Source organism: Fistularia commersonii, chromosome 4 (genome assembly GCF_037954325.1).
Source record: "Fistularia commersonii isolate RoL2024-O1a breed Wild chromosome 4, RoL_Fcom_v1.0, whole genome shotgun sequence".
Lineage (NCBI taxonomy): Eukaryota > Metazoa > Chordata > Actinopteri > Syngnathiformes > Fistulariidae > Fistularia > Fistularia commersonii.
In genome coordinates, this window is record NC_141287.1 from 14544111 (window position 1) to 14605058 (window position 60948).

General features: G+C 49.0%; 7 protein-coding genes and 1 pseudogene across 13 annotated transcripts; 2 read left to right on the forward strand and 6 right to left on the reverse strand.

Annotated features, from left to right (window-relative positions):
- Positions 1-4339: 4339 nt before the first annotated feature.
- LOC147234842 (olfactory receptor 5AN1-like) lies at positions 4340-18981 on the reverse strand. The gene is made up of 4 exons (XM_086144516.1): positions 18623-18981; positions 18054-18310; positions 6061-6137; positions 4340-4498 (listed from the first exon to the last, which is right to left on the reverse strand). The coding sequence occupies exons 1-4, from the start codon at positions 18979-18981 to the stop codon at positions 4340-4342; spliced, it is 852 nt and encodes a 283-aa protein (XP_086000642.1).
- Positions 18982-22370: 3389 nt separating this feature from the next.
- On the reverse strand, positions 22371-23297 carry LOC147234843 (olfactory receptor 6M1-like). The gene is made up of 2 exons (XM_086144517.1): positions 22933-23297; positions 22371-22626 (listed from the first exon to the last, which is right to left on the reverse strand). The coding sequence occupies exons 1-2, from the start codon at positions 23295-23297 to the stop codon at positions 22371-22373; spliced, it is 621 nt and encodes a 206-aa protein (XP_086000643.1).
- A 3540-nt stretch (positions 23298-26837) lies between these two features.
- On the reverse strand, positions 26838-29132 carry LOC147234844 (olfactory receptor 6N1-like; annotated as a pseudogene).
- Positions 29133-30801: 1669 nt separating this feature from the next.
- Positions 30802-35591, reverse strand: tmprss3a (transmembrane serine protease 3a). Its single transcript, XM_086145516.1, has 12 exons — positions 35543-35591; positions 35009-35122; positions 34672-34788; positions 34423-34546; positions 33815-33934; positions 33682-33728; positions 33034-33199; positions 32701-32870; positions 32224-32319; positions 31996-32138; positions 31746-31898; positions 30802-31011 (listed from the first exon to the last, which is right to left on the reverse strand). The coding sequence occupies exons 1-12, from the start codon at positions 35574-35576 to the stop codon at positions 30967-30969; spliced, it is 1329 nt and encodes a 442-aa protein (XP_086001642.1). The 5' UTR covers positions 35577-35591; the 3' UTR covers positions 30802-30966.
- Positions 35592-37139: 1548 nt separating this feature from the next.
- LOC147234846 (fibroblast growth factor 4-like) lies at positions 37140-38274 on the reverse strand. Its single transcript, XM_086145517.1, has 3 exons — positions 37884-38274; positions 37655-37789; positions 37140-37319 (listed from the first exon to the last, which is right to left on the reverse strand). Exons 1-3 carry the CDS (start codon positions 38044-38046, stop codon positions 37168-37170), a joined length of 450 nt encoding a protein of 149 aa, XP_086001643.1. The 5' UTR covers positions 38047-38274; the 3' UTR covers positions 37140-37167.
- A 550-nt stretch (positions 38275-38824) lies between these two features.
- Positions 38825-44961, reverse strand: ccdc93 (CCC complex scaffolding subunit CCDC93). 4 transcript variants are annotated; one of them, XM_086145512.1, is made up of 24 exons: positions 44849-44961; positions 44282-44395; positions 44108-44202; positions 43826-43937; positions 43630-43728; positions 43483-43539; positions 43314-43414; positions 42848-42865; positions 42676-42712; positions 42461-42556; positions 42319-42369; positions 42039-42125; positions 41815-41928; positions 41291-41353; positions 41102-41175; positions 40850-40931; positions 40679-40753; positions 40501-40572; positions 40309-40417; positions 40142-40224; positions 39899-39936; positions 39736-39820; positions 39526-39639; positions 38825-39412 (listed from the first exon to the last, which is right to left on the reverse strand). In XM_086145512.1, the coding sequence occupies exons 1-24, from the start codon at positions 44933-44935 to the stop codon at positions 39356-39358; spliced, it is 1920 nt and encodes a 639-aa protein (XP_086001638.1). In that variant the 5' UTR covers positions 44936-44961; the 3' UTR covers positions 38825-39355. The 4 variants fall into 4 exon arrangements, with proteins under 4 accessions (XP_086001638.1, XP_086001637.1, XP_086001640.1 ...); XM_086145511.1 differs by having other exon boundaries at positions 41815-41931; XM_086145514.1 differs by lacking the exon at positions 42848-42865.
- A 1589-nt stretch (positions 44962-46550) lies between these two features.
- On the forward strand, positions 46551-49664 carry LOC147234848 (U3 small nucleolar RNA-associated protein 14 homolog A). Its single transcript, XM_086145518.1, has 2 exons — positions 46551-47695; positions 48055-49664. Exons 1-2 carry the CDS (start codon positions 46571-46573, stop codon positions 49312-49314), a joined length of 2385 nt encoding a protein of 794 aa, XP_086001644.1. The 5' UTR covers positions 46551-46570; the 3' UTR covers positions 49315-49664.
- Positions 49665-54482: 4818 nt separating this feature from the next.
- Positions 54483-58409, forward strand: insig2 (insulin induced gene 2). Of its 4 annotated transcripts, none has more exons than XM_086145521.1 (7): positions 54483-54618; positions 54925-55130; positions 55278-55450; positions 55857-55981; positions 56057-56223; positions 56315-56414; positions 56967-58409. In XM_086145521.1, the coding sequence occupies exons 2-7, from the start codon at positions 55018-55020 to the stop codon at positions 57006-57008; spliced, it is 720 nt and encodes a 239-aa protein (XP_086001647.1). In that variant the 5' UTR covers positions 54483-54618; positions 54925-55017; the 3' UTR covers positions 57009-58409. The 4 variants fall into 4 exon arrangements, with proteins under 4 accessions (XP_086001647.1, XP_086001645.1, XP_086001648.1 ...); XM_086145522.1 differs by having other exon boundaries at positions 54511-54783; XM_086145519.1 differs by having other exon boundaries at positions 55857-56223.
- The last annotated feature ends 2539 nt before the right edge of the window (positions 58410-60948 follow it).

The following is a 60948-nucleotide window of genomic DNA, read 5'->3' on the forward strand; positions in this document are numbered from 1 at the left end:
ACGCTAACTAGCGGCACGTGGGTCTTCAGCTCCGCAGCGTGCCTCAGAGAAGGTCCCCCGCTGCACTGATTTTCCTCCACACCTGGCCCACTGAGGAGCAGACGTGACATACATGACACACTTAACAATGCGACTTCACTTCCTGTCTAGCCGGGGGTAAATGAGGGTGCTCTGCCATGTTTGTCGGGAGTTTGGGCTGCAAGATGGATTACTCCACGCTGAAGCAGGACCCCATCTCAACTGAGGAACCTTCTCATAGAGTCACCAACAGTGGGTTCGTTCAAAGCCAGATCTGAGACATACAACTGTAGAGTTCCAAGCCAGAGGTGCTCTGTGCTCCCTCAGTGGTTCTGGTCAGGTCCGGATGAACTTTGGACACTTGGAACCTCATCCTGGGGTTTCAGCTCAGGCTGTGGCTGAACCAGAAGACCAGGTACGACTCAACCCGATTGGCCGCGGCAAGTTCTGAGCATCTGGAGGGGCTCGCCGGAGAGCTGGAGCACCCCAGGGCTCCACTCTGGGTCCTCTTCACTTAACTGCTCCATGTATGGAGACTCACACAGATGTCCATCTATTGAAACCTTCTGCGGCGTGACATAACTCGTGTGACGTGGTCAGACAAGATCAGTGTGGACCTCCACGCGATCCTCAGGAGCAGATCTATGGTCGCAAACAAATCTAGGGCCAATTTGACTGTGGAATTTCCTCGTCTTCGTTCTTGCAGATGGAGACGCTTGTCGCTGGAGAACCTCCAGGCCCCATGCCATCCTCACTACGAAAAAGTCATGAAACGTGGTCTGAATGCAGAACTCAGGTTCCTTCTTGGCGACGAGAGTATCCAGGGACTTTCAGCGCAGCAGAACACTGAGCCACTTCTTCTCCTCCCGCGTCTTTGAAGTGTGGGTTTAAGATTCTGCTGGCAGCGGGTGAAGATGCTGCAGGTCTTCGGAGAACAGTGGATTCACGCTGATCTGCTGGAACACCAAGGTGAACATCACAGGGATTCCATACATTAAGCAGCTGTGCTACAGACAGCAGGGTTCCTCCAGACAAAGGAAGAGGATCCACGGGGAACCTGCGTCTCCTGCACCTGAACCAGAGGCCTGCTCCTCCCAGCATCTCAAAGAACAAGAAGAACAGTCAGAAAGTCTCCAATAATTCTCCAAGTTACACCACCGAACCCAGGTAACAGAGAACATGGAGCCCCTCAACATGGAGCTGAGCCCAGTCCACCACCAGATCAGAACCTCAACCCTTCCTGCTCCGTGGACACAGGGATGACCACGGTCTTCACTTTGTGTGTGGTTGGGAATTGAGGAATTGGTCTTCAAACTGAGGAACATTCCCAGGAGGACGTGGAACCTCTGGAAGCTACAGAACCAACCCGGGGGGAGGGACGCCAGAGTTCCTCCAGCATCTTTCCGTCTTCCCTGGAGGCTTTACAGCCCCGAGGCCAAAGGTCCACCACGGAGATGTGGATGCCCAGAAGTAGGCCACATCTCTCTCTCTCTCTCTCTCTCACACACACACACACACTGAAATTTATGTAAATGCATACTGAACATGAGGAGGCCCCATCGGTCCATGCTGATAGTCTCCATGGTGGAAGGTCTCCTGGGGCTGCTCTGCTCACTGGAGCGATGGTACATCTAATCACCCTGCAAGCCTAAAGGGGTGAAGACAGCTCAGATCTCGATATACCTCTGCAGACGAGATACTCAGTGCCTTCCATGGGCTCTGGAAATCATATGTCTGCAGATCCATGGCGTTAGGAGAAAAGTCACCGCACAGCCATGGATACTTACATGGTACCAGCTCTCCTTAGACGCCACTGCAAGACATCTTCACCGCTGTTTGCACCACACTTCATTCTCACTGTCCAGGAAGCACCATGGATCTCCTCAGGAGGCTCTGGGAGAAGGCCTGGGTTCCTGCTCCTGCCCTCATATTCTGTGGTGTCATTTTGGGCTTCTTGTTATCGTGGCAAAGCTAATGCTTGGGAAGGCTAACACACGTTCATATCTGATAGGAATAAACACATACCAACTTTGTGCTGCAAAACCTCAGGAGGACATTTTTTATTTTTTCTCTTGATCTGGTCACTGGCGGGGGGGGGCTCTCACCATCAGCACTGTGGCGAGGGGCAGGGTTTAATATGGACGGATCAATTGTCAATCATCCAACCATTCAACCTCTCATTCAGTGCCACATGTCCTCAATCAACCATCTGCACTGAAGATGGAAAATGTAGAGGACAAAAAGAGAACCAAGGGAGGAGAACATGGAGAGAACTCAGCCAGAAGAACATGGAGAGAAGCCACAGAGAGACAGGAGAACCCACAGGCTGAAGATCCCAGTGTCTGGACTCCAGTCAGACTGAGCTTCTTCAAACGAAGCAGGACAAAGACGGCAGAGGGACCTCTTCCAAAACAAGACACTTTTCATGTGGACTCCTGCTGTGTATATGTGTGTGTGCGTGTTGTCTCAGTTCTGCTTCCTACTCCTAAAAATAAAGCTGCTCCATCAGCTAAAAGCTCTTTGGTTCTAGTCTGATGGAGGTTCTGCCATAGGTTCGCTGCCATACGCCACCACCCTGCAGCGCTCTGTTCGCCCGCCATCACCGCTCAGCTCCTGCAGCTCAACACCACAGCCAGGGACGGGAGGAGGGGGGGCTCAGATAAAGATCGGGGGGGGGGGGGGTGACATCTAGGAAGGTGTGACATCATCAACAGTGAGGACTCATGGTTGGTGTGTGTGTGTGTGAGGGGGGTTGATGATTGGGGGGGGGGGCTGCAGCAGAGATCCGTGTGGCCTCCAGCCTGAAGCATCAGCACCATCAGTGGATTCATTTGTTTGCCTTCTCATCTCCATTAAAGTGCAATCAGGGGAGAGAAGACCGGGGGGGTGAATATGTGTGTGTGTGTGTGTGTGTGTGTGTGGGGGGGGGGGGGGGGGCAGATGGAATAGAAGAGCCATGGAGAGCTGCTGCAGAGAGGAAGAACCCCCACAACGGTTCCTCTTCTGCAGCAGAATTCCTCGCAGCAGGACAAACATGCATGGAGAACATCAACAAATATAGTAACGCACACACACACACACGCACACACACGCACACATTGCTGTGGGACTATGAGAGAGACTCCTGCCTGGGTTTTCTCCAGGTTCTCCGTCAGTCCAAAAGCAGTCAGCAGGTTAATGGAAGACACATGGTCTGCAGGTGTGAATGAGAGGGTGAATGGCTGGATGATTGACAGCTGAGGTTAAAGACCTGCTCACGAGCAGGACACATAGCGTGGACAACGAAATTAAGAGACACGTCCAACAGCAGCAGGTTACTAAGGTGACTCAAAGGTAGACCATCACCCTCCGAGCAGCAGTGCTAGCCGCTGGGCTCCGGTTGACAGAGCTCCTGGGTGGAGGTCAAAGGGCAGGCTCCAGACAACTGCTCAGATCATCGGGTGTGAAATCACGTCACTGACACGTGGATCAGTGGGAGTCAGCAGGCTTACTGATAGCGGCCATAGCGTTAGCAGTGACATCACAGGGAAAGACCAGGTGAGCTAACTCTGCCATGATGTTGAGTACCAACCAGGAGGCCCAGAAGTGGAAAAGGTTTGATAGCAACTTGTTTCCTGCCTGGTGTGAGATGATGCTTCCCCTTCATCAGGTGACTCCTCCCTGCAGGTGAAGGGGGGGGTCGAAGGGGAAGCTGTGACATCACACAGGGGAAGCAGGCCATCTGTGATGTCACTGTGAAGCCCCGCCACCACCGAGCCACAGGTCGACCAAAGTAACCTGTCGTGTTGCCTCACAGGTCCCTCAGATGGGGATTCCCTGTCGGGTCCCCATCATTGGCTGAGAATGGTGTGATGTCATAGAAGAGGCTTGTATTAAATGGGACAGAGGAACTAGACCACTGTCACACCTGGTGGTCAGTGCATAGACATGGCATCTCCTGCATGAAGCTAGTTTTGGGCTTTTCCTCATCCAGTTGTGGAGAAAGTCAGCTGTCCATTAGCAGCTGACTGGAGGGGAACCCTTGTAGCCCACAAACTCAAACATGAGACAAAGAAATCTGGAATCCGGACCTTCAGCTTCACAAACAAGCCTTGAACAGACTTTCCTTCAACATGTCGAGAAGGGACCAAAGTCCGTGACGGAGGTGGGTGCAACCTTCTGGATGCTTCTCTGGAAGGTCAAGAGACCATCTCAGCTGCCGTGGAAGCAGCAGGCTGGGGAAGTCGGTGGCAATGTGTCCGCAGGGAGCAGAAAGAAGTCCCTCAGGGATGTACCACGGAGGTTCCTCAGGAGCCACTCTGAAGGCTCCATCATTGAAACCTTAGAGGCTCTTCACAACCTGCAGCAAACACACATTGGTGAAGATCACCTCGTGGTCCTGGCGGATCAGGAGCACCACCTCCTGAGCTTCTCTATCCCAACTTTCAACAAGGTCCCACCCTGTCGGGATGTACTTCAAATTCATCAGGTGAAAAATGGTCTAGGGACACAAGACCCACCTCATACAGACATCAGGGTTCTCCTCCAGACTGCTGAGAAGACCCACACCTCCCAGGAAAAGGACACTCTGGAAGTCCAGAACTCCAGAGGCCATCATTTGACAGGAGAAGCTGAGGGGCTTCTGGTACCAGATACTTTCCAAGAGGCCCCCAGAGCTGGGTCTGGACCTGACGTCTGGACTGAAATGACCACCCTAGGTCTGAACTTAGTCATGGCCTTGGAGGGGGTTCTGGACCCATCTGAAGAACTAGGTCTTCCACAAAAACCAGAGTCAATGAAACCAGATCTGTGTCCAGGTGTCCTGAAGGTGTCAAAGACCAGTAGTCAACTGTCAGTTATCTCTGCAGCAAGCTATGTGTGTTCTGAGGCTTCCTGCGAACCCACACCTCCCTGTGGGGGCCTGAACCAAGGCACCGTAAACCAGGAGGCACCGGAGACACGGAACCAGAGAAACAAGAAAGGACGTTTTGACAGAACCAGGGACGGACTATCCAGGAGCAACAGCGACCAGGGAAGACAATGGAAGGTGCATTTTCTGATGTCTAGTCTGATGATGGAGCTGGTCAAACACCTCCCTCGGACCTTCAGTAAGGTTCCGCAGATAACCGACATCTGGACCATCATGGATCGACTGTCTACCAGAGCCCTGGACCAGACCCCGCCCCGCCGCCTGGACGCCGTGAGTTCCATCCTCAGGTTCACTGAAGTCGTCGAGGACATCGCCGGGGACATCCTGCATGACTTCCACTCTGCCAAAGAGGCAGTGGAGACGGCAATGTCCTCAGATCCCTCCTTCGATGAGGCCGTCCTCCAGTATCTGCGAGTCCGTCTGGTGGTGAAGACACCAAGGAGGTCCAGATTCCACCGCTTCATCTCTATTTTGACAAGAACCTTAGCTAGTCCTTTCACACTCTTCATTCCATCCTACTCAGAACCCTGAACATCTGCCTCCTTGTTCTCACCTTCAGAGGGAGTGAGGTGTGACTCAAAGTAGTTCCACAGATTTACCTACCTGACAGACCTTCGTCTTCTTGTCAGCTTGTCTTCCGCCCCCACGGAACAGCCATCCTCTCCAAAGCAGAAGTAAAGACCCCAGGAACCTGGAAATCACAAATCTCAGTGTAAAACGGAAATGGTACCACAGATAACCTAACGCTAAAGCTAGCAAAGGCTAAAAGATTCTCGACAGCAGCAAGCTGAGGGGTCACACTGGACCTCCTGGTTTCATTCCTGAGCTCCTGGTGTGCCAAAGTGCTGCTGAGCAACCCATTTAAGCCTTGGCTGCTCCCTGGGTGCTGCTCTGAGGCTGCTTGCCACTCCTGGTTCCTCCATGCAGAAGATGTTGTGATGTTTGTGACAAACTAATTGATAGGCCTTTCTTCTTGTTATGGGTTCAGATGTTGTGTCTCATGGTTCCTGTTGGCCCAACACCTGTTTCTGCTGCAAGTAGTCCTGGTGTTCTCTTTGTTTCCATCTACACACCTGCTGGTGATGAAGAGAAGCTGCTTCAACATCCATCCATCCATCATGTATACAGCTTACCCTGGAGTCAGGCACATTGGGGGTCTGGAGACCATTACAGCTGGGATTGGTGGAGAAGCAGGGTTCACTCTGGAGCACTGCATCACACCAGAGCAAGTATTCACCCCCTCATCCACACGTCTGGACAATGTAGCGTCTCAGTGTAGGACCTGTTTGGACCTGGAGAACCTCAGGCAGACACAGGGAGAACATGGAGACTCCACAAGAGAGAAATCTAGTGTCTTCAATGAACCTGTAGAGAGAAGCCTGACAGGAGAACCTTTAGAGAGAACCCAGGTGGTAGAACATGGAACCCCTCCGTACAATACTAGCAGTTTGCTGATCAAACTTAATTTAAGCTCTGAACAGCACAGATTTCAACACCAGGCATCAACTTCACACACCCAGCACCTCCACCACCTGCTGATAGGAGCTGACACACACACACGCACACACACACACACAGCTGTAAAGTGCCAGCGCTAATTAAAGTCACCCGCTGGTTCCGGGAAAAACACTGTCATCTACTGGTTTCCTGTGTTACTGCAGCTCAGGCTAACATGCACACACACACACACACACACACACACACACACACACACACACAGCTTTTGTGACTTTATCTCCCTCAAAGACTTGGAAGGCTGATTAACATCTCTTCAAAGATATGAGTTCTGGCTTTAAAGATGACGCCTGCTTAGTTTCTATCATTTTAACGTCCACCCTGTGTGCAGCTGTGTGTGTGTGTGTTGGTCCCAACGCCTGTTCTTTGGTTGGTTCCTTATCTGCAGCCATGGATGGAGGTCCTAAGGGCTTCCAGCACCTTTGCCAGCTCCCCTCAGAACAACGGCATCCAGGCGGGCTCTCAGCCAGCAGATAGTTTCCATCCAGCCTTGATAACAAGGGGGATTAACAGGATAATAGCAGGATCTCATGACTAATCCGGCCCCTGTCAAAGGTCTGCATGTGTTCCTGGGATGGAGCCTCTGAGACAGCGTGGAGATTCAGACGGGCTCCTCCTCCTCCTCCGCCTGATCAGCACCTCGGGTGTTCAGGTGGGTGGAGCTCCAGTCAGGATGGATGAATGAGCATCTGAGTGGAATAAACTCTGCAGGTCTTCATCAGCGTTGAGCGGGAATCTTCTGCCGCATTATTATCCGGATGCCGTGATAATCGCACATCCTGCAGCGGTGAGGAGCCAGTGGGTTCTCCCCATGTCCTCCTGCCTGGGTCCCCCCCCCCCCCCCCTCCGATGAGCTGGACATGACACATAGAAAACCCATGAATGAATGCGGAGTCCTTCTTGAAGCATGGACTCCATGATGCAACACCTGGGTCAGATAGACCTGCTGACCTTTGACCTCCAGGGAGGAAAAACTGGACAGAACATTTCGAAAAAAATGTTGTCAGGACCCTTTCGAGGGCATGGACAGGAGGCAGCGCCAGACCTCACAAAGACCTTTCAAAGATTTGACAAGGTTTCCATCGCAACCTCCGCCTGTGCCCACGTGCACTCCCCTGCAGGCGAGACGCTAAACGACGTCCTGCCGTGACACCACTACAGCTTTTCCTGGAAAAAAGCACCAAGGTCAGCGGCACCATCTAGTCCCCCCCTGCACCCCAGACCCTACAAACACACACCACATAAATATTTACACTTACACGTGTCGGCATCCACGGCAGGGCTGCCGTCAGGATACGCCCACTTCCATCAGGCTCAAGATTATGGTCATTTAACCCTGAGGACGACCAACACACACACAGTGAATTTTGTTGTAATTCTCTAATCTCCACTTGTTTCGATGGGAAATTAAATCTTTCCAATTTCGGTACGAACGGAATTCCAGGATGGACACACACGTACACTAAACACATGTAAATATGCTTCAGCGCACCAAATGTTCAAGATGGCATGACTTATGGAATAAAATCAGATTTAAAATGGCCAAAGCAATAAAAGACTGTCTGGAATGGAGTTGAATGGGTACTGAAGGTCTCCGTCAGCCGGGTGTTTGCTCCTGCAGGAGGACATGCTGCAACACCCCTCCAAACCCCCATCAGCAGCCTCATCTCTGTCAGACTCCTTCAAGCATCCTCCCGGACTCATTTTCCACTTCCATACAAGCTTCACACTTTCATCCTGGACGTGGCCCCCTAACCCCCACCCCTGTATTCTCTTCAGCCCCCACAGGAGACGAAACAACCTTGATGCCGTCCAAACTCTAGCCCTCTTTGTAGTCCATGCCGGGAGGATCCAGCAGATCAGAGCCGGACTCGGGCTTTGTTGTGATGCAACTTTAATTAGATGGCGTGCGCGGCGTGGAGAGGCGCTCTAATTGCGGTTTGCCGCTGGAAGTTAAGCTGAAGAGACCCTGCGATTATTGATTGTGATTGCAGAACTCATTGGGATGGAGGGCAAGTGGCGGTTCTGCAAGAGATGTCTTCATCTGCAGACAGAGCGATGGCGTCATGTCACACAGAATATAGTTTTCAATAGTTTAAAATTGAATTTGGTTGCGTGTGAGAACGGTCTAATTTCAAATTAAAATTTCCCAGTTATTTTTTTCTGACTTGGGAGTAAGCCCGAGTGAAGCCACCAGGCAACTGTGGCTGTGAGGGAAGCTCAACAGCAGCTTGGGCCTGAGGTCTAGCTTCCACTCCTGTTCCTCCAAATTAAATTGCTCTAAGTATGAGAACATGACGGAATGTCAATCCCGGCGCTCAGTATTTCCACACTTCATCGCCGATATATCGTCCTCTTGTCCTCAAGGCACAATTCCAGCCGTTAAAGGCGCAGAATCTCAGTGAGTCATCGCTCATGTTAGCATGTTGCTAATTATTCATCCGCCATATATGCTGTTTCGTGCCAACTGGTTAACTATATAAAAAAAAATTGCCCCCGGTGGTAATGTTTCTAACGCTCTGCTATTGTGAAATAACTACAAGCTGTTGAGGCTCGCAGGCTCTAGCCCGTCTTGGGTGAAGCTGCCCAGGAGCAGGCTAATGCTATACTTGTTAGCTGATACTTCATTCGCGGGCTAATACTATAGCCAATCCGTTGGCCAATGCCATATCCCTTAGCTTTTGTTTCACCCTCGGGATAATGCTATTTGTGTAAGATAATGCCTCATCCGCAGGATAATTCTTAATGCCTCATCTGGGGGCCAATGTGTTAGCTTCTGTTTCATCCACAGGCTAACCATATACCTGGTAGCTAATGCTGTAGGTGTTCAATTAAGCCGTATGATCTCTAATAGTTGGTGTTTCATCCACGGCCTAATGCTATCTCCAATAGCTAAAGTTTCATCATCCGGGTATGCTATAGCTATTACTTAATGCTTCGTCCACGGGCTAATACTGTATCCGATGGCATATGCTCAATCCACGGCCTGAGTTATATCCATAAACTAATGCTACATCAGTGAGTTCAATGCTATACCAGGTAGCTAATGCTATACCTGTTAGCTAATGCTTTCTCTGTGGGCTAATGCTACCCCAGCTAATCACTGCACCTGTTGAAGTGTTCAGGGGTGAACACTATTTTCTCTGTTCCTAAAATGTTCTGATTAAAGACAAATTTGTAAATAAGCAACATTTCTTTATTCTATTCTCATTGTCTTAAGTATCATAATATTCAGTAATTAAATATATTATTTAATAACATCTGTTAAACCTATCATTTGTCTATAAAATTGTTAGAAGTACACCTCTGCATAAAATCATATCCTTAACTTCAAAGAAAACAAAAAAGAAATAAGTATAGTTCAACTTACAACAAATAATAACTTTATTAACTTTGTTTTTCGTCTGTAACTGAAAATATTTCAAGTGTTAAGTTTCCTCGTCTCCCACTATAGTCACAGTGAAGCCAAGCTCTACATACGCTTTGTCTTATTTCCTCGTCTTAGCTTTCGGGTGACTTTCTTTTGTCTCATTATCTTTGTCTCTCTCCGCCTTTCTTTTCATTCCTGTTAAAAAAATGTTCATGTTGTCTCTTGAGGGTTTGTTCACTGCATTTCATATCACCTGCTCGGTGCAAAACAAAACCCTACACCATAGAGCTAATACTCCCTGCGCACACTGTGCCACTGCCAACTACTGTAGTGGATGTGCAATAACACTTTATTCTTGTACGGCGAAAAAACAAGCATGTTCCCCAGGGTCACACTATTTGAGAAGGACTGCATTACATGAACATTCACCTAGTTAAAGAAGAACTGAGACTGGACTTGCATGATAGAAATCCAAAGCCACGTCTGTTCTTGCCCATGAAGTGAGGAAGAGTGAAAGCGAAAACCCTGCCGGCACACACCTGGACCCGATGAGGCAATCAGGAACCACAAATTAAGTTGTTATCCCTTGAAACTTAATTCAGGATATTTGAATCTCTGGTTGTAGTTCTGGGATGTCTGATAGCGGTTCACCTTCGGTCTCTGAAGGTTGTGAATTAACAGTCCTCAGCGTGACGCCTCAGCCCAACATCTGTCCATGGAGTGCACACGATTGGACTCCATATAAGAACACATGACTATGTTCAGCCCATTAACACACACACACACACACACACACACACACACACACACAGGCACACTTTCAAATTAATGTCATGAAGTTAATGGTGTGTTTTTCTTGGATCACAGGCTTAACCAAGTCATGCACTGTTTTTTTGCCTATTTAACTTGTTCCATATATGAACCTCTCTTACTTAATATGAATTCTTATGTTGCTGTCTGGACCTGCATGTGGCATTTATGAATTGCTGCATGTTTTAGTGGTAAACAGTACAATTTGTATGTAATTGATGCAGTCAGGTGACATCCTTTCCTTCTCTAACACCCTGGATATAAATACACGGCACAAGTTCTGTCTGGTGAAGGTGCAATGAGTACCGGCTGTGCTGTGAAAATATCTCAAAAGTAGTTAAGTATTGTGTGCACGTGAGAGGGAGAGAGAGAAGTCCTTGCACGTCTTGAGTCGAACAAATAATTCTGCCTTTTCAATCTTTGAGGAGCTGTAGGATATTTCACATTTTGTTTTGAATTAATTCCCGTGTTTCCCGAGGCTGCGGGCTCAAGTCGCTCCCAGGTGACAGAGTGAGAGTTAACTGATTCATAATGGAAAGTCAAAAATCCGACAGAACCCACCTGCCCGTACGGGCGGGTTCTGATGTTTCTTTTATTGCTCCTCCCATGCACTTCTAATGAGCAGCGGTCTGCACCAGACACATCATTACTGAGGTAGAAATACTACCCCTCTGCGTCTCGGATGTCGGGTAGTCCGTCTGTAAGACATTAGTGCCCGGATCTGTACAATCTTGACTCATGACTGCCTCAATTTATGAGTTCTCCACAAAGTGGATTTTTTTGCATTGTGATACAAGCCCAGATCTCAAGCAGGAGCAAATGGGATTGGATTAATTAATTTCAATTTCATTATCATTAATGTGAAAGGACATGGCAATGGAATGCAGTTCAGCCTCTAATCGAAGTACAAAAGAGCAGCAGGTGCAGATGTCATAAATATATGAACAGCATGTGCATGGGATATTATGTGAATCATTTACAGGTGGCTTAAAGATTGGGTACTAGGAGCATATGATACAGATGGATATGTGCATTAATTGTAATGAACTGTGGACAGGAACCCCCTCCGTGAGCTGCCACCTTCCTGTAGTGGAGAGGTTTGCGCTTCCCAGTGATCCTGGGATCTACATTTTCAGGGGCTTTATGCCCCTGGAAGGGTCACCCAAGGCAAACAGATCCCACGTGACGGACCAGACAAAGTGTGGCTCAGAAGACCACCGTGAAGAAGACAATCACTGAACCCAGTTTTCCCTTGTCCGGACGCGTGTCACCGGGGCACCCAACAGTTCAGTTTACCCACCCTTCTTGGGATCCCTAGAGAGCGCTCTACTGGGAGACTTCAATGCTCACGTGGGCAACAACAGTGCGACTTGGAAGCGCGTGATTGGGTAATTGGACTTCTGTGCTCGTCACGGATTGTCGATAAAAAACACTATGTTCAGGCATGAAGGAGTCAATATGTGGACAACTACAGAGGGATCACACTCTTCGGCCTCCTTGGTAAGGTCTATTCAGCACTGCTGGAGAGGAGGGTCCACTGGGTCACTGAACCTCAGATCCAGGCGGAGCAGTGTATTTTTCGTCCTGGCCATGGAACAGTGGACCAGCTCTATACCCTCCGCAGGGTCCTCGTGGGGGCATGGGAGTTTGCCCAACCAGTCTACATGTGTTTTGTGGATCTTTAGAAGGTTTCCCATGGGCAACCCTGTGGCGGGGTGCTCCGGTAGTATAGGTTACCGAACCCTGTCATACGGGCTATTTGGTCCCTGCATGATTGGCGTCGGAGCTTGATCCGCATTGCCAGTTGCAAGTTGGAGCCATTTCCGGGGAGAGTTGGGCTCCGCCAGGGCTGCCCTTTATCACCGATTTTCTTCATAGCTTTTATGGACAGAATTTCTAGGCGCAGCCAGGAAGTCGATGGGATCCAGTTTGGTGGCCACTGATCAAGTCTCTGCTTTTTGCAGATGATGTGGTTCTGTTGGATTCATGATCCGTGATCTCCAGCTCTCACCGGAACGGTTTGCAGCTGAGACATGTTGGAGAGACTCTGACCCCCCAGAGGAGCTGGACCATGTGGCGGAGGGAGGGAGGTCTGGGCCTCACTGCTCCAGCTGCTGCCCCCACGACCCGACTGGATAAGCAGGAGAAGATGGATGGATTGATGGGGACAAGAACTATTGGACAGGATGTAGAAATGTGCAGGTGATAATTTTACTATACAAAAATACAGTAGAAATAGATGTTAAACAGTAGATCAATAAATATGGACAGTAGCTAATGAGACAATACTTGCCCCCTGCTGTCTGGGAAGTCGCATTTAAAGACAGTGGTGTGCACAACCGACCACTGTGTAGCCCAGAGAAAATCATGGAAAAACATGAGCGTGGTGAGCATGTTGTGGACTCATCCATGAAGAGACGGAGAAGTTGTTGAGATACTGTGTTCGAGAGCATCAAGGACAGCAGGAAGGTCAACAAAGGAGGCGTCGGAAGAGTGGTTCATAGCTGGTCGGGGACGGTTTGATGGTTTTAAAAAAACGTCTTCATTCTGTCCATCAACAGATTTTAGACATAAACTGTCGCAAAGTGTGCGTGTTACATTAAGCAAAGCATTGTAGCATTATTTGTGGAGCCAGTAAGTTAAGCCTGGAGCAGCAAATGACAAACTCCACCAACACCTCACCATATCCTCCGCCGCCATGGAACCGATTAATAGCATTTCAATTCATTTTCATGAGGAAATTTAATTTGATATCCAACAAATAGAGTTATGCGCTTGCTCACAGAGCTTAGTCAAGTATTTCTTCTGAAGGGGGGTAATAATTAACTCCTGTGTCCAAAAGAACTGGTGAGCAACACACCTGAAACATCCCTTCCTCCGTGTTATCATTCAGGCGGCGTGCTGGTTTCCAGCCTGTGATTTACTTCTTTCTCTCAAGTGAGCCAACATCCGATTTCTGGCCTGTTAGTGAAGATGAAGGGGTCATTACTCTACAATGTGAAGCCGGGGGAGCGAGCAACCGCCGTCGCTGCTGACATTAGGCCTCTAATGAATCAGATGATTGACAGGAGGAGAAGGCTGTCCGGGTGAGCCACAAAAAGAGACACCTGCTGGACAAAACTGAAAATGCACCCTGAGGGGGATGAAGACGGGACCGCCTGTAGGACAACCCTACGTCACGAGAGAATTGTGATTTGATGGACGAGTGCTGATAAATTCTCCTTTTGCAGATCCATACAAACGTGGATTTGAAACCAGAAGCGGGCAGGAAGCTCTGCATTCACCTTTGCTTCAACGCCAGTTCATTATTGACCCAAGGACTGATGTGTTTATTCGATCGCGAGCTGTGTTCCAACACCTTTTTGTGGGATTTGGCTCAGTTATCTGCCATTTCCTGTGGGTTTGCTCCTCTGAAGTCCCAGTACCTTGACAGGTGGCCAGGATTCAAGGCCAAATATTCCAGCCTAGTTGAGGAGGTTTGTAAAAGTCTTTTAAAAGTTTGACAGTGAGAGGATCTGAACCGGGTGCCCTACAAGTTGAGCTATCCTTGAAATCGATGTCTTCACATGTGAAACAGACCGGCTCTTCCAGAAAACTCCTGAGGCCTCATTTAGGTTCACCTCCTCTCATTAACCTGATTGTAAGACCTGTATGTTGCGGGGAGCCTGGAGCAGGAACACGGCTCATCCAGAGAGGAGCGCATTGGAGTCTGGGCTCCTGATTGTCCTTGAAAAGTCCTTGACGAGAGCAGGAAACAGATTTGGAATTCAGAACGTTCTTAATTAGCCTTTCCAAAATCTTCAAAGGGTGCCCTTGGGTAGCTGCAGCTTGAAACTTCAGCATAATTTGTGACCTTTTACCTTAGCAGACCCCAAGCGCTGTGAGAAACCTGACTGGGTTCATGAGCAGATACCGTCATGGACAATTGAGTACACTTCTTGACAACATCAGCTCTCTTCCATTAATGTCCCCTGAAAGCTGATAGGCCAAAGTCAGGGGTGAACTAACTTGCAGACCTGAAGCCGCTGTCGGTTGCTTATTCCCAACATGTCCATCAAAAACTTCTCAAATCATTCCAGATGTTTCAATACACCATCCAGGTTATTGACCTTTCTATTCTGAAGGCCACAAATCAGCAGTGACCTGTCAGTCAGAGCGTAACGAGGCCATCCTTAACGGCGTCTCGTTCAGGAGCTTGTAAACAAGCACGGACACAAGTGCAACTGATTCTCTGACCACGGAGCTTTCAGTATATTTGTGCAGCCAAGTGTTGAATCAGCTTTGAAAGGCCTAAGAGCCTTTCATGTGACGGCTTGCTTTGAGCTCCAGTTGCACATCGCTGCAGGGCTCCTGCCGCCGCCGAGCGGAGCGTGAAAGCTTTGTGACACGCTGCAGCGCTTCTGTTGGTGACAGCAGTTTAAAACCCTGCTCAGAGGCACTCTGCTTCCATAGCTAGTGACCTGCTGCAGGAGCTACTTGAGCTCGGGACACAGACATTCATCTGAGGGGAGGCTGTATGAGTCCACAAGAAATCAGCTAACCCAGGGACAAATACCTGCCCCACAACATAAATCTTATTCTTATTCATTTTGTGACTGATTAGCAGGTTGTGGATATGTGAGAACGTTGGATGCGGTGTTCGTGGTCCGACCAATAAAACAAATGCACCACATGTGGTGAGGCATTGAGTGACCTGCTGCATCTGCTGTCACCTCTTTATAGCAGGGAGTTCCAAACAGCTTCCTCTTCCCCGTTGCCATGTTTGGAGTCATCTTAAGCTTTTGACTCTTCCTCCCATTCATAAGAACTTGGGAATCTGAGCAGCGCCCCCGAGTGGAAGGATTCATGTCTGTGGAGGTCCTCAGTCATCAAGGTAATGGTTAATTCTTGTTGAAATCTTCTTGTTGTGCCAACTGGACACGCCCGCATCCAAGAGGCTTCTTAATTTCTAGTTCTGCTGGACTTGTGGAAGGACACAGCAGTGACATTCAGAGGGTTCAAACATACAGATTTATTTCCATGCCTATAAATTAGCCTTGAGGGAGACCAGGCTACCCACTTAGCTTTGGGAAATATCAATTTCAGTTGGTCCAAACTGAAGCCGGAGTAGAGGTTTTCCTGCAAAGATGGCTGTCTGCGAGGCTCGAGGGCACCGCTGTGGGATCAGCGGTGAACCGCACAGGACGTCCACCTTAACCACTCTGTCAGGAGCCATGAGATGACTGGAACATGTTTATTAGGACATGCATTTTTAATGCTTCACCTAAATAATGAAGAACTGTCTCTGCACTCACCCTTCCTTTTTGTTTCTTCAGCCACGTCTGATACAAGTTATGTACCTCCAAGGATTAGAGCATGAAGTCATTAACAAAGTTTACACACAAACAGTGCTATGATTGTCAGACTCGTGTTTATTATTAATCCACAGTGATGTGAAGAGTCATATGGACCGGGGGTTTCTGCTTATCATCGCTAAATACACAGACAGCCACACAAAAGCTGCATCACACGAAAGTCAACATGCCCGGAAGCAGCTGCTGTGGCAGGTAACTGTAAGGAGGTGCAGACCTGCTGAAGAGAAAGGGATGGCCTCCAGGCAGGCTCGGAGATGGGAAGCCAAAGAAGAGCTTGGATGTGACCAACAGGATAGCGTGTGAATAGCCTGAGCGTTCAGGATGTTCAGTCCCAGTCAGAAGTGTGAAAGGCCTGTAAAATCTCAGAGTCTGAGAAATCTCTTGCGGGGGAGTGGTCTAGGCATCTGACTGGAGGCCCTCAGGCTCACGCTGAAACTACAATTCTTCAGTCTGTCTCCGGTGTGTGGCGAGGCCTCTTCGCGTCTTCTGTCAACGCACAAGAGGAATAATGTCTCGTTGCAACACAGTGGAGAAGAGGAGCTCAGTGATGTCTTGTCTCCTGTATTAGAACTTTTTTTTTGTCTCAGAGGGAATCCAAATCAAATGGACGGTCGTCCTTATAATTTCATTTGAACTGGGAGTTCACACTGAACCTCAAATCCCTGATCATTCCACTGTGACATGATGACAATGAGGCTTGTATTACAAGAAACCCATGAATCCACAAATATTTGAAAAAAAAAAAAACAGACGGCAGCAGGATTGTCCTGTGGGCGCTTCTCCTTATTCTTCTAGAAGGAACACCTGACATTCATATAACTAGGCTAGTTTCACCCTAGTGTTTTGTTTTTTTTCGATTCTACTCTATGAGAACAAAAACAAATGCCAGGCAACAAATGACGTCAGATCATTTGATCATGCAACTAAATAGATCAACTGATGCTCCAGTGGTTCCAACCTTTCAAAGCCTTTAGCTGGATACGTTTCTGTTTGTGGCTAAAGTTGAATTAAAAATGGCCAGCAGCCAACTTCCACAGGGAAGTTGGGCCTTTGGTAAAGTGTAAATGCATTGTCTATTGCAGGGGCACCTTTTTGACTGGGAGAGCCATAAAAGCAAAATATTTCTAGATATATTTCATCGAGAGCCATATGGTATTTTTAACGTGTAATAAATTAAATACGTCTTACTTTTAATGGATGTATGGATTTGTTCGAAGTGCTGCTTTATATTTGACCGTTTCATCGATGCTATTTTATCACAACATATTAGTCATACCGCAGATCCAAATTCAAGTACCTCTGTCCACGCTGCCAGGAATGCACGGTAATCATCATCTTTTTTTTCTTTTCGCCATCTTTTCCGTGACGAGGGTTGACGCGAATAAACTAGTTGGCCATCTGATAAAATTAATTTCTTCACCTTTACAATGACCCACACGTGCTCAGAAACCAATGGCTCCCGACCCGACCGACGGGTGACCCGTGAAATTTATCTTCACAACTAATTTCTATTTACTTTAAAATGACACAGAATAATGAAGAAATGTCACAAGTATTTTAAAATCAGTTCCAAAATTGTCTGGTAGCCATATGCCGTCACCGTAAGAGCCATATTTGGCTCGCGAGCCATAGGTTCCCGACCGCTGGTCTATTGCATGAAATATTGTGAGGCTGTAGCGACGTTTTGCCTGCACCTGCTCTTCAGACTCCAAGGCCCATTTATTTGGTACAGATCCCAACAAGTAATCAATGCAGGGCAAACTACAACCCGTGTGCTCAGTAAATCATTATGATACAAAGGTAAATCACAGCGGTACAATGGAAGGTCAGGAAGCTGCAGTTGTGTAAATAAACAAAATGTTGGCATATGGATCCTATAAAAATGAACACCACAATTGATTGACTGAGCGTATTAGCTAAGCTCGAGACACTCCACATTTTTGCTCTTGAAACACAGCAGCCTGAACGTGTTCCACTGTGGATTTCCTCCCTGAAACACTCCATTTGTGGATCAGCATATCCTAATTGACAATTAACTGAAGTATCTTTGTCCACACTGCGGCGCCACCTTCCCCACGTGGCTTGGCTGTGCCCCGACAGAAGAGCCTCCTCAGGTGCTGAGAAATGTTTTGCATCTTCAGCCCGTATATAAGCGGATTAAATAGAGGAGAATGCACAACTATTTGCAAGGTCATGATGAAACGGACAGTTTTCGGAAGGTTGACTGTCATCCGGTCGATAATCACGTCGAATGCACATAGGGAGGAAAAGCAGACTAAAACCAGGAGGTGGGGTAAGCAGGTCTCTGCTGCCTTTCTCCTGACTTTCCCACAGCTGCGGTAGGTTATTAGGAATATCTTTATGTACGTAAAGACAATGAAAGCCACAGGGAAAACAGCATTATTTACAAAGACACACGACCCATACACTGCCACTACTTTTGACTTGACGCAGGGAAGTTTGTGAATCGAGTTGTTGCAGAATATTCCCCTTAAAGTGAAGTAGCAAATCTTTTGATTAGCATTCAGTAAAGTTGTCACACTAATCAGGCAGGCTGGTACAATCCAAGACAAACCCAGGAGCTTTCCAACAGTCACCTTCGTCATGATGACTGGATATTGCATAGGTTTGCATATGGACACGTACCTGTCATAAGCCATGGCCAATAACAGCAAGAAATCTGTACTTCCGAGACAATAATATAGGAAATACTGGAGGAGACAGGCTGAAAAAGATATGGTCTGTCTCTCAGACAGAACGTCCACCAGCATCTTTGGGTAGACAGCTGTGCTGAACAAGAGGGAGTTCAGAGATAAAGCTGCAATGAAAAAATACATGGGCTCATGGAGGTTCTGGTGGATCCAGATGAGACATATGATGGTGGAGTTACTGCAGATGATCACAATGTAGACCGCAAGCATGAATACAAAATAAACATATCTGTATCTCGCCATTTCTGGGTATCCGCCAAGAGTTAAATGGGTTAAATTGAATCCAGTATCCATGATGGTTGTCTCAGAAACTATTATGTAAGTAGTTGTGATAAAGAGAATAGTGTTTGATAGAAGTTGAAGAATGAAACTCAAGTTGCTTTCAGAGCTCTGTCTTATTATTCCTTTCAATGTAGAGGCACCTTAATGTAGAGCGGGCCGCCACAACTTGGAGGCTGGAGAGTTTGGTTCAGATCATTTCTTGACACTTTGGTATCCCCCATGGATCCAATTAGTCACCCAGAAAGAACAGCTCTGACGTAAACACATTGGTCTCAGTCTTCAAGGCTGGAATTCCTCTGTGAGTTCAGGCCTGTTGATGTGGTCATGAACGTCACTCATTTGGAATTCTGCATTGAACCTTTTGAACATTTCTAAAAAGCAGGATTGCCAAATGACACTTCCCCCACACAGTGTTATATGGTCACCCCAAAATGTCATACCTCCAAACTCTCCACTTCCTCCAGCTCCTCCTCTGGTCTGAGCTCTTGATGAGTATGTCAGTGCTTTCAGTTGATGCTGCTTAGAATGCTGTATTTATTGACCTCAGGAATGGTCTCTTCTCAGCTTGGACTGTCAGGGGGGCATGAGTAACCCAAACATTTGGAATCTGTCAGAGCACCAGCTGATGTTTTGGTAGCTGCTCCATCAAACCAGTAACCTCAGTGTCAGAAAAAATCAGAAGTCATCTGACTGGCTGCCCTGTATATTAATCAAATGACAGGATGGGTGATAGGCTGGCGTCTTTTTTTTTAATGTCATGCGATCTACCAGTATTACCTTTGCGATCGACTGGTAGATCGCGATCGATGTATTGAGCACCCCTCAGGTAGAGGGTATGGGATCTGTAGAAGGCTTCTGTACCTTCTTGAACAAACTGTCCAGTTTTAGGCTTGATAGATAACTTTCTGTTCAACTTTTTGACCAAACTGAGTTCACATGCTGTACAGCGTTTCAGAATTCTAAATGGTTACACTATCTGGATCAGTCTAAGGGGGAGTTATGATGCAAAGACCTGTTCCTCAACGTATAAGTGAATGAACCTTGATTCAAGGACAGCACAAGTCCAAGATAGAAGATGAATTGCAGACTAAGAATGAAGTAATAAGGGGAACCTTAATGATTTGTGGCACAGCAAGGCACCTTGTCTTGAACAGAGACATAAAAACATTATTGATGCTTGTTGTGATTGCAAGGGTTATGGTTCGTTGGTGCAGGGGTCTGCAAAAACAGCATTAGAGAACGAGAATATTTGCGGCTTCAGTGTGATTCACATGTAGAATCTGTGATATAGGAAACATTTTGAAAGGCCATAGAGAGGAACTTCTGGTCAGTTCTAAAAAACAATTATGAAAGAGAAGCGGGGTTCAGCCCATGTGGTTTACAGCAAGTGGGGAAGACCTGTCCATCTTTCCTGGTAACATTGTTGGGCTGTGGCACTTGGTTGTACTCAAGTGAAAGTGGCTTGACCTCCATTGAAGAGGCAGAGCTCGAGGACTCAGATGAGCCTTCATCCTCATCACTCAGTGACAGGTTAAATGGTAGGGATGAGCACAAAAAGTGCCATGCTTTAGGTGCTGAAAATTGTTGGGTTGTCTCAGCTGAAACACGGCTTGAAGGGGTATGTGTTGTCAAAGCTTATTATGGTAGCTGGTCTCGGTTTCTTTCCTTGAAGACCCAACACCTCTCACCAGAGAGGCGTCTTCATTCCCAGAACTAAAACAGGGACCTCATTCAGGAGTGAGGGTCAGATGAAATGTGGATGGCTCAGGTGGATTTGTGTGACCTCAGCAGTGATGCAGGTGCTATATCAGTTTGCTGTGGTAAAGAAAGAGCTGGAAGGGGAAGGATTGCTCTGAGTTCCCCAGGCTGCCCAGCATCAAAATCTCACCTGTGATCCCAGAACTTTGTGATGCACAGTTGAAGACAAACAGGGGATCATAATCTCCAGATGTAGTCCAGAGTAAATGCAGGCATGGTTTTAAGTCGACACTAGATTATTGCAACTCATCCACAAATTACATTCGTGCTGGTTTCCTGGCTGAATGGCTGAAAAGAATACCAAGGTTCCTTGAATTACATCAGAGTCCCGTTCCTACGATGTGAACCAATGGGGCTTTCGGTGACAGTCGGAACTCACGTACAGTCCAAAATCACCGAATGTCACCCATGCAAACACAGTGGACTCTGGAGAGGTGATGTATAAGAGGTAGAGCAGGGGTGCTCACACTTTTGCAGCATGCGAGCTACTTATAAACTGATCAAGTCAAAATGATCTATCCACAACAAAAACCCAAAACATTCTTTATATGTACAATGTATGTTGATGTACCTTGCATAACCGCATGAGCCAATATTGCACAACACAAAATAATTATGTACATTTTTTTGTCATTACTCAAGATCATTGATGATGTTTACTGAATTGAATCAGCCAGGGATGCATAGTCCGGATGCTTCGGTCGCGGCTTTTCGCTCTTGAAGTATGTTGTAAAAAAGTGACTGCTGCCCGGACAAATGGGATTATAGGGCCTTCACCTTTCTCCTTCTCAGCTGGCTTTTTGGCAGGATGTCCGAGTCGTATTTTCCATGAACAGTCCGAAAATTCCGCTCCACATATCCCTTCTTTGGGATTGGGATATTAGACTGGCAGATGAGGCAAACGCACCTTGAAAATGTCATCATGGAAAAATAAGTCCTCCTCCCATTTCATATGTAATTGATAGGTTTTTGTCTTCTCACTTGGTCCAGCTCCCCCACTCATTTTATACCCTGTCTTAAGTTTAAGAGAAAAAGTAGAGGGCTGAAAATTGGAGGTAACTTGCTGACTAGCTTGTTGGTTTTGCTGCAGGTTGCTGTAGGTTGAGGGCATCGTAAACCGAGGACTGGCTGTACTTATTTACAAAGGTAGTTTGTGGAGTAGAAAATAACTAGCCTGCTTTCTTCTGGTCAGAAATTATACATATGTCTATCATAATACATTGTTCAGACATCAGGAAACAATATGATGCCACGTGTGTTTATTTTTAATTAATTGCTGTGGTGAGGCAAGGAGTTGAAGTATTGCAGTTCACAGAGTCCCATGGAAGCTGTTTTACATAAATGGATGGACCTATCGTTTTCTTCACATTTAATTTTCAGTCCTCTGAGCACGGCCACGGCACATATCACTTCAGCAAATATAGTATGAGTTAAAACACAAAATACACATTTCATTTGACTTGGACCTGTGGAGCAACAGATCAGGCCCTACAACACAGAAACACACAAACACACAAAATCTACTCTGGCATTGAGAATCTTTTTAGGATACAATATTCACTTCCGTAAGGCTTTCATATAAACAGTGTTGTAAATAAGCACCACTAACATTACAATCACATTACAGCACCACCTGGGATACATCACTTGGATTTGTCCCAACAGAAGATCCCCTTGAGGTGCTTGGCAATGTGTTTCATCTTCAGCCCGTAAATAATCGGATTAAACATAGGGTGATACACAACCATTTGTAAGGTCATCATGACACGTACAGTTTTTGGAAGGCTGTATTCCAGCTTGTCAATGACTAGGTCAAATGCACATAGGGAGAAGAAGCAGACTAAAACCAGGAGGTGGGGTAAGCAGGTCTCTGCTGCCTTTCTCCTGACTTTTCCACAGCTGTGGTAGGTTATTAGGAATATCTTTATGTATGTACAGACGATGAAAGCCAGAGGAACAAGAGCAGTGTTTACAAAGGCAAACACACCGATCACTGACAGAGCAACTGACCTCACACACTGAAGCTTGTTGATGGAATTGTTGCAAAATATCCCCCCTAAGACAAAATGACAGAGCTTTTTCTGCACACTCAGTGAAACTCCCGGGCCAGCTTGGCATAGAGGTAGAATCCAAGACAAACCCAAGAAGACCCTGACAGTTATCTTCGTCATGATGGCTGGATATTGCAGAGGTTTGCATATGGACACGTATCTGTCATAAGCCATAGCTGATAACAGGAAGAAATCTGCACCGCCAAGAGAATAATATAGGAAATACTGGAGGAGACAGGCTGAATAAGATATGGTCTGTCTCTCAGACAGAGCGTCCACCAGCATCTTTGGGTAGACAACAGTGCTATACAAGACAGAATTCACAGATAAAGCTGCAATGAAAATGTACATGGGCTCATGGAGGTTCTGGTGGATCCAGATGAGACATATGATGGTGGAGTTACTGCAGATGATCACAATGTAGAATGCAAACACAAATACAAAGAAAACATATCTGTACTGTGCAATATCAGCATACCCATCCAGAGTTATATAGGATCCGTTGAGCATAGCATCCATTTTTGGTTGATACAAGTTCATAAATAAGACAACTAGCAGACTGTTTGACAAGGACAGAAGAACATTCTTAAATTGACAACCCGTATTTGATTGTTACTCATCAGATACTAGATTTCCATGCGCGTCTGAAGAATCCAGTCTGACCGTTTTTGCATCAAGTCCTATGTTTTATAGAACCTAGCCAACCCCTGTGGAGCCAATTAAATTGTCCAATAGCTGCTGTAGGATCTGAACTCTGCCATAAATGTCTGACTTTTTTGTAAGTAGGTTGATAAGCAGTAGAATCAGGCCAATCAGGACCAGTATTACCTCATGACACCAAAGGGGAAATTGCGGTTTGAAACAAGGCATTCACTACTCTAGGAGTAGTTTTTAAAAAGACTGAATCAGTGTTTGGATTGATTCAAGGTCCTCCTTCATGTGGGACAATGATTGATTCCAAAGAGGAATTACTTGAAAGCAAATTTGGATTGATATTATAAGTGTGGGATGAGGTTTCCTCAACACTGATGTTTCCTGCGTTGTGACTGAGTTCCTGCAGAAGGTGAAAAGCTCACTGAACAAAGTCTCTTCCAGTGCATGTTAAGATCCTGGACATGACGGTGTTTGGCTTGATAACTCGTCTTGAATGCCCTCAACAACTACAGGGGAGCCTTGGTGTCCGTCAATGTGGATGAAATGTTTAGAAGTAAAAATGTCTGTTCTGTTAGGCAGAAGACTAATCATTCATTTATGACACCTTCTTGATCACTCTGATATATTGGAGGACCACAAACTCACATCTACGACTTATCAAGGAGTCCAGAATAAACTATCTCTGAGGGATTCCTTTCCCTAGAATTTAAGACAGCCTTTTCGCTCTGGACAAGTGTCTGCCTTCTCAGAAGATGGTATTGCTGTAGACATTTTCTTGACCTCCATTCATTTGTGCTGTGGAAGAAGCTGGAGGATTTCAAGTACTTTGGGTCAACAGTCCAGGGCAACGGAGAGTGCGGAAAAGAGGTGAAGAGACGGGTCCAAGCAGGTTGGAATGGGTGGAGAAAAGTGTCAGCGGTACAATGTGATAGAAGACTTTCAGCCAGAATAAAAGGAAAGGTGTACAAGACAGCCGTGAGACCAGCGATGATGTATGGACTAGAAACTGTTACAATGACCAAAAGACAGCAGGCAGAACTAGAGGTTGCAGAGATGAAGATGTTGAGGTTCTCTTTGGGAGTGACCAGGATGGATGGGATCAGGAATGAGTCTATCAGAGGGACGGCACATGTTCGATGTTTTGGAGAGGAGGTCAGGGAAGCCAGACTGAGATGGTTGGGTCATGTACAGAGAAGGGATAGAGAATATATTGGTAGACGGATGCTGGAATTGGAGCTGCCGGGCAAGAGGTCTCGAGGAAGACCAAAGAGAAGATTTATGGACATAGTGAGAGAGGATATGAAGGTAGTTGGTGTGAGAGAGGAAGATACAGAGAATAGGGTTAGATGGAGAAAGTTGACTCGCTGTGGCGACCCCTGAAGGGAAAAGCCGAAAGAAGAAGAAGATTCATTTGTCCTGTGGATCACACTGAACTTGTGTCTGCATTTCAGGCCCAGTGTAAAAGGTCACACAGTGTCCCTCTGGTGATTGGCTTCTACAGGGTGGATATGGCAGTGGGGTCTCTGACACTGGAGCACAGAGTCACATGTTTCAAATGAAATCACCCTTCAATCATTTTCAGTCACTTTAAGCCCTAAACTGTTCAAATTTGCCACCTCTTTCTGGAGGCCTTGGTGGCCAAGCAACCAGACCAATGTGACGATCTCCTTCAAGTCACACAGTTATGTCTGGTGTGATTTACAGCAGCTTCAACAAACTGAGCCTGTCACAAGCTGTTATCTTTGGAGGAGCTGGTTTAATCCAAAGTCGTGGCTGTTACGTATCTAACTTTGACGTTGCCTTTGAGAAGGTCAGATGCAGGTCAGATTGTTTTTTTTTTCAGCCAAAGATGGCTGCCATCATGGATTGCAAAACTTGAGTGGTTGAGTTTCTCTAAATGTTTAACCAGAGAACTGTCTTTTCTACTCTTCCGAAGACACCCGGCTTCAGTACTCTGCCGTTTACATTCTCAGCACACGTCGCACTTTTTTTCTCTTCAGTTGCTCTGCCAGCCGTTCCATCTCTGATAAATCTTCGCATCAGGTATTGTTTCGTGCGACCGGCTCTAGATCTGGCCAGTCGGGTCCAGGGTAGTGTTCACTTTGCAGCGGCTTTTGCTACTCCCCGCTGGAAATCTAAAGCTTGGAGTTTCTCTGGAAATGACTGTACTCAATTTTGTCGTTTTTTTTATTTAACCAGAAAAACCATGTGCAGATCAAAAATCTCTTACAACAAAGATACAGACAGAAAATCAGCAGCCATAGCTGTAAATCAAAATCATCAAATAACTGGATCGCAATCATCATCATAAAACAAGAGGGAACATCTACCGGCAGACGTGGCTACCTCCAGCTCATCTAGTGTTCTCTTAAAAACACCCAGTGAGACCGACCAGGCCTCTGGGTTTCAGGTCTTCCTGTAGTTTAGTCCAGGCAGAGGAAGCAGCCAGCATGAGTGCCCTTTATCTCAGTTGAGGTCTGACCTTCTGATGGACTTTGCACACAGCAGTGATGTTCCTACATGGGCGGTGGAGCTCTGTCAGCTCATCACTGAACCAAGGCGTGATCCCTCCACCGTCATTTCTCCGACAGTCCACTGAGGATGATACCTGCTGCAGCCAGATCAGCAGCTACCCTGGTAAGATACCTGACCTGGAGTTCAAACTGGACTTCTAGTGAAATAAAGATAAATGAAAATGTAATCATTGGTTTCTGTTCTTCTTCAGTGATTTGGAGAAATGTCAAGATGCAGATCTCAGGATTTCATCTGTACCGCAGACACGTGCGGCCTCCAGACCCATCATTCCCATGTCTCTAGGTTCCCTTCAAGGTGGGGAACAACCTTTTTCAGGCTCAGCTCTCTCCAAATCTGAACACTAACACATCTGCTGCTTGAAATTCATGTCTTCTGGGAAGAGATTATGAATCTCTTCCTGCTCCCGCCAGTCTTGTCTGTTCAATAAGGACATGGAGAATTCCAGGAAAGTTCACAGAGACCCTTCATTAAGTACGTAATGAGGGGTCTGCTGAGCTGATCTCCACTGACACACAGAGTGCTCCTCAGATGTTTGGGAGAAAATCCACAGTTGCCATACATTTCCAGCGGGAGTGTCATAAGATCAGCCACTTTCCTTTTTAGACTCCAGGGTTCCACCTCTCTCCTCAAACCTCGGCTTTTGGTCAGAGGCATTACTGTGCAATTACTTTTTTAGTGAGGAAACGTGGCGTTACACAGGGAAAATATTCATAACCCTCCTTTGAAGAGAAGTGTGAGATAAGAGAAATACGGATTTTCTGACAGAGGGAATATCATATGGCCATATGGACATTATTCCATACGGCGAATTCCCCAGTTGGACGAAACCCAGTGCAATATGAGCATCAATACAAAGCCGCTTTGCATAGGTCAGACCCATGTATCCCGACAAAACAGCTTCTTCAGGTGTATTGAATTTTCTGTCATCTTCAGTCTATATATGAGGGGATTAAACCGAGGGTGATCCACCTGTAAAGTCATGATGACTCCCACCACCTTTAGCTGGTTTGAATTCCAGACAGTCAATAATCCCATCACAAAGAAGAGAAGCAGGCTGAAACAACAGGTGGGTAAAGCAGGTCTCTGCCGCCTTTCTCCTGACTTACCCACAACTGCGGTAGGCTATCAGGAATAACTTTATGTGTGTGAAGACGCTGAGGAGAAAAAGAACAAGAACAATATTCAGTAAAATAAACAGCGCATACATAGCTAGAACCCTGGACCTCACACACTGGAGCTTGTGAACTGAATTACTGTATTTTCCGAATATTGAGCGTACCTGAATATTAAGTCACACTGGCTGAAAATAAACAAACAAATATATGTGTACCTAGACTGTGTAGGCTGCACTTGTCTATGAGCCGCAGGACTCCATGTTGTAACATGAGATATTTACCCAGAAATATATTTTTTAAACTTTAAAAACGTACCTGTAACATCCTCAAATACGTACTAAATATGCTTTTTTTCTCAAACAGTGCCTGTAACACAGCTGATGAAAAAGATTAATAATAAATAACGCAAGTAAAAGTCAATTCATCCATCCATTTTCTATCCCCTCTTTGTCCTACTCCATCTGATCACCAGCTTTGTCTTCCTCCTGTGCTCTAAAATCATTAAAAGTTAAAATCTTCAGAATTGAACAGCCTGAGAATTTCATGGTAATATCATTGGTCCGATACGACGAGGTTAAATGTTTTGGAGGCACGAAGCTCATCAGCCCGAAAAAATCCATCATTTAACCGCATCGTTGTTTAAGCTGCAGCGTTCAACGCATATGAAAAAAGTATCGGCTCCTAGTCCAGAAATTACGGTAGTGCTATATATTCCTCGAAAAATAAAACTACACATTTCCCTTCCTACCATCTTTCCAGCTTGTGCTCCAACCTGACAGGCCAGTACGATCCAAAACAAACTCAAGATGATGGCTGGATATTGCAGAGTTGCGCGTATAGACACATACCTGTCATAAGCCATGGCCGATAACAGCAAGAAATCTGTACATCCGAGACAATAATATAGGAAATACTGGAGGAGACAGGCTGAATAAGATATGGCCCGTCTCTCAGACAGAACGTCCACCAGCATCTTTGGGTAGACAGCAGTGCTGAACAAGATGGAGTTCAGAGATAAAGCTGCATTGAAAATGTACAGGGGCTACAGGGGCAAGTAAAAATATCTGTTTTTAGCAATATCTGTGAACCTGTCCAGAGTTAGATACGTAACATTTAAGCCAGCATATATTTTGATCTTCACAAGCTGGGACTGAAGAAGACTGGAAGGGTATTTAACAAGGATACAACATCATCCTTTTTACTCTGACAATCATTTTCTGCATTATTCAGTTACATTACTTATTGATCGATACTTGACCTTAAACATTATGTTGAAGGTCCAGAGAACGAGCTGTGAGAGGCAGATTTTAATACATTATGAGACCCGGTCATTTTCCATGGATCTCATTAACTTGGTCAAGAGGAGTTGCTCTCACATAACACATGACAAACTCTTCCAGGCTCCGTTTGAATATTGTCGTTTATTCCTAATAAGTGCGTAAGCTGTTGTAACAGGCTTTGTCATACCAGCAGGGACTTTGACGCTTGAACTTTGACGAGTCTGTGAAGTTCTGCAGCTCACCTCCAGCCCTCGCAGCTCTGCACTGAAACATGACCTGACCTTTGTGAAGGCATGTTGATGTGAACATGGTGAATGAGACAGATACACCATCAAATGTTGTCTTTATGGTGAGAAACCATTTGTTTGGGTGTGAAGATAAGAACCCCTGTGAAAAGTGAACATTTTCAAACTTCAAACATTTTAGCTCGCATGCAGTGAGGTTGCCGCTCACCTAGCATGAATCAATTGTTATTCTGAGGAGGTGCTGACCCAGGTAAAAGCAGCAGAACACTATTTAATTGTAAACAAGGCTGAATGATGCGGACAGCGAGCAAGCTGGGGTCCAGATGTCTACTCAGGGAAATAAAAAGACACAAGGGCATCATTTCGAATAGATTAGGATTAAATGGAGACAAAAGTTTTAGATTTTCCATCCAGTGTACCAACACAACATCAGTCTTGTTCTTTTGAAGACACCAGGCCCCACAGCAAAAGGGAAAAAGCCTGCCAGATACTGGTCTGTAGCACCGATACCGCACGTTTGGTCATCTTCTAAGTTGTGGTTGAAGACCCAACATGTGTGTGCAGGTGTGCAGTCCTTCTCCAAGACAAAACCTCTGAGTTGAGTCAAGTGGTTACCGTGGGAGGGGAGGAATTGGAGTTTCTTTAAAATAGCCAGATCTGGCCTCCAGTCTCGATCAACCTGCTCGATGGAAACTTTATTACCAGTATTACAATCAAATACAATAATTTGGACTTTTAGTGAAGAAGAGCAGAGAGCTTTCGGAAGAACTGAAGTATTTGTCCCAAGAGGCCATGCCCCCTCCTGACTTGTTCCACTACCCCGGAGCTGGAAGATATCAGGTTGGACACGCGAGTCAGGCTTGAAAGAATGCGAATAATCCCTGTTAATGTTAGAAACAGAGTGGAGGCCGTCGCATTGTCATGACAACAAAGTTTCACAACAGCGTTGATTTGCCAGGTGTTGTTGTGACTGCCCATCCTGGGGGAAGGTGCTCAGGAGCCAGCTTCGTCAGCTAATATGTCAAAGGGGGAAGATGTCAGGATGTTAATGAGCGTCATTAGTGTCCTCCGTCGGGCTAAAAAACAGGCCAGGCCTCAGGGGGGTCGGACTGCAGCCAGACTGGAGCCTTAATTACAACCCAGTGGTCACCACCAAAGGGGCCTGATGGGAGGCTCAGCTTCAGCAATGATAAACAACATGTGACCTCACATGTCGTCGTGTCAAATCTCCTGTTGATGGTGGCATTAGAACTTGTAACTCTGTTAATCATCATTTTAAATTCAGTCTTGTGTTAATTTAGAATCACTAAAAAGCGCTAACATGTTTTACTTCTGATCTGCAGCTGTTGGTGGTTCTGGCCTGTGTCAGAATTTAGGAGTACAGTCATTACTGGTTCCCTTGGGCAATGAAATGAAAGGGAAGACAAAAAAGGAATAAAGCTTTGTGCATGGAAGATCGTGAAGGTTTGTGACATTACAACAGTCAGATGAACACCCCTCTGAGGCTTTGAAAGCCCTCCAGGTGGATGCCATGGACTTTGCACATGTGTTAAATCTTTTATTGATTTACTTATTGACGCTACAGAGTTGAAAAAGAGCAACTGGAAAGCTGGACTGTCTTTTGCGCGACTGCTGGGAGCAGTAGAACGACACGTCATCTCCGGCATGTCTTCTCTGGGGTTTGAGAAAGGATAAACCTCACAAGAGGCTGAGCCCATCGCTGTCCCTTTTTTGTTCAGGCAGGCAGTGAGAGCGGTGGAGGGCCTGACATGTATAACTTTTACGAACATTAGGTGGCTCATGAACTTGGATGGCGAATGTGTCCTCATCTGTTCAACCCAGAGGGAGTCCCTCTACTTGGGCCAATGTCTGGACTACTCGTACTCACGAGGGTAACCAGTTGGTGTTGTTAGTAGTCTGCACTTTCAGCGCAACTACTCAACCACCTGGTGGGGTTTGCAGAATGTCACTTTGACCTGTGTGGGGCACTGTGTTTGACAAAGCTCCTGTCCTTCTCCCTGGTGCTACAGACAAGTGTAGTTCAAGGGTAGTCTCTAACTGTTCCATGTCAGTGCTGTGGCAGAAGTCCGGTTCTTGTTTCGCTTTTGAAGGTGAAGCTTCTTTTGTTCATCTTGGGAATGGCGCTCTAAGTAGTCCCTTGCCAAACCCACTCCCATCTGTCTCTCCGTCTTGCTTCTTGCAGAGCATCGTTCCTGTCCCCGTTTCTCCCTCAGAGCCTCTATTTTGGAACAAACCATGTCAAAGCTGTCAGCTGTGCGCCGTCTCCTCTCTCTGCTCCGTCAGCTCGTCTAGTATGCAACCCTCCGAACAGAAGCCGTTGAGAAGTGGCTGCAGGGGATCAGTTGTCTGAGCTGAGAGTGGGTGAATTATAAGCCTCTTCCCTCTAGAACACAGCACAGACATTTATTTTTAACACAACTAGATAGTGAAACCTGTCGTCGGTGTTCGGGGACACAAAGCCGGCGGACACATTTTTATCCGTTAGATGGCCGCAGCCTCTTCACACCAGCCTGTGTGGTCCATTTGTCAACCTCCCCCCAGTGTAGAGATGTCATGGTAAAACTATTCACCTTCTCCTTGACACTGCTACATAACTACTTCAGATGACGCCTCCCTTCACCCCCCGCATGGATTAGGGAGGCCTTTTCATCTTCTGAAGGGATTAGATGAAATCCAAGTCTTCTTTTAACTGCTAACTATAATCTTTTTTTATGCTCTTGTCAGGCAAATGTAACCTAATCAGATTCCTATGGATGCTCTCGTACCGTCAGACCCGACATGACGTGGCGGTCAAAAGCTTATGGGTGGATCAGAGTCCGTTTTTGCAGCCAGCAGAGAGCAGGGTTTGTACCACGATTGGTCTTCGACGGTCTTTACACAGCTGGTTAATACAGCTTTTGTGAACTCAATAAAGCTCTAGTGTCCTCAGTTAAATCAGCATTGGGAGTTGAACTACGTATCCTGCCACAACATCTGGTGTTTGGTTCTACCAACCACATGCACAACTTGCCTGCTCGACCAACCAAGGAACCAATGTGCCTGCCATGGAACTGGACTTTAAGTGATTGACCTCCAGGTAAGTGAGATGTTACACCCCCAATCCCCTACCCGGCTGACCTCCAGCTGTTTGCGTATCCAGCTGAGCGAGTGTGTGATCCGAGTGTAAACCCCCGGCTTGTTCCTCATGGCGCAGCCGATGCCCCAGCTGGTCGCTCCTACCAGCTTCCAGGCGGACGAGCCCTCACAGGCCAGAGGACCCCCGCTGTCCCCCTGAGAGACATACGATCACAGTGACGGCTCCGTCCAGCCAGCCTCCACATGGCAGTATAGACGAATGCTTAAAAAAGTGGCGGTGAAGTCAACATGCCTGACACGAGTCGGTTCCTCCCTCCAGGTACCCGGCACAGATCATCCAAGAGGAGATGAAGCCTTGGTACACTTCTGGCTGGTTGCAGGTCTTAGTGGAGAGGAGAGGCACCATGGCGGAGCGGAGAACCACGCTAGTTTCCCCTGGGGAAAGTCGAACAGTCAGCATCTCACATCTTGAGGGTGGAAATGCAGCCGGACAGAAGTCCTGCTCTCGGCTCATGCTCACCTTCGTCCTCGGTTGCCCCCCATCCTGAGATCCAGCACATGGTGCCCTCCTGGAAGTGCTCCCCATGGTTGGGCAGGCAGATGGGCTCCACAAGGCCTGTAGAGCACAAGATCACTCATTTTAGTCCCAAGCTCAGAAAAACATTCAACCTGAATATCCTGACCTTTGAGTACACTCATGGGAAGAAGGAGGGTTCTGGTTCTCCAGGAGAAGAACCTTCTCCAGCTTTGCTTTACCAAAAGAGAACATCAGTCAAGTTCAAGGAGGAAAAAAACCTTAATTTCAATAGTTTCTTGTGGGTGAAGCTGATTCTTCTGAAACCTCAAACTAGGAATGTTTTTTTTTAACGTAGCTTTGTAACAGCGCCCTCTACAGGCCTGGCCTGAGAGGCCAGTTTGGGTTGTGTCTGAACTGACTGGACATTGGTTCAATGTTCCCAAGTCAGAGGTCGTGGACCTAGTTCCGGTGTCGTCGTACCGTTGAAGACGAGCGGCTTGCTCAGCTTCATCAGTGCGATGTCGTAGTCCAATCCTTTGGGCCGGTACCGGGTGTGGTAGATGATCCGCTCCACCGCCAGCGACCGAGCCCCGTGGACGGGCAGCTCCGTCTGCCCCACCAGCACAGCCCACATGGAAGGGTCCGCAAACCTGAGAACACCGGGAGGAGCAGGAGGACATACATCAGTGCAAGCCTGACCGAGGCGTCCTCCAGGAAGGTCTTGGACTTTGGCCCTTAAATATTTCCAAAAGGACCAGACTTGATTCTGGTGGAACACATGGGTATCTTCACAATAAGAGCACCGTGACTCACCCGTACACACAGTGTGCAGCGGTGAGGATCCAGCGTGATGTGATGATGGAGCCTCCACACAGGTGCTCGCTGCTGAAGTGCAGGCTGACCTGCCAGGGGAACTGGCCCGGCCGGGACAGGTTCCCCCCCACTATCCGGGGGCTGTACTGGGGCCGGACGCCGCATTCTGGACACACACACACATACGTCACATCTGGGTTCATCCCACATTCACAACGTGGGCGTAGAAAAGAACCCTGGACCTGATGATTCAGATCACCATGGCGACCAAATTAGGCTACACTGTGTGTTGCTCAACACTCTTGTTCTTCTGGGTCCAGGGTCTGTTCTAGACAATCCAACCCTGGAGCAGAGGGTTGGATTGTCAGATAGAGGAACACACACACACACCACACACACACACACACACTGGTTTCAGAGGTCCATGAAGGTGAAGGTGTCCACTTTGATTCGACCAACAGCGCTATCTAGTGGACTGGCCCTGCAACGACTTATAGTCTGCTCCTGGTGTGTGTCGAAACCATGAAGCAGGAGATGAAACAACACACACTTTACATGCACACATGCTTAGGTGGCATACTGACACACACACACACACACACACACACACACACATACACACACACACAGAATAATAAGATGTCTCACCCAGACATTTGAGGGTGGTCACCATCCCTGAGCCGCACTCGCTCTTACTGTGGAAAGTCAACACACACACACCTCCCTCTTTAACACTGATCGTGTGTGTGTGTGTGTGTGTGTGTGTGTGTGTGTGTCGTACCTGGAAGCCGAGGCGTTCTGCAGCAGGATGCTGTGGTTCTGGCTCAGGCTGACGGACACCAGGTGGTCCTGGAGCTCCTCCTCGATGGAGCTCAGAGGGATGAAGAAGGACTCGATGTACCTGATGCAGACACGCACAGGTTCTGACCAGACAAACGTGTGACCACATACACACACACACACACACACACACACACACACACACAACCAGAACCAGCTGCTTTCGTTCCCAGTCAAGTGATTGTTTCTTCACCAACACCTAAATTTCTTTAGAATTTGAAGGAACCTCCTGCTCCTCCCCTGTTCGCAAGTTAAAATCATTTCTAACAAACTTGTCGTTCTAAAATAGCATTCTTTTAATTATCTACAGGAGAAGAGCTCCAGACCACACACCAGGATCCAGAGTCCTGGAGCAGAGGACGGGGTTAAAGACACCTGGATCCAGAGCTCAGGACAGGGATGTGGTCAAAGAGGTCTGGATCCAGCGAAAGGTTAGGAAACCTGGTCACAGAGGTCTGGATCCAGATACCAGGACAGGAGGCCTGGAGCAGAAACAAGGCCAGGAGACCTCGACTAAGAGGCGTGGATCCAAAGTCCAGGAGCAGAGACCTGGAGTATCCGAGCTGTCTGCAGGCAGAGACCCCCAGCCAGTTGTTCCAGTCCTCGGAGCAGATGGTCCTCCAGACTCCTCCTCTCTGGACCTGCAGGACAGAGCTTCTCCCACTGAGACGCACTGACACACACACACACACACACACACACACAAATAAATGAGAACGCTGTCTTCTCATCTTCATCTACGGGGAACAACAGGTTCTCAGCTCCTCATCTCCAACTCACAAAAAAACTGTTTCTCACCACAGCCCAGCTCGTCGTCTCCGTTGTCACAGTGGACTTCACCGTCACACTGGGACGAGGGGTGGATGCACTGGGACGACGAACCGCAGCGATACTTCCCCGCACAGCTCAGACCCACTGACACACACCCACGCACACACACAGATACACACGCCATTCCAAAATTAGGAATCTGATAGTCCTCTCTGGCTTTCCGTGCTGGCTAGTGGGTGTAACTGCAGCCTGACCTCTCAACAGAAGTAGCTTGAAACTGAAGGCACAGACAGTGACCTGGTGTGTGTGTGTGTGTGTGTGTGTGTGTGTGTATGTTGTGTAACAGGCACCATGGGTCGCTCACCTCCGAGGCCAACGCCCAGAGCCAGTGCGAGCAGCAGCAGAGCAGCGGTGGCGACGAGCAGAAGGGTGCGATGGGCCAGAAGACGAGCCTTCCAGCTATTCTCCAGGTTGCACTCTGAGGATGGAAGGATGGGAGGGGGTCTTAGGTTATTAATACACAAACATCTGCTGGTTTTGGAGGCTTCTCATAATGAAGTGAGGGTGGTTCAGTAGAGCCCTCAGGTTCTCCTGATGTTCAGAACCACCTGCATGGTGGTTACAGTCTACCACGTGTATCATTTGAGGGCCCTGGACAGGATGGAGTGGGGAAGTACAGAGAGCAGGGGTGAAGGTGAGGGAGTTGGTTCTCCTGCACCTTCACACAGACGCACACACTTTCACAAAGGGGTGTGTTCGTGTCACACCTGAGAACGTGGTAATTATAAATGTCCAGTCTCAGCGGTGATGGGTTCAAAACCCAGACGGACCTTCAGGGAGGACCCACCAAACACCAGGAGAACAAGGAGTCACCACCAAACTGTGAGTGTGGTCTCACCAATCACGAAAGGCTGCACCTTGGTGACAGGCATGACGGGGCTGGGTGCCAGCGGGGGGGCCCTACAGGGTTCCGGGGCCTCGGGGGGGTCCACCTGTGAGCGCGAGTCCGCAGACAGGCTGCCCAGCGGGCTGATGTTCACTGTGGACGGGGTCTCCAACACGGGGAGCTCGTACTCGGCCACCGACTCCACCTCCAGCCGGTTGGTGTCCACCTCTTCCGGGGGGGCCTGGGGAGCCGGCTGTTGGGAAGGTGGTGGGGGGCATCAATCATGGCGTTTGAATTAACCCTTATTTTTCCAGTCGGTCACTCCTGGAATAATCCCCCTAAGGCGGAGATGCTCCCCCCGTCTGAATTCTGCGGTGGACAGAAGGAGGAGTAGGAGGACTCACCGTGCTCAGCGTCCTGCCGTCCTCGGGGCCGTCCGTCATGGTGCCATCGTCCAGGTGCCGTCCTCTCCCTCTTCGCTTCTGACCGTCCTGCCGGAGTGGGACACCTGACACCTGAGCTCCAGGGAGGATCAGGTGACCCGGACGGGCCGTGGGGTGGGGGGGGAGCTCCAGTTACAAACTCGTGTGCATGTGTGCGTGTGTGTGAGGTTTAACCTGCTTCCACCACACACATCTTCATAAGAAGTCAAATAAAGGCTGATTACTGCTATTACTCTGTAATTACTAAAGTATTGATGAGCAGTCATAACTAATGGATTCATCTGTTCGTCACCCCTCTGACTCATCCCAGGTTTGGACCTCCTGCTGGACGTCTCTGGCAGCAGGCACCTCACAGGGGTACGACTGTGTGTCTACAGCCTTGGTCGAGACAGATGGCCACCCTCTGTGAGGTCAAAAAACAGGCCTGTGTCAGTGGAAGGATTTAACAATCTGAGAGGGTGGTTGAAACCATGATGTTTAATTGTTTCTACAGTCATGAGAAATTCCACAGGAGAGGAAGTCAGTGAAGAACCGAGCCGTCATCTCAACATCTCTGAGTCCACGTACACCATCAGTCCCAAGACAAAGGGAACCAGTGAAGATGGAGATCCAAGTCGCCTGACACAATTAAGGAAGGAGGGTTGTTCCCTCCTCGCGGAAAAACCTAGTCACTCGTGGATCAGAGCATGGACCCCATCCTGGTCCGAGGAGCCGGCTGGGAGCCATCGGGCCTGGAAGGACTTTGAATATTTCCCCGGAGGAACCATCTTTGGAACGAGAGTTCCGCTCTGTCTCTTCATGGAACCTCGGGTTGGAGTGCTTGGCCTGAGTACACGCTGGAAAGTCTTGGAGAAGAATCAACTGCTTCCCCAGAAGAGTCCATAGATGAAGGCCTCAAGGTGCTGGTTAAGTTCCACAGAGGTCCAGGGTCACGCTGTCCTCCGGGGCAGGAAGTGAGTGCAGGCTTGATGGCGGCTCACGCTGTCACCTCTCCGGACTGTCCCCTTGTGGGACAGGGCAAGGTAGACGCCAGGGTAGGAGGAGTACGTGGTGTAGAGGTTCTCCTCCAGGTTCTCCCTCAGCAGGCAATCATCATTAAAGTTGTCCTGGAAATCACACAGGGGTTCCAGTAGGTTCCAAAGGTGAGACACCTAAAATGGACATCATTTGAAGCAGACACTGGCCGGTTCAAGGTCACATTTCAACTGAGATGTTTAGCCGGCAAGGTGAAGGTCTACGTACGTCTGCGTAGGCTCGTCCGTCTCTGGCCAGGCAGAGGTACAGGCCGCTCCTCACCCCTCTGATGCCCACCACGCCGGGCTGGATGGAGGACACCTGCAGCCAGCCTGGACCACACAACACACATCCGTCAGCGCCTGGAGCCGGCAGAACCTCACCGTGGACGCCGGGACCACCACAACCCGGGAGTCCCCTATCTACTGTGTCCATCTCATACCCAGCAGACGGAGCTGGAGAAGAGTCACGCACCTTTGAGCTTTCACGTGACGTTCCACCCGAGATGTTGGGAGAACGTCACGAGCTCCACGGCCGCGTTAGGTGGACGGTTCCGACTATTGCTCATCCGTCTCTTCTGTAAAAGTGACGTGGATGAGCCAACCTTCAGCACAGGCCCTGAAGTCCAAACCCTTCTTTTGATTGCGAGTGAAGGAATGAGACTCACAGTACTGGGTGGGCAGGTGGACGCCCCCCACCGAGCCCCCCGGCAGCAGCTGCAGGTGGAACCCCATCCCAACGCGGCAGTAGAGCAGAACTTTGAGTCCATCTTTCGGCGGAGAACCAGGACCTGGACCTGGAACTGGGACACGGAGACGGGTGGAGGCTCAATAGTTGAGCAGAGTGTTCTGAAGTCACACCATGTCCCGTAGATGAAGTCAGGAAAGGTTCCTCACCTGGTCCCTTCAACCTAGTCTCTCTCAGGTGGAGCCTCCAGAGTTTCCTGAGTTGGGAGCCGGGGTCGTCGTCTGCGACCACTTTCTGGACACTCCCCTGCTGCGAAGAGAAGACCAGGACCAAGATGAGCAGGAAGCCCCACAGCAGCGAAGAAGCACTCATTCTGGGGCAGGTGGAGGCCAAGAAGTCATGTTGACTGAGGAGCTCCTTCTCTGCTTTTTATCCACCCTGGGAGGCAGAGACACCTGATAGCAGCCTGCCTATCAGCCACCTATCAGCAGAGAAGACGATGCACCTCCTCGTCCACACCATCCCTTCGAGAAGATCGGCCCAACTCTGCAGAGGAGGCACGACGACGCAGGAAGTTGTCTTCTGTCTGAAGCCTTGGTTCCAAACTACCAACGCCCTCACCGTGCCCGGGCGTCTGAGGAGATCTGCCAGGGCTAAGCTAACACTTATCGTAGACTGCCACTCATGCTAAGCTAATGAGCCTCCTGGTGTCCACGGGATCTGCAATCAGCCGGGTGACGAGGGGAGCGGGCAGACAACGTGTCCCGTCCCAGTGACCGCAGAAGCTGATAAGGTCAGGCCAGATAAAGAGCTGACGTCAGTCGGCGTCCTCCTGATTACCCACCGTGGGAGCAAAGCTGCTCCGCTAACTGGGATGTCACTCCTGGTCCTCAGCATCTGCACACCGTTCCTCAGAGGCGCATCTTCCCCGGAGACAAACTTCTGCTGAGATGGACTTACACGAGTTCATCCAAAGTCTGCTGCAGCTTGAGTACTACTTTGGAGATACAAAGTTTCCTCGCAGAGCGTGTAGAACCTTGGTGTCGTATGTACATGTTTTATGTACTTGATAATTGTTGTGTAGATAGAGATTGTGTTTGTTGTGAGAGGCAGGAGGTGTCCGGTATCTTCAGAGAGGACACAAGGTGTGTGTGTTTTGATAAATTTTATTATTGGAGGACGGAGGGACACGTGGGTCGAACGGCGCCCCTGCCGACAGGTGGACCTTTATCTGGAAGCCCTCCTCTGGTTCTCCAAAGCCAAAAAACACCCCGAACCACTTTCCTGACAACCTGCAGGGCTCAGTGTGTGACAGAAAAATAGTTCCCATGTCCGAATTCAATCATTGGTTCCATAGTGTATACTGGGGGGGGCTGCAGCCAATCTCAGCTGTCCGTGAGTTGAAGGCGGGGCTTAACCCGACCGCTCAGCTGTCAATCACAGGGCCAGCGGAGGGTTTGGCTGACATTTACCACAGGCTAGCATTCATTGTGCTATGCTAACTAGGAGGCGGATTAGTGCAAGAGACAAAAGGCATGTGGGTGGATTCTCCGAACGGTGCGACAGTGGTGAGGATTCTTCTCGGGTCTCATGTACGAGGGCTTTCGTGAGGCTCCGGGGCAGAGGTCAAGGCAGCAGACGCGTTCCTGCAGTGAAGGTGGAACTCGATCAAGCAGAACATCTACGACGCTCCCTTGGCTCTGAGTTTGGAAAGCAGCATCTCGTTCTTACGGCACTCCTGAGGAGAACACACACACACACACACACGCATCACTACCTTCCAGGAGCACCAAGGCACAGATGAGGGAACCAGGTCTCTGCTGTCAATCGGTGGTCCATCGTCCCACTGACCTCCTTGAAGTCCTTAACAGTTTTGAAGTAGAGCCTCTGCTTGTCCAGAAGCTCCAGGTACTCGTCGTTCAGCTGGTCCCGTCTCATCTTGTTCTCCTGCTTCTTCTTCTCCATCTGCGGACACACGTCATCCCATCAGACCGTTTCCATGGCGACCACTTTGGTCCGACTCCTCATTCCCTGTCCATCGCCCCCCTGAGTCGGTCCTACCTTGATGCGACTCTGCTTGATTCCCTCCACGATCTGCTCCATCTGTCGCAGGAACTGCTCCCTGGACGCTGAGGACGCCATGGCCCTGGACGCAGCACCCAAACACACATCACACACACACTCTGCTTACACACTCACACACATGCGCACACACTGTACTCACTGCTGGAAGTTGTCATGAATGGAGTTCAGCAGATTGACCTGCAAGGGAACAAACAGCAGATTACTGTATTTACAGTCTTCAAATGTTCTCCTGGCTCCTGCAGGTACCTCAGAACACCTGACTGTGTGGTGTTTCTGAATCTCTCGTTTTCTACCAAGTGATGTTTAGGTGGGTTTTAGTTGAAAGCCTGAGCTTCCAGGATTAACTGTGGAAGCAGGGTTCGACTGGGCTGAGGTGACTCACCTCCTTCTCCAGGTAGACCTTCTTGTCGTCCAGCGTGTTGTACAGGGTGAAGAACTGCTTCGTCTCCTTGTGTGTCGCCGACACTGAAACACAGAGCAGCTTCTCAGGGCCTGCATTTCCCACCACCGCCGCCTGCAGGAAGTGAGAAGGATCACTTCCTGCCCCACCTTGGCTGTAGAGCTCGATAAACCTCTTCTGGTACTGGTTCAGCTCGGCTCGGCTCGGAACCTCGTCCAGCTTCCTCTGCAGGATGGCAATCTCCCGATTCCTCCGGGCCTGGCGGGTGGGGGTTGGGTCAAAACATCTTGACCGGATCTCTCACAGGCGGTGTGTGTGTGTGTGTGAGTGTGTGCGGTCACCATGAGTAAGCGGATCTTCTGCAGTTTGTCTCGGTCGGCCGTGTACTGCTGCTCGATCAGCTGGTTCCTCTCCTGCAGGAGGAACGCAGTCACCGCAGGAACTACTTCCTGTCTAGTTACTTCGCAATAATAGCTATTTTAAAAGGATGTCACAATCAAACTGTGTGTGTGTGTTCACCTTGTCCTCAGCCGTCCCCTGTCCACACTCTGTCTTCAGCTGCTCAATGTCCTGCTGCAAACGACTCATCTCATCCTGACACACACACACACACACACACACCATCTGTCATTAGAGTATTGAATGCCTCCAGTGTGTGTGTGTGTGTGTGTGTGCGTGTGTGTGACTCACCCTGCAATGGTTACGGAAGTCCTGCTCCTGCTGCTTGAGGTTTTCGTTCATGGTAACCAGATTCTTCAGTTTCTCCAGCACACTGTGAGGAAAACCTTCCTTAATACATACATTCTGCTGCTGTATTATTTATAATGCTTTTGTATTCAGTTGTTTCAGATCTTGACGGTTCTAAGGTTCTCTGATGGACCAGCGTAGCTCTCAGAGAAGTTTGAGGCCAGATCCTGCATCGGTGCGCGGGTGGAGTCGGACCTGCTGTCGGCCTGCTGCTCCACCTCCTTCAGCGACTCCAGCTCCTTCCGCAGGCGCTCCGACACCCCGGTGGCCTGGAAACACACCGACACACTGTTCTTATGAAGACGTCACTTCGGGGAACCTTGTGAGATGCAGACCGGAGCAGCTGGACAGAAGGCCACAAGGACAGAGCAGCCCACGCCTCACCTCCTCCAGCTTCCTCTTGGCCTCCTCACAACCTGTCTTCAACTCTGCATGCTGGGCCTGGAGCTGCAGCACACACAAACACACACACACACAGACTTTGAAGGTGGTGTTTGAGAAATCAGTGGACCATGTGTTCTCATTCAGATCCTTTCTCCAGGGACAGCACTCTTCGAAGTGTCTCCAGACCTGGAGGGACTAAACCATCAAGAAGAACCTCGAGAACCCTTGCAATAATAACAACTCTGACTCAGAGGAGAGTCCGAGCACAGATGACCTCTGACCCTGAATCAGAGGTCACATGACCTCTGATCCTGAATCAGAGACAGTCATAACGAATGGTCAGCCAGGGTGCAGTGGTAGTAAACTACCACAACAGGGCGCCAGAGTGCCAGATACATCAGTAACTGGATTTGGGCAAAAATCCATTCGGTTTGAGTTGGTGATACTGTGGCAACCGCAACACAGGATTCATCTGGCAGCACATTCATCTCACACAACAAAAGGAGAGACGGTGGTCCTCTGACCTCCTCCAGCTCTTTGGTCTTCTGCTGGATCTGTCTGTTGAGGGAGGCCATGGCTCGCCGGTGCTGCTGCAAGGGTCCATACCGCTCCGAGCGGTCCTCTGAGGCCTCTAGCTGCTGCTGAATGCACACACACACACACACACACACACACACACACACACACACACACACTGTCACTGGTCAGCCTTGATGTAAGCCATCCTGTTCCTGTTCAAAGCGCTCACCTTCTCTGCATATTCAGAGGCGATCAGTTTGATCTCCTCCGACTGTCTGCCCACGATCTGACCCACCGCGCTGGCTGTGAGTTTCCCCTGCAGGCACACACACATATGCACTATAAAGTGCCGTTGTGTTGCGGTACACACCCTGGAGCTGCGGTTCAGGCTCAGTGACAGATGAAAACCAGCAGCCCAGGCAAGGACCTGATGTCCCTCGTGGTCTCTCTGTCCCAGTGACACCGGGGACAGTCTGAGTGTGTCATCACAGGAAGTGCTCTGGACCCACCTCTTCACTGGCCATGGCTGCCATCCTGGTCATCAGGCTTTTGATCCGCATCTGAGAGGAACCACAGACAGAGAGCAAGATATAAAACCATCTGATCCACGACACTAGTAGGAGAACGGCCGTGGCTTTGTAACCCCGGTACCTCCTCGGCTTCCTGAAGCTCGTCCTCGGTCGCCTCGGCCGAGCCTGGGGGCGGCGCCGAGGAGCCGGCGGCCAGAGGAGCCTTCCTGCCATCCACCTGCATGGAGAACGTTTAAAGCTTTCAATGAAGAAACACAACCAACCATCATTCGCTAATGGTGTAAGTACACATGGGCTCCCATCACCATGGCAACGTGGTGCCCCTGACACACTGACCTGCTCCGATTTGGCCTGCTTGCTGAATCCATATCTCCTGGGAAACACACAAGGAAAGCAGTCAGTGCTTCTGTCTGTTAGCCCACACTCACACACACCGTGCACGGTCACGACAACAACACACACACAAATCAGAAATCTGTAGCAGCAGCAGCAGGGTCAAAGTACTTACAGGATGGAGTGTGAGAGTCTAGTGGGGAGGAGGATGAAGGAAGGACAACAGAAAACAGAGAGACGGGGTCAAGGTCAACAGGGAGAGAACATGAGAGTGTTTATGAGAGGAAATGTGAGGAGGAGGAGGCCATGAGGAGGAGGATGAAAGTTATGAGTCTGGATCATAGGGAGATTAAGGTAATTAGTACCACGAATACTGCTCTCACGCTGCAAATACTACTGTCACACTGCAAATACTCCTTTCATACTGCAAATACTACTGTCATGTGAGTGTAATACTGCAAATACTGCTGTCTCAAAGCCTTGTCCAGTTTCCCATTCAGGTTCTTTGAACTGTTTGGAGGTTTACCGGGCTGCTTTCATATCAAACTCTAGCTTTTAGAGTGGTGCAGTGGTGCTAGTAGGAAACAGTGGTCCCGGTGTGTATTCTGTGATTCTCTTAGTGGACAGACCAGATCCTTTACCTTCCATATTCCAGGAGGGTGGAGTGAACCCTGGACTCCTCGTCCAACGTCTCACTGGCATCCCTCTGTCTGCGGTACTTCCTCTGGGGCTTGTACACATCCTGCAAGCGTCACACCACGTCACACACGCGCATCAAGCTCCGCTCCCACCCAAAGCGCTCCAACTCACCAGAACATCCAGGACGGCTCTGACCGCCTTGTCTTTCCTCTGCAGGAACTCTTCATCCTGAAAAGGAAACAAGGCTCCTTTACACTGCAATGACTATGGACAGGAGATCTGACATGAGATAAGAGTTGATGTTTGCAGGTCACTGACCTCCGGGAGCCTGTGGCTCTTATGGAACTGAGAAACGGAGTAGGACCGCACGTAGTCACCCACCTCCTCCCTGGTCTCGATGGCCCGCTTCACAAGCCACTGACCACAGAGAGCAAGGAGAACACTTCCAGGATCAGAGAAGATGGCCTAGAAGCTCGGAAGGGGGGAGTGAATGTGACCACGCTGCCTCCCTCACCTGAACCACTGGGAAGATATGGATGAAATCCAGGCCCTGGATCTGGTGGGGCTCTAGGCGATGGGGACACTTCATCTTGGGCAAGACTGATACGATCTTCTCCGTCAGAGCTCTGAGGACACACACACACACGTCTATTCATAACCCTGATAATTCAACTGCTTAAGTTCCCTCCAGCTTTCAACAAGTTTTCTTGCAAGTTATTGTTTTCAACTGAATTAGAGATTCATTTCAGTGAGCCTGGGACAAAGCTCGTCTCCATTAGGCTGCAGGGAGACTCACATCTTCTGCCCAATGGTGGAGTTCTCCTGGAACAGCAGATCGACGTCGATGTCAAAGCTGCAGGTTGTGATGCACCAGGTCATCCCTCCCACCACCTGGAGGGCGGGAGGCAAATAGGATGAGGGAGGCTTCTGTCTAGAGGTGCAATTTCATCATGCACATCAGGACCAATACCTTGTCAAAAGGGGAGAGACCCTTGATCCGGGCCCGGAAATATCCGGCTGCCAGCAGCAGCTCCAGAATCTCAGACAGCTTCACGCTCTGCTCCTCATCCTCCCTGGTCTCCACCTAGGAACATCGCAGAGGTCACTTCATCTCCATCTCATCGTAGGCTACTGACCCGCTGGTGGCTGATATTTAGACTTAGTCTAGATTTGAGATGGGCGATGGAGGTGTCTTCACACCAGAGCACCGAAGAGCGGGTATCCGGACCCAGCTCTTGCGTCCACTCGCTGCTGTCTCAGTTGGTCCTAGTCGGGTTCTGAGGACATCGGGCGGACCTCCGTGTCGGTCATACCGCCACGTCTGATCTTTATAACGAGTAGTACTGCAGTCTAAATGCTTCTACTGTCAACAAGTTGGTGCTTGGCTTAATTATCCTCCAGCTCCTGGCGCTGCTAGCATCACTAGCTGTTACCCTCGCTAGCTGCCCGCCGAGATAACGGAGCCCGACCGGATGTTTGGCCCCCGGACCCGCCGCGTTTCGTCCTCCCGAAGAAAGCCCACAATGGTTGTCGTCACCTGGATCAGGTTTCCGTCCTGATCGTACTGGGCTCCGATCTTGGATCCAGTCCTCACCCGCTGGAAGACGGACGCAGAGGCTGCCATGATGACAGGAAGTGTTGTGATACGGGTGGGTCACATGACTCGTGACTCGTGACGAGAACGCATGACTGGAACACATGACTGCCACACAGCCAATGAGAGAGGAGAGACAATCAATCGGAAATGCCCAGCCGTCAAATATTTTTGTTTTTTCTCATTCTCAGAAATGAAAAAACACTTAATCGGTGACAATTTTATTACGATGTCATTATTGCTGCTAAAAAAAAGGTTTATATGAAAAACTGAAGAAGGTTTTGAGGGAAGGTCGGAAACGCGTCTGCTGACTAGGAGAGAATTATGACATTAAATTACATTTGAGGAACAGAAACGAAAAAAAATAATTTACTGAAAACCAGAGAAGGAAAGGAAAGTATTAGATAATCCAACGTAGATCAGTCACTCCACTTGCATCTTGTTTATCTATGTCATTGTTCTTGTAACTCTATTTCTGTTCTTGTCCTTCTTGTTTTGGTTGTTTATTCTTACCCTTGCTGTGTTTTCTCATTCTGTTTGTTCTTATCCTTGTTGTTGCTCACTCCACTGTCTATTTATTTGTGGATGTCTTCTGCTCTCTTTAAATTGTCTCTCTATTAATATTCATACTCATGTTTATTGATACTGTCGCTGTTGCGCTGCTGTGAAAAAAGAATTTCTCCTCTGGGGATCAATACAGCAAATCGTATCTTAACAATGAATTATAAAAAAATGGTAAGAATCTGTCTCAAGCGTCGGTCAAGTAACCATTTATATTGAAACACGTATTGCAATTAAAGGAGGATCATTGGACGTTATGATTTTTTTTTTTGTGATAATCTTTATTGCATATTATCTTATTCTGAAATAATATTCAGTTTCCTTTCCAACTTGAACGTTATCATTGAAAATGACAGCGGTTTGAGACAGACTTTTTTTTTTTTTTATTGAACATGAATAGTACACACAAATATACATATGTACAAATAAACATGGCAAGGTAGAACTGAATGTCAACCAAACAACCAGGGATGAGGAAGCAAAGGACATAAGAACATTCGTTCTTTATGTAATCAGAAGTTAATAGTATTAACGGTTTGTGAAAAATGTGTAATGCTAGATGAAAAAGAAAGTAAAAGGAAATCATTAAATAAATAGATAGACAAATAAAATTAAAAAGAAAGGGAAAAAACTTGCAAGGGGAATATAACATTTAATTAAGTTGGTGGTTCACAAGGAATCTCAGACATCAAACTGTATATTTTTTGGTTTTTGGATTTTTCCATAAGTTAAAGGATTTTTTTATATAATTCAAAATCGTTTATGAAGAAAGTAAAATTTGGGGAACATTTTTGCATACTGTTTTTGTGAATGAAGAACTTGGCCAGGCCTAAAATAACACATAGTTGACACATAGTTCATCTCTTTTGTTGCTAAAAAGTAAACCAAATTTTATGTCGTCTCTTGAGAAAGAAACTGGTGTGGAAGTTGTGATGAAAAGAAACGGAATTCAGTGACTCCGGTGATTCTTCGCGCGTGCGCGGTGGGTCTTTACGTCAGCGCCGCCGGTTTGCGGCAGTGTTTACGTCACGACGTTGCTTTACGGCACACGTGTAGGCACAGCGTCAATGTGTCCGGAGCAGCGGCGGAGTCGGCAGATCCAACATGGCTGGAGGAACGAAGAAGAAAGCGCGCAAGACGAGCCGCAAGAAGGCGGCGGAGGAGCCGCAGCAGCAGGACGAGGAGGCGGTGATGTTCGACGAGGAGGTGGAGGAGAAGCACGATGATGGGGAACATCTCAGCAGCGCGGAGGAGGAAGAGCCGGACGACGAGCGGCGGCGTATCCGGCTGCTGGAGGCCATCAGCGCACTGGGCGGGAGGCGACGGCGATTCGCCGAGCGCTCCGAGGCGGCCGTCAACGTGTCCGAGTTTGCCATTGCGGCTCAGGGCGAAGGCGACCGGTTAGAGCTGTCCGACCTGCTGGGCACCACCGAGCGAACGCCCGTCGTTTCCGTGAAGACCCGGAAGCAGCTGCGGGTGCTGGAGCAGGGCAACCTGACCCTGCAAAGCCCCCTGAGCCGGCAGGAGAGCGATCGGATCCAGAGGGACGTGTCCTTCAAGAAGGCTGCCGTGGTCGTGTCCCGCTGGAAGGACATCATCCAGCAGAACCGGCGGGCCGAGCAGTTAGTCTTCCCCCTGGATCAGGGTTCGTCCGGGCCCAGGTCCCTGGCGACGGCCCCGCTAAACGCCAGGACCCCCCTGGAGCAGGAGATCCTCGGCCTGCTGGAGGCCAACAAGCAGCCCATCTTGGACCCGGTGTTGACCCAGCAGGAGGAGGACGCCACGCGGGCTATGAATCTGGAGGAGGCCCGGGCCCGGCGGGCCGAACTGCAGAAAATGCGGGCCCTGCAGTCCTACTATGAGGCCAAGTCCCGGAGGCAGAACCGCATCAAGAGCAAAAAGTTCCACCGCGTACAGAACAAGGGCAAGCGCAAGGAGGCCCTGGCCCGCTTTGAGGAGATGGTCCGCTCGGACCCGGCCGCGGCCCTGGAGGAGCTGGAGAAGATGGAGCGGGGCCGCATGCAGGAGAGGATGTCCCTCAAGCACCAGAACAGCAGCAAGTGGGCCAAGACCAAGGCTGTCATGGCCAAGTACGACCTCGGGGCGCGGAGGGCCATGCAGCAGCAGCTGGAGGTCAACAGGGACCTCACCCAGAAGCTGAAGGCCCCCCTGGACCAGGAGGAGGAGGAGGAGGAAGAGGAGAAGCTGCAGCAAGATGAGGAGGAGGAGGTGCTGATCTTTCTTCTCTGATTATTTGAATGTCCTAAACAGGAAGTGACCTGGCGATTGGCATAGAGGCGCCCGTTAGGCCTGGACCTGCACCTCCCGGGTGCGAGGTGTAGGTTCAGACCTGGAGCCTGGCTCAATACCTGCACCTGCAGAGAGGCCTTCACAGCTGCTGATGTTGAGGTCACTCTCCTCGGTCAGGTTGTCGTGTTCCTCCCAGTCCAGCAAGTAGATTAGAACAGCAGATGAACTGCCCACGTGGAGGTTCTCCTGGTGGTCACCTCCATCCAGCTGAGCTGTCATTCATCTTATGCCGAAATCAAATTCCTCTCTGACCGTCTTCTCCTTCTCTGTGGTTGCAGCATCTGCCGGGCTTCGTCAACGAGGCGGAGCAAGGAGCCGACCCCTCCAACCCCTGGATGATGGGGGCGTTGACACGTGACCCTGCTGAGGAGCAGAATAGAGACTTGGCTGAGGAGGAGAAGGTGGTTGTCGCTGTTGGAGAGCAGGAGGAGGAGGAGGAGGAGGAGCTGGACGAGACTGAGGAGGAGGCTCTGCTCCGAGGCTTCGACGCCAGGAGGAAGATGCGTCAGGCCCAAGAGGAGAAAGACGACCAGGAGCTGGAGGAGTTCACCAGCCTCTTCAGAGGAAAAGCAGCAGCCACTTCAGCTCCTGAAGCACCCGTGGAGGCAGAATGTGCTCCCCAGGCAGTCCAGGAGGCTGAAGATGAGAAGGAGGAGCTGGAAGAAGACCATGCAGAGGCTGGCAACAGTGGAAGCACTCTTCTCGGGGAGGAACTGAGAAAAATACAGAGCCTCCTGCAGGAGGAGTCAGAGCGGCTGGCCCAGGAGAAGCAGGAAGACCAGGGAGACCAGGAGGACCAGGAGCTGCCCCAGGAGGCACCACCACCACCACCACCACCTCCGACCAATCAGAAAGCAGCCAAAGGCAAGAGGAAGAGAATCATTGAGCTGAACGAAGTTCTGACCAAGCAGACAACTGTTGTCCGGGCGCCGCTGGCGCTGACGGCGGTGGAAGCGGCGGAGGAGTCCGAGGAGGAGGAGGAGGAGGAGCAGCAGCGGGGGCTCATCAGGGAGGCCTTCGCCGGGGACAACGTGGTGGCGGACTTCCTGAAGGAGAAGCGGAAGCAGGAGGATGCCGGGAAGCCCCGGGCCGTGGACCTGACGCTGCCCGGCTGGGGGGAGTGGGGAGGCATTGGCCTGCTCCCGTCTGCCAGGAAACGACGGCGTTTCCGCGTTAAGGCGCCGCCGGCGCCACCCAGGAAGGACGAGCGGCTGCCGGATGTCGTCGTGCAGGAGGGCCGGCAAGCGGCGCTGCACCTGCACCAGGTGAGCGCCTTGCCCTTCCCCTTCCAAGACCCCCTCCAGTTCCAGGCCAGCATCCGCTCCCCGGTGGGTCGCGCCTGGAACACAGAGTGCTCCGTCAAGAAGATGACGGCGCCCAGAGTCCTCACACGCCTCGGCGCCGTCATACCGCCGCTCAGCGCCGAGCAGCTTGACAAGAACGCCAAGGATCAGTGGAAGCAGGAGGGGAAGGAGGAGGAGAAGGAGAAGACAGGCGCCATTCGGAGGAGGCAGAACTCACGGCGAACGAAGCGTTGACTTGAAAACACACTGCCAGGACCTCCACCTTCTGCTGGGCTTCACGATTCATCTGCATGTCCAGCTTGGTCCTCGTGTTAGATGTCTTCAAACAGGAGGAGGTCTGAAGGATGATCCGCTGCTTCTCTCCCCGGGCTGGTTAATCATCAGATGTTTCCAGATGATTGTTCCAACACAGACGTTCTTTTTTTTTCTTTTCATTGTTTGGAGCTGAGCGCTGGCCTGTAGTTCTGTCTGGACCTGATGCTCCTGGTGACCACCAGGAGGAGCTGCTCCCTCATGAACCAGCTCAGCTCCAGACGAGTCTCCTGGGTTTTCTCTCATTTTAATAAACACAAACCACAACACCCGTGATGGTTGTTCTACTTCTGATTATGAGAACGTTCCTCCGTTTCACTCCCTCCCTCCTCCTCTGGAGGTCCTCCCCTGCCCTCGAAGGCAGGCTTGTGCCTTGGAGAAAATGTAGTCACTGATCTGATATGCAGATGTGCATGTGTGAAAATATAAAGATAATCTAAAAGGCTTCTTCTGCAGCTCCCAGGTCAGGGTGGGAGGAGGTGGATCGTGAGCCTCGGCCCTTCCTGGTCCAGCGGCGAGCGAAGCGGCCATTACAGCCGTGATGGACAGTCCTGTAATGGCTGCCAGCAGGAAACCCACCCAGCCAATCAACCCTCCTGACGGTCTGAGATGTTCTTTCAGATGCTTCCAGATGGCACACCTGAGATGAGACCATCCAGAACCTCCACAGCTCTGCAGGAAAGGACCACCTGGGTCTGGTCTGGCCCTGATGGTGCAGAGCCTGCAGACACGGATGAGGGTTCATGAAGATGCCATGTTTTCCAGACACATGAGAACGCTTCATCCCAGCGTGTCCTCCTCCTTCTGCAGGTCCATCCCCATGTTTCCTCGCCGCCCCGGGCTGAGGATCTGCGTCGGCGGGGGGGCGGGGCCTCCTCAGATTGCGCACCTCTCGGCGGCGCCACCTGTCAGAGCTAATCAGCCGGCGTGGCTTCATGATAAATCATTTGTACATAATTAGAGCTCGGCAAGGTTACAGCTGACACACACCTTCATCTTAATTAGACACAAATTTGTTCCATTAATTTAATCCGGTGCGGATGAACGGCTCTGGCCTCGGCCGAGTTAATCCCACACCTGTCAGGGGGGAGGAGGAGGGGGCTGATGAGTGGAGCGCCCGCCTCGGCTACCAGGATCTTCATCCCGACTCGTTCAAGACAACCCATAATCCCATCCTACCGTCTGAATGACAATGAAATCTGCTCCACTTGTCATGGCGTCATTTGCGCCTAATCCCAAAGGCTTTCTGGATCCGTTGTTTCAATTTAATCCCACGATTTAAACCTTGAATCCACTGTTTTAGCCTCATCCCATTATTGGATTATTCATTTTAGCTCATCCCAAAATTTAAACCTTTAATCCATAACTTCCCCTTAATCCCATCATTTAAATTTTGAGCTCTCATTTGAGGCTTGTCCTGTACTTTGCACCTAATCCAACAACTCAAAATTGGATCAATAATTTCTACTAATCCCTTCATTTAAACATTTAATCCACAATTTCAACCAAATTCCATCATTCAAACCATTTGATCTGTCATTTCCATTTATCTGACAATTTAAACTTTCGATACATAATTTAAAGCTAATTTCACCATTGATCCACCATTTCAACATAATCCCACAATTTAGATTTTGATTGATCATTTCATCTAATCCCATTTTTTTCCTCATCTTTCTCTAACCTTGTCTCGTAATTTGAAAATTTCATCGTTTTAATTTTTGTCCATCATTTCAATCTAATTCCACTACTTAGATTTTGATTAATTTCGTCTAATCCCATAATTTATATAATTTTTTTATCAATCATTTTGATCTAATCCCATAACTTTAAATTTCTAACACTTTAATTTTCCACAATCTCAGTCAAATCCCACTATTTAAATTTTGATTGATAATTCCATGTAATCCCATCACAAGATTTGAATCCATAATTTCAAATCACTCCTACCATCCAATTTTTAATTTAATCCTAATCTTAATTCCATCATTTACACTTTTGAACGTAATCCCATCGTTTACATTTTCCCATCCGTAATCTCAACCTGATACCATAATCCATCCTCCTGCTTGGAACTGGACCTCCTAATCTGAATTTAATCTCATCCCCTGCAGTAACACAGCCTCGTCTCCCTTTTCCACCTTCTGCTCTCACGATATTCCTTCCAATCCCGTAATTTAAAGATAGAAATTCTCCTACCTGATAATCCCGATCCGATTTAACCATTACCATGACAACGGTGTCATGAACGACTTCCGGTTTAGTGAATCTGTTCCGTGCATCTGTTTGGTCCTCCGTGGATGGTCTTGTGTTCAGTCCCGTGGGCGGCCGCTCGGGGGCGCTGTCTCCTCGCTCCCACGCCGTTCACATCTGCGTGCGCGTTGTTCAAGGAGAAGAACACGGAGGACATACAGCTTCTTCACGGTGGTGGATCACGTCTCTGTGCGGCTTCAAGTCCACGTTCCCTCGCATACTGAGGTTCTTCCTTCCCCGTGGAGCCACTGTGACCACCTTCTCCTTCTCCAGGTGGACTCAGAAGGTCTGGAGATGTTTTGGATTTCAGATTTACCTCCAATATTTTGCCTTCCTCTTTTTGTTATTACTTTTTTTCTTTTTTTTCTTTACAGAACAAGACAGGGTGGACAATACGTGCACACCACACACACACACACACACACGCAGACCCACGCACACACAAACACGCACACACACGCACACACAAACACACACACACACACACACATGTGGACTTTTCTTGAAGAGGGCCCTGCATTTCATTTCCATCACAATCAGGTCTAATCACTGAGGACCAGGCGCTGCGCTAGCGCAAGCATTAGCATCACATACACACACGAACACTATATCTATACACATACACACATGCGCTCAAATACATGAATATTCACTTATATATATAAATATATATATATGTGTGTGTGTGTGTGTGTGTGTGTGTGTAATTGTAAAACCACACACACGTATAAATATACCTACACACATACAAATACAGCCAGATGCACAGATACATACACTCAGACACACATATATTCACAGATCAGATAAATGTGTGTGTGTGTGTGTTTGTGTGTGATTGTATTACAAGTGTCATAGACAGCCTGATATACAATGCATCCATCCGTACACACACATACATACTTATATATGTTCACATTTCAAACACAGTTTGTGTGTATTTGTACCGTCACACATATGTACATATATAACCAAATTACAGATATGTACACACACTAACAATCATATGTACACAAACCAAATGTATAAAATCAACAAATATGTAAATATATCAAATATCAAATTTTGACACGAGTGTGTGATTCTATTATATACACACAATTTATACATAGACATGTTATTCTTTAGTCACACTCATATATATATATTTAGAGATATCAAATACATATGTACTCTTTCGTGTGCACGAATATAAAGAGTATTTCAATGTGCACAAACACACACACACATACATCAAAACACATACATACATGAGTATATTCACATATTGTGTGTGTGTGTGTGTGTTGGTAATGTTACACGCACACACACACACACACGTAAATATGTCCTTAGAGTGTATTTTGAGTCCTTTATGATGATGAATGAATAAATGACAGTCCTATAGATCCGTATCCAGGCTTCCTTCGCCCCCCACCCCTCCCGCCCTGTCATGGCAGCTGAGAGGTGGGGGGTGTTTGGGGGTAAGAGGTTAATTATAGACAACAGAGAGGTCAGGTGGTTATTATTTAAGAGCCACAGTCCGACAGGGGTGACATTTACGACTCAGGGTGATCCTGTGGGGCTTGGGGGGCTCTAAATGGCCCTCAGCCTTTGGCGGCATGAGGATGATCGATGGTGTCCCGTCCCATCAGGGGCCTCCAGTAGCCCTTGACGACTAATTGAAATCCCCCCAGACTTGCTTTATCACCTAATTACAGGGTTAAATACGCCTCCTGCCGGGGCGCCGGGCGCCGCTGGGGAGGAAGCTAGGGGCCAGAGGTGACGGGATGAGCGGCGAGACCTCCAAACACCAGGGGCAGCACCCACGGTTTCTTCACTGTCAAATGAATAAAAAATATATGTATATAATTTCTAAATCTTTCTAATGTTTTTTTTTTTCCCGCTGGGTATATTTTGTGTATAATTTTGTAAGACACTTCCTGGATTTTATTGTTCAGACAGAATTCATTACTAGTCAGCCATATTTTATTCCGATTGAAATCACTATATCGAGAAAGCCAAAAAACTACCGAAGCCGTAGGAATATTTTCACCTATTAAAATGTTCCTAATATGTTGACTTGAACGTTTGTGCTTTGTAACAACAACACTTTCTTAAAAAAAAATTCAGAATTGTTACAAGTCACTCTGCTGCGGAGCCTATAGACAGTTGAAAAACACTTCTTTAAATAGTATTACAGGTCATGTCATATTCATTTGTGGAACTGCAACACCAAATTTAGCAATATATTCTTCATATAATAACAATTGACCCATTGTTGTCCTCTCCTCACCTGTCTGCGCCGCCATGACGTGACACCTGATCTCCCTAGAAGTGTGTGTGTGTCTGTGTGTTATGTGATATTGTGTGCGGTGTAATCCCCAGGCGCAGCGAGGAGCATGACAGGGGGATTAAGTGGAGGTGGGGATTAAGGCGTTTTGGTCTGTGAGTCTGTAAAAGTCTCAGCCGTCAAAAGTCTGCCCTTCATTCTCTCTGTCTGGAATAACTCCATAATAACTGTTTATTGACAGGGAGGAAAATGTTTTCCACTCTATTATAATCTTGTGAAAATAACAATTGTTTTAAATGGCTCTCTTTCACATACATTGAATGTAATTTATTGCTACTTTATTTCCATTAAGAGTGGAGAGTATTAGTAATATTGATATATTAATAAGACCGTTTTAATGATTTAAATGACGAAATTCTATTTACTCCGACTGGTTAAAGGGCCATCGTGTTCGCGTTTCGTCATTTTTGGATGTACCGGTCTTCCGTTCGGTCACGTGACGCGCCAGCCTTGGCCAGCGCTGTCACGCCCCGCCCCCGAGAGCTGATTGGCTGCCCGCCGGGCTCCGGAAGCGGCTCGTGTCCGGAGACGGCGGACTGACTCAGACTGTTTCGTAGGAGGAGAAGCTCGCGGCCGCTGACGGACACGAACCTCCCTGGGAATGTTCGCACGCGTCCGCGGAAGGAGCCCAGCGGCGAGAGGTGAGGAGCGGCTGCCGTTAGCGCTCCTGCTAGCGTTAGCCGGTCGACGGCGGCTAGCTAGCAGCTAGTAGCGACGAAACCAAAACCCCGCCGCCGCCGCCGCTGTGCCCCCGTTCTTTAACGCCAAAAACCGCCGTGACCGCGCGCCGGTGACGTCACGTCAAGGTGAAGCCAGGTCACGACACTTCCGGGTGCTGGTTTTGTCGCAGACTTTCGTTAACACCGATGTTATTGTTTTTAAGCTAGCTGCCTCCGCCATTGTGGTCCCCTCCTGTTTCCATGATGTGTCTCCTCTGACCCTCAGAGGCCTGCTTGTTGTCCAGTCCTGGTTCTCCGCGGGTTCCTCCTACCATCGGCTGTTAGAGGGGAACTCTGAAGGCGTCACCTCCTGACCTCCCGATGTCCCGGACGCTGACGGCCATGAGTGACGCCGGGCAGCAGCAGCAGGGCCCGGTGGCCGGGCCGACCCCCGGGCCACCCCGCGGGCCCTACATCTCCGTCATTACCAACAGGTCTGAAGGCCAGCATGGATGGAGATGTTTGCAAGCAGCTCGAAGTGAAGTAGAACCAGGCTTACGTGGTTTAGCGTGTAGGAAAGGTCTGGGCCACGGTCATTGATGGCTTGATTGATTAAGTGATGTTCAGCGCGTTCTCTGCAGAACCACAAACCTGGTGATCCGGGGGTCCATGCTCTTCTCGGTTGGGGTCTTTCTGGCCCTGGTCCTGAACCTGCTCCAGGTGCAGAGGAACGTCACGCTCTTCCCCCCCGACGTCCTCAGCAGCATCTTCTCCTCGGCGTGGTGGGTGGCACCCTGCTGTGGGTCGGCCTCGGGTACGACACACACACTCACACACACAGATAAGGTTCTCGCTTCCTGCTGACTTTGAGGTCACTTCCTGTCCTAGTTGGAGTAGAGTTTCTCCTGGCCATTGTCTCGCCTGGAGTCCCAGGCAACGGAGCAAACAGCCTGAGGCTGCTTCCTCCCCATACACAGTGCCAGCTTCCTGCCCCAGGGGGTGGAGAGTGTGTGTATGTGTAGAAATGAATTTGTATTTGAGGCCCTATTAGTTTTTTAGTTTTGATGGGAAGGGTTACAATGGCGTTTTTACCTGTCAGTCAAAGCTCCACCAGCAGAGTCGACAGGACCGAGGATTGTGTGTGTTTATTCCTCTGTCTGTGCCGCTGATAGCGACGTGAAGCCGCAGAACATGTTGTGAGAAGGTCTCTGCCCCCCCAGCGATGATCGGGCTCCTGTACCCCTGCATCGACCGGCGTCTGGGCAAGCCCCACAAATTCAAGAGGGAGTGGTCCAGTGTGATGCGCTGTGTGGCCGTGTTCGTTGGCATCAACCACGCCAGTGCTGTATCCTTCCAATTGCGTGTAGGTGTTTTCAGTTCACCTGCTACTAGAGTTGTCCTTGACCCCCTCCCCCTTCAGAAAGTGGACTTTGCCAACAACATGCAGCTGTCTTTGACCCTGGCGGCATTGTCAATCGGGCTGTGGTGGACTTTCGACCGATCCCGCAGTGGCTTTGGCCTGGGCGTCAGCATTGCCCTGCTGGCCACGCTGGCCACCCAGCTGCTGGTCTACAATGGTGTCTTCCAGTGAGTCTCGACCAAGCCACCGTTGCCTCATGGGGGGGGGGGGGGGCACACATGTAACCCGCTTTTTTTTTCTTATTCCACTGCCACCCAGATATACATCTCCAGACTTCCTGTACATCCGCTCCTGGTTGCCCTGCATCTTCTTTGCAGGCGTGATCACTATGGGGAGCATCGGGCGACAGCTGGCCCTGGTGAGCTCCTCCATCAACCACTGGAAACGCTGTCTCTTAGTAATGAGTCAAAACATGGCGGTTTCAGACCATCGCCCTGGTAATAATGAATGAATGAGCTGGACGAGCGAGTGGTAGTGATGTCTGATTGGTTTGAAGACAGTGAGTGAGCCGGTGTGGCAGAGGAGACCACCTTGGTTTACCTGTTCACAGCTGGCAGCCACTGGCTCACACAGACTTATCATTGGCTCATTAAGAGCAACGCGCTCACACCGACTCATTTAAAATCAATCAGAATCAGAATACTTTATTGATCCGTCAGGGGGAAATACACTTTGTTGAAAGCAGCTCCTGCTACCGAGTCAAGTGGGGAATAATCAAAAATAGAACTCAATATAAAAATTAAAAAAAAGATACAATAGCAATTAATAAAAAGAACACACTGACTCGTTTACACTGACCGGGCTCACACTGACTCGCTCATATAGACTCGTTCACTCTTGACTAGCCCCCCATTGACAGCGGCCCTGTTGTGCTCCCCCTGAGTCCCTGCCTGTCTGTCTGTGCCTCCAGTACGAGTACAAGTTCATCCAGGAGAAGACACACCAGGACTAATGGAGCTCCAGCCTCGGCATTGGTCAACTGTCAGACATTCTGTGACGTTCCTCTGGAGCTCCTGGGGCCAGCAGCTGTCGGTGGCTCCGAACCTCAGCGGGGCCTCTGACCTTCACACTGCTCCGGGGTTTGAACGCCCGGGGCTTCTTGGTGCCAATCAGTGAGGGGACTGGCTTCATCCTCCTCAACCTCACCTCCTTCACCCATCCACCAATATGGAAAACATTTTATAATGGCCGAACCTTCAGCTCCAGGACCGAAGGCCGGTTGTGGACTTGCCCCTTCATTCACAGGAAGTAGCCCAGCTATTTGTTGATGACAACTTCTGCGCTAGCTGTGGCCTCCGGGGGTGCTGCCAACGGTCAGAGAACACCAATGGAGTGCAGGAACAAACGCCACCGCCCAGCAGCCCAGACAGTGCCCCTCCCTGGACCGGCTGTGAACTAACTGTTGGAGAGATTGAGCGGAAGGCTGTTGATCATGTGACTTTTGGAGTGCAAACTACGGAGTACATCTGCCCAGGCTCCCTCATATTCACACCTTTGGACTGCTAACGCCTCACACCTGTGAGGAGAAAGAGTGAACCCTGCTGGGAAAATCAGCTTTCCCAAAAATTACAGCAATGCCAAATGTTATTTTGAAAGGACTCTGATCCTCCAACTTCCTGTGGTTGATGCAGACAGTGAACTGGATTCGGAAAGTGTCTTGAGTCACCTCGGGTTCTATCTACATATTCTACCTACATTAAACTATATCCCGCACCCTAGCATAGCAATAACCGAAAACTGAAAAGATGTATTTTTATGAGATTATCAAGGGAATCTCCTTCCCAAGAGCAAGGTAGAACATCAGGCTTCTGCCTCATCCCTCTCACACGCACTGAGCAAATGTGATCTTCTGGCCAGCGATGTTCATGTATTCACACCTGGAACCGATGGCCATGCTCTGACCCTGGGATGAATGCATTCACACCCACTGACATTATTTCCACCTGGAGCCTGAAGGAGAGGGTTCACGCACCAGGTGCATGAACCCTCTCCTACTCCTCCCTGCATTGTTTCCATGGGAACGAGCAGAGGGGTCTGGACGGATGGGGTTCAGGCAATCAAGAAGAACCCTCCAACAACAGCACGGCCGGTTAGCTGTGCTGACAGGAGATGCTAGCTGTGGGGGAGGGGTGAGGAAGGGACCAATCATTTGTCAATGAACTGGATCAATTAAGGGACATCTTTCAAGGGATTAGAATGAAAGTATTTACTAACAGTATTTTTGTAGTACTCTTGGACATATGGACTCTGATACGGTCTATCCTTACAGGCTGCTAGTAAGCTTTCAGGTCAGAGGTCACCGGCGGTAACTACTAAGGGTTCACCAATAAAGAGAACCTTCTGGAAAACCCAACCCTGGTCGCCTCACACTTCCTGTCCAGTAGCAAAATAAACCGCTGATGCTTTCCTGAAACCTCCAGGGACTTTCTCCTTCTGCACCAGCAGTACTCACCTCTGAACACAGCTTAAGTCACAGTGTGTGTGTTGGAAATAGCGTGTGTGCGTTTCTCTTCCTCAGTGCAGTAATGAAGGCTCTTGATCTGCATCACACTGAGGAGGTCCCTCCCCACCCCCTACCCCCCCCCCCGGTGTTGTTGTTATATGCTAACTGGCTGCTAAAACAAAAGCCGTGATGTGTCATGGCCGCCAGAGGAGCCAGCCCCCCTGCTAATGAATTCATTAATCTCTCTATTTATCCTTGACAAGCAATTACCTCCCTCCCCAGGACAGGAGCGGGGTCAGGCAGCAAGGGCCGCCGCCTCCGCACTTCACACCAGCCTCCTCACACCCTGCTTCCTCATTGGCCGCTGACCTCATCCGTACAGGAAGTCCTTTCTGTTAGGTTTTTAGCAATGGATGGCTCATGGTCACGGCTGTGAGCTCCAATAATCCACTTATTGATTATTTTTAATTTGGAGTTTTTCAGAATGATTGATTATTGATTATGTTTTTGCTAATCGTATTTGTTGGTTTTAATTTGAAACTCTTTTCTCCCCAGTCCTTATCATAGGCCGCCGGCCACAAAGCCCAACCATGGGGTCCAGGCGTGGACGCAGGGGGCGGGGGTGTGAGGGTGGCGAGGCATGAATCAGACCCAGGGGGTGGAGTGTGTTGGTCCATCACTGCTTGAAAGGTGACCACAAATGATGTGTGAACCTGTATGTATTGATCGCCGGTGGCTGTAGGTGTCGGCCGCGGTGCGGCGGCGGCCTAATGGATTTTAATGGTGACTTATTGATCGACCTGAGCCCCCCCCCCCCCCCCCCCGCACCAGACCCAGACTGCAGCACTCACTTCCTGTTTGCCGGTGATTCTCGGGTTATTGATCCGCTGTTAACCTGGGCCTGATTCATGTGATCATCCCGCCCGTGCACAGATCCCCAGATCACACATACACACACGCCCGCAGGCCTCATGCACACCCACGTGCACTGCAGGTGAAAGGCGCTGGCGTGGTTATTGAGTGTGAACGAGCAGCAAATCACAGCTGACGGAGGTGGGGGGGCGATGCTGAGGCGGCTGTGTGTTATTTAAATGTGTCGGGGGGGTGTTGTGTTACAGCCCGCTGCCCCCCCCATACACACACACACACACACACCAGCACTAGTAATACGTGCACTAATGGGAAGACATCATTTACAATCAGCTCATCGCCGCCCGTCCGGATGCAGCAGGAGCATCATGGCGGCGGCGGCGCTCCAAACACCGCAGATGCTGGTCTGCCATGTCAGCAGCTCCACCCCCAACGACAACCTCTAAGCCCCCCCAAACACATACACGTACACACACACACACACACACACACACACTCCGTAAGTCTAACTATCCTGTCCTTAGGCTCTCCTTGTCCTCCGCACCTCTTCGTTTTCCACCAATTCGTTTATTTTGTTTTGTGTCCCCTCAGAAGGTTGAGCTTCTGCATCCTCAGCAGGCACGGGGAGGAGGAGAAAGGGGAGGTGGGGTGGGGGGTGGAGGAGGAGTGTTTGCTGATAGTGTTTCCAGGAGGCTGCTGTGGGTCGGAGGCTGCAGACAAAGGATGCATGGAGCAGTGAGCAGAGGTTCTTCTCTCCAGCAGTTGAAGAATGGGTTTCAGGAGCAAAACCTGCAGAACCTGGTGCAGCACTGCCTCAGAACTCCTTGCTCCAGGGTGTCACATAACAAGGCCTCCCTAGTGGTCTGAGAAACAGATATGGAGCCGTGGGTCAGGCCTGCTCTGGATGCTCCATCCCACAACTGGAAAGATCAGCACTCCTTCCTGGACCATTAAGACTGGAGGTCAGGTCCATGGGCGGCCAGCAGGGGGCGCTCGAGCCTTCAGGGAGAAGGTGGAGGTCCAGGCTCTGGTCCTCTGGTGGTCTGCAGGTTTCGTACAGCTGATCAATCATCTATTAACTTTGACACACACACTCTAACATACAAAGACCGTAACAAACACACCCTCCCTGAAGGTGTGCACCAGCTCCTCATTGTTCCTGGTCCTAAGGCCGTCCATCCATTGAAGGAAGTCAACACATTACCATAGCAACCAGTTCATCCCAACATCAATGTGGGGCCCTCGGCCCGCCAAGACACACACACACACACACACACATATAGACGCAGATGGTGAAGTTGTTGTTTTCACAAAGAGTGGCTCAGTTCTCAGGTGATTCATCTGAGAGAGCAGACAAGTCACACACTTCATGTCAGTGTGTGTGTGGAGAGGGGGTTCAGGAAGTCACACATGGAAGCCTCACGTTCAAGTCCCTCAATCCCCATTATGGCCGGAGCAGCGGTGTGTGTGTGTGTGTGTGTGTGTGTGTGTGTGTGTGTGTGTGTGTGTGTGTGTGTGTGTGTGTGTGTGTGTGTGCATGTGTGCGTGTGTGTGTGTGTGTGTGTGAGCATTGCAGCTC

What these genes read in the sequence shown, in the direction of transcription:
- insig2 (XM_086145519.1), top strand. Translation starts at nt 55,018, where the DNA reads ATGTCCCGGACGCTGACGGCCATGAGTGACGCCGGGCAGCAGCAGCAG. An exon ending in ATCTCCGTCATTACCAACAG is followed by an intron (nt 55,131 to 55,277) that starts GTCTGAAGGCCA and finishes CGTTCTCTGCAG; the next exon opens with AACCACAAACCTGGTGATCC. An exon ending in GTCTACAATGGTGTCTTCCA is followed by an intron (nt 56,224 to 56,314) that starts GTGAGTCTCGAC and finishes ACTGCCACCCAG; the next exon opens with ATATACATCTCCAGACTTCC.
- ccdc93 (XM_086145511.1), bottom strand. Translation starts at nt 44,935, where the DNA reads ATGGCAGCCTCTGCGTCCGTCTTCCAGCGGGTGAGGACTGGATCCAAG. An exon ending in AGAGCCACAGGCTCCCGGAG is followed by an intron (nt 43,540 to 43,629) that starts GTCAGTGACCTG and finishes TTTCCTTTTCAG; the next exon opens with GATGAAGAGTTCCTGCAGAG. An exon ending in CCAAGAGGAAGCTGGAGGAG is followed by an intron (nt 41,176 to 41,290) that starts GTGAGGCGTGGG and finishes GTGTGTTTCCAG; the next exon opens with GCCACCGGGGTGTCGGAGCG.
- LOC147234846 (XM_086145517.1), bottom strand. Translation starts at nt 38,046, where the DNA reads ATGAGTGCTTCTTCGCTGCTGTGGGGCTTCCTGCTCATCTTGGTCCTG. An exon ending in GACTAGGTTGAAGGGACCAG is followed by an intron (nt 37,790 to 37,883) that starts GTGAGGAACCTT and finishes TCCGTGTCCCAG; the next exon opens with TTCCAGGTCCAGGTCCTGGT. An exon ending in CCACCTGCCCACCCAGTACT is followed by an intron (nt 37,320 to 37,654) that starts GTGAGTCTCATT and finishes TGTGTGGTCCAG; the next exon opens with GCTGGCTGCAGGTGTCCTCC.
- LOC147234842 (XM_086144516.1), bottom strand. Translation starts at nt 18,981, where the DNA reads ATGGATACTGGATTCAATTTAACCCATTTAACTCTTGGCGGATACCCA. An exon ending in TCGGGGCACAGCCAAGCCAC is followed by an intron (nt 6,138 to 18,053) that starts GTGGGGAAGGTG and finishes GGTGTGATGCAG; the next exon opens with TGCTCCAGAGTGAACCCTGC. An exon ending in CCAATGTGCCTGACTCCAGG is followed by an intron (nt 4,499 to 6,060) that starts GTAAGCTGTATA and finishes TTGTGTCCCTAG; the next exon opens with ACCATTTTTCACCTGATGAA.
- LOC147234848 (XM_086145518.1), top strand. Translation starts at nt 46,571, where the DNA reads ATGGCTGGAGGAACGAAGAAGAAAGCGCGCAAGACGAGCCGCAAGAAG. An exon ending in AGCAAGATGAGGAGGAGGAG is followed by an intron (nt 47,696 to 48,054) that starts GTGCTGATCTTT and finishes CTGTGGTTGCAG; the next exon opens with CATCTGCCGGGCTTCGTCAA.
- LOC147234843 (XM_086144517.1), bottom strand. Translation starts at nt 23,297, where the DNA reads ATGGATGCTATGCTCAACGGATCCTATATAACTCTGGATGGGTATGCT. An exon ending in ATGGCTTATGACAGATACGT is followed by an intron (nt 22,627 to 22,932) that starts GTCCATATGCAA and finishes AACCTACCACAG; the next exon opens with CTGTGGAAAAGTCAGGAGAA.
- tmprss3a (XM_086145516.1), bottom strand. Translation starts at nt 35,576, where the DNA reads ATGCCTGTCACCAAGGTGCAGCCTTTCGTGATTG. An exon ending in AGACGACGAGCTGGGCTGTG is followed by an intron (nt 34,547 to 34,671) that starts GTGAGAAACAGT and finishes TGTGTGTGTCAG; the next exon opens with TGCGTCTCAGTGGGAGAAGC. An exon ending in AGACAGCTCGGATACTCCAG is followed by an intron (nt 33,935 to 34,422) that starts GTCTCTGCTCCT and finishes TGTCTGCATCAG; the next exon opens with GTACATCGAGTCCTTCTTCA.